At 40.0% G+C, this 69171-nt stretch overlaps 2 long non-coding RNA genes across 2 annotated transcripts in view; both read right to left on the bottom strand.

The window, feature by feature from the left end:
- Window positions 1–34004: 34004 nt before the first annotated feature.
- LOC110087886 (uncharacterized) lies at window positions 34005–39149 on the bottom strand. Its single transcript, XR_013543309.1, has 2 exons — window positions 38912–39149; window positions 34005–38289 (listed from the first exon to the last, which is right to left on the bottom strand). It is a non-coding gene; the product is annotated as an uncharacterized LOC110087886 (long non-coding RNA).
- A 29721-nt stretch (window positions 39150–68870) lies between these two features.
- Window positions 68871–69171, bottom strand: part of LOC144588011 (uncharacterized) — a 14737-nt gene continuing 14436 nt past the window's right edge. The window contains exon 2 of the long non-coding RNA XR_013543310.1: window positions 68871–69171. This exon is cut by the window's right edge and continues 2275 nt beyond it. This is a non-coding gene — a long non-coding RNA (uncharacterized LOC144588011).

The following is a 69171-nucleotide window of genomic DNA, read 5'->3' on the forward strand; positions in this document are numbered from 1 at the left end:
AATGAATTTGCATATATTATCAAACATTATGTGAGCTCTAACAGCCTTAACTTGGCTGGTGGGTGGTCCATCCTTGAATTTATACACTTCAGACCAACAGGTTGAAATAGAATAGGGTTTATGGGACTTGGGAGGTGGTAAACAACAACCAGGTCAGTATACAGTCTACCTTCTTTAGCCATTGTTCCCAACATTGGCCCAAGATCCTTTAGTATTGTTTCTTACCCCAGGTTCAGTCCACCAAGAGGAAGTCAGTCGATCCTGGAAATCTAATTCTCACCACTAGACTCTTGGGTAAGAAAGTCTAAAGAGTCCCAAGTCTAGGGCTTCCTTATCTTCTGCCAGTTCCCAACAGGGAGGTGTGATATTCCAGCAATGAGACCAACCTCCAGGGGTTTGTCCCCATGGGGAACCAGAGTGATCCTGGTTCCCAGCATTCTTTTCCCTGGCATTCTCCAGGTGCTGGTTCTTCTGATGTCTTTTCTTGTACCAGCATCAACTCTGCACGGGGTTAGGCTTTCCTAGCTTCCCATCTCTCGTACTCACTCCTATATGACAGCTGGTAGGGAATCTTGGGATCTTCATGCTTTTCCCTTTCTCCTTTAGGACTAGTACTCCTCTCCAGAGGTTTTTTTTTTTTAAATAAAGGTAATTCCATTCCTCCTGGGGGCTCTGGTTCTTCACTGATGGAATCTTCCCAAGCCACTTTACCTTTTCTCCCTCTGACCTGTTTCTGATTCCTCTCCTTTGGTGGCTCCTTTTTCTCCTCTGTTTTGCCAGCAAGTTGGCCCTTATATCCACCATGCACCTGGGGCAAAGTAACTCCTTACTGGGTAAACTCTAAATCCCATGGCCAACATGACCACATATGCCTCTGTTTGTGTCCTCCTTTCCCAGGAACTATATGTGATGTCTAGAAATGGGTATGAACCAAAAAATGAACCAGGAAGTTTGTGGAAAATCACTGGTTCATTGGTTCTGGTCTGTTTGGGGTCTTCCAAACTGAAGAACCCAAAATGACCCCAAACTATGAACTTTTTAAGCATTTTCCTGAACTTTCTAGTTTGTTCCCCCTTGCCCCCACAATCTGCCCCCTTCCCCCTTCTCACTGCCCACATTGCCTTCCTATCTTTTGCTGCAGCTGCTGCCACCGTCACCATCTTGGGAGGCAGCCCAACCGGCTCCTATAGACTGTGCTGCCTCTGCATATGTGCCCACCTCTCAGCTGAGAGGCAGGCTCATGCATAGAGGCAGCCCTGCCTGCAGGAGTAGGCCAGGCTGCTTCTCGAGATGGTGGCGGCAGTGGCAGCAAAAGGTAGAGAGGCAACAGGGGCAGTGGAAAAGGGGCGGGGGCAGTGGGAAGCAGGTGGGGGATTAGTTTTATTTTTGAAAGACATAAACCTTTAAAAAAAACAAATTAGTTTGTGGTTCTTTTTTATAATGGATGGTTTGTGGTTCATGGGTAGCCACCGACCACCATGAGCCACAATTTTTGTCGCTCGTGCCCATCTCAAGTGGTAGCATATTCTATTTCAGTGCCTTGTATAGGAGAGCCTGAGATCAGCTCACTTGGAAGCTGGGCGGGAACTTGACAGACTGCTGGCAGGGGCATTTGTGTCCCTGTTCTCTTCACACATTATTATTAAAATCCTTTCACTTTTATCACATCCTTTTGCCAGGAGGTTTGGGCAACATATTTATGTGTGAAAGAATGTGTCCGGCCCAGAGTCAACCTGGAAGGTTCTGCTTAATTCACAACCAATCAACTATGTCACCCTGTATCCTATAAATACGATCAATGACCCCCATGTTATCCGTCACAAGAATACTGTCTGTGTTGGGCAGAAGATACTAATGAGAGACTTATGACACTGTGGCATAGGCTTTAACTTATTCTCTCCACTGCTGAAGTGCAATCCTATCCATGAGAAACAGATGGAAGCGCAAAAGACAATATGTTTCTAAACGACTTCCTCCTTTTTGTCTTCCTTTTAATGTCCTCCCTCCCTCCGTCCCATTTCTTTCTCCCATTAAAGTTGACTGAACCAGGATCATTAATATTTATGGAAAAACAAACACCGGAGAGGAGTATGTGTGTGCAGTAAAAGTATGCAGATTTGAATTTTTGGGCTGCCTCTGGAATTCTGTGAGTTGGAGTCCAAAAACATAAATCTTTGCATCTCTAGTGTCCACGCACGAGCATATCATATACAGCCAGCAACATGAAAAAAGACATTTCTTCCTCCATAATTCGAACAGTTGTTTTGCATCAGCTGTTCCCCTTTTGACCTGGATGCTTTTCGTAATATAGCTCTGTCTTCAAGATGAGTCACAGATGGTAAAAGGATTGTGAACTGAAGAAGCTTCCAACATCACCTTTTCTTCTTTTTTTTAACGTATGAGCACTTAGTCAGAGAACAACCCAAGTGTATCTGGAACATATTTTGGTATTTCACACAATTCAGCATTTGTGTAAGATCTAGTATTCGGTCTTTGGGAGACAGGGCAAATTTCCTAATCATATATAACAAACATGCTTCAGATACAGTTATTAATATACATTATTATATTATGTATAATGGGGGGCATTTCTCTAACCATTTCTAACTGCCACTTTCTGCTTTACTAAAATAGTACCAATTGTAGAGTAATTCCAGCAGGACTCTAACTGGGTACAGTAACTGGAGCTGTCTCCCAGACCACCAATATTTAGAAGGGACTAAAATCTAGATGTGAACCTCTATTGTTTGGAATATTTGTAAAATAATTGGCAGCAACTCCTGGTGCTTTCCTTCCTTCCTTGTTTGACAGAGAGAGAGAGGGAGAGACAGAATAAACTTTCTTTTGGGGTAGTATCATTTGGAGAGGCAACTTTTGGGCGGTCCCTCCATGGAGGGATAATTCATGCCCATGCATCAGAGTGTTGTGAATGGAAAATAATACTGCTTGTTCTGCGTACCAAAATTGTTAGTTATGGCTCTGAATTCCAGTGGATGTAGAATAATGGACAGTTGTATCCTCCTTTTGCAATCCGTGTTCTTCCGGTGCTTTTCCAGTGTTCCACTGCTTTATCTGTTTTCGCACTGCTGCTATTCATGCCAAAAGAATTAGACACAAACAGAGTTAGACATGTACAAGCTTCATGCAGGCAATCAACTGGACACATATTAAGTCTGCACCTCTCACATAAAGTTGCAACTGTCTGTAGTGTTATCACTATTGCTACACCTGCTACATTTCTGGCAGGAGGACCTGCATGTTGTTTTAAGGCACTGTTTTGTATGTTGTCTATACTGGCCAGACTTCTGTTGGTGTGCAGCTTGCTACAGCTAGCTGATGAGGTAAATGTCACGGTCGTATGCCTGGTCACATGCCCAACTGAGTAACTGAAGTGTACCTCAGTCCTTCAGCAGTTAGTTACAACCAGCCATGACAAGGTACACAAGCTTTACGTGAAAACTAATATGTTTCCAGCCATTGTGTGTGTTGAATCTAGGAATGCTTGTGATAAAGAATGAACTGATGACCTGACGATGAGCCAAAGGAGGCACTGCAGAACAGATGTGTGGAAGCATCCTTTTCACAGAGTATGATAACACACAATTCCCTTAGTTTTAACATACACATGCACACACTTGCTCAATAAGCTTTCTCATCCCATTTGAGATCTCTTTTTGGCTTATCACCAGTGTTGCAGCCTCAGTGAGACATGACATCTGGTTCTGATCTAAGACGCCTACACAGTGAGAGGAGTTAAGAATGGAGTCATAGAATCTTCATCCTAAGAGATACATTCTGTATGGTGATGAGTCACACTTCATTGCCTATATTAATACGTTGTCTGTTTTGACAACCTTGTCCATCAAAAGCTGTTCCTGGAAACACAATTGTTGATTCATCATTTTAAAAGAGGTTTATTCAAACTACATTTTTAAAAAAATGATCAGAAGAAAAATGCTTTTTGTACAGGGGTGGGGGAGGAGGAATAACCACTGGGACATATTTTTTCTTCAGGATAATGCTTTTGTGGGCATTATGTGGTGAGGACCCATGTCACATCATGGCTCCCACCAGCTCACTATGTTCCTCAAAGCGCTTTTTATGGCCTTACCAGGAGCACAATGAGCTGTGTTTCATTTCTTCACATATCCAGGTTTCATACATCAACAATTCAAAATAAGATGAGAATGATCTTAATACCTCAATGACTTTCTCACACATTCAGGCTGTTGTAGAGACACCAAAGGTAGTAACAATACTGAGGTTAAGTTCATCCTCTCTCCTCAGAGTTACTAACTGCCCTTCACCAGTAAGCTATGACAAGATATTCACCCCATAAAGCCTAAGGATGGCCTTGCAGTCTCTCCCCTCCCCTGCTTCCATTTGGAGCCAGGAGGAAATAGCTAGCACAATTCAATTATTATGGTCAATGTTCTCATTTCCAAATTCTTACTGAATTTGTACTGTTCAGTTTGTACTCTGGTACCTTGATGATAGCATTTGACATTCTCATTAGGCCATTCTAAATGACTTTACAGGAGAAAAGTGACAAATCTTAGCGCTACATATTTTGATCTCCCTTGTTCCCAAAATTACCTCCACGCTATGTTTTTCCTAAAGAACCTTTTCCTGATCTTACATGACAGTACAAAATTATATTGGCATTTGTGGTACAATGCTCTGCAATTAAATCCCACTGAATTCAATGAGAATTAGTGAAAGGTAAATGCTTATAAAATTAATTATGGCCTTAAAGATTTATATCAGCAGAGCATGTATTATTTTTAAGAATTCAAACACTTCAGCATTCTATTCAGGCACAAGATGTGGAGAAAAGAATTTCTTCAAAAGAGTTTATTTTGGCTTGGTTATACTTTAAGAGCTTTAAATATACTGAAGTTAAATGTGATGAGAAATCTGTGGTTAGGTAAAGGTAAAAGTTCCCCTTGACATTTAGTTCAGTCATGTCCAACTCTAGGGCGTGGTGCTCATCCCCGTCTCCAAACTGTACAGACAGTGTTTGTCCATAGACATTTTCCGTGGTCACATGGCAAGCGCGACTAGACGCGGAACGCCATTACCTTCCCACCGAGGTAGTACCTATTTATCTACTCAAATTTACATGCTTTTGAACTGCTAGGTTGGCAGGAGCTACGACAAGCAATGGGAGCTCACTCCATCTCATGGATTTGATCTTACAACTACTGGTCTTCTGACCTTGCAGCACAGAGGCTTCTGTGGTTTAATCCACAGCACCACCACGTCCCTGTGATTAGAGCATTGAATTACAGTTTAAGAGCCTTGGGTTCATATCCCCACTTGACTTTGAAGTTAAGTGGATAACCATGTCACACCCTCTCAGTATACCACACAGTATTGTTGTGAGGAATAAAGTAGGTAGGAATGCCATGTATGGCACTTCAAGTTCATTGCAAGAAAGGTCGAAGATACATGTAACTGTTTAAAAAGTTTAAATAATAGATCTATGATTGTTTTTCTGACTTTTCAGCTTTTCTGAACACAAAACAACAGCAGTTGTGAATCACATAATTTGGATCTGAACAATACATTACAGTTGCTTGAAATTACAGATTTGTATATGCTGCTTTATTTCCTACACACATTCTTAGCAACCAACTGAAAAGATCAATGGCAAACAAACAACAGACTGCTTCCAAACAAGATAGTAGAGGGGAAAAAAGAACAATCAGCAGTGAAGCATGGTTCTCTTTGAATTCAAAGGCTATAAAGAACAATTAGTTTGTGCTGCATAGACTGACACTCACCCAAGTCCAGAAAAATCCCTCCCAGTCACACAAATGACAGACAGCATGTGAGGTTACCAAAAAAAATTCTAACAAGATCTGAGGCATCTTCCCACTCTTTTGGCCCATTCGCTACTATAGCAAACAAGATGGTTATCAGCCCAAAAAACCCACAACAACCGTTATCAGAACCCCTTTTTCCTCTTAATTTTCAAAGAAGTAGATGTGTTAATCTATCTGAGAATGTTGGCAAAATTAAACAGGAACGAAGGGAGAAAAAAGTGAAAAGGGCAAAATATTCTGACACTTTAAAGACTAACAGATGTATTTCAGTGTTGGCTTTCATGGATCAAAAGCTGCTTCTTCAGATTCTTTTTAAAGAAGAGAAGATTATATGAAACAATTTTTCGTTTTTCTGAACTTCTCCATCAGAGTCACCATCTCTGAAAGGATTCTTAGGTTAACCCCAAATCCAGCTATCTTTCACTTCCCATGGGACTCCAGATGTTAATCGCTCATCTCTTCAAAGTTCAGGCAATATACGTATGTTGACTGAAAGGGAGCAGAGGAAGTCTGGAATCTTTCAGGTGGTGTTGATCTCTAATTATCAAGTTATATTTATCACAATTTAGAAACTGAACTAGCTTTGCAAAAAAAAATTATAATGAATATAGCTAAGAAGGCATGTGATATATCAATAAACAGACATGTTTGACCCACAAACGGACACAGTCTGAATAAAGCAACAGTGGTTTCAGGAAACTACTAACTATTCCAAGATTGATTATATACTAGTAAAGTGGCCATTATTATGAAAAAACCAACCAACACAGACTTCTATGTTGCAAGAATAGCAGAAAAGGCAATTAGTCATGGTAGCTCTGTGAAGACCTATATTACAGCCTTCTGTGGTGTCCCTTTTAGTGCAGGCTGGGATCACTGAATGTAGCCATGACAACAGAAGGCCCAGCATCAGCACCTATAATCTCAGGGCAGTGGTCTAGGCCCCAGGGCTCCAACATGCCCCCAAAACACAGTGATTTCCTTCAGGCCCCCTACACTGAGCAACAAACTCTAGAAGCCTCTGTTTTAATTTCCCCAATACTTCACATTACGTTGTCACTGTGGGCAAAATAACAACTCCCAGACACCTTAGGAGCACCTCTGACACTGGCCAGTAAGCCTGAACCTGGCCATCACTGCAATAGACAACAGTACTTCCAGAGCAGAATAGCAACCAATTGCTCATTTACTAGATTTGTGCACTGATCAGAAGATGATTCAGAAAACGTATTCTGATTTTGCCTTTCAGAAAATGAAACAATTCAAGTCAAGCTGGCAGCTGCTGAACTTACATACAGATTTGTCCATTTTATTTTCACACAGTTTCTCATTTTGCTGATACTAGGTTCATTTTGAGCAGATAATATTTCCAGTTTCTACATTTGATTTGTTTTAAGCTTTGAGATTTTATTTTAAAGCTGTGGAAGGACATGTATTCATTTTTACACCTGCTTCTCCAAATGCATGCATTTTATGTTCAGTTTTGCCTAATAGAAACATTTTTGTAAGCAAGGTATTTTCTTAATATGACAATCTTTTATTTTATATGTTTATTTTTCTCCAGTAGACACATGTTTATAAACATTCTTCACAGAACCTTGTCACAAAATGAAAAGAAGGATATTTTGGAGGATAGCTGAGTTTCACTTGGCATACAGACTGAAAGATACAAAGAACAGGTTTCCCTCATATCTGTAGCCTGTTTTGTGGTGGGTATAAATCTGAATCTTGACATGGCAGTCAAGATATTTATTCCTCCCTTGGATAATCATTGGAAAATTACACTGCTCAGTTGGCATCAAAATGATAGAAAGTGCACTAGGACAGAGATGGATGATGACATAAGCAGTGGTTCCCAACCTTGGATCCCCAGATGTTCTTGGACTACAAGAAATCCTGACTGCACAGCTAATGATGAAGAGCTTCTGGGATCTTTAGCCCCAAAAAATCTGGGGACCCAAGGTTGGGAACCACTGACATAGAGCATACAGTGGGAGAGGCCTGAATGACTTCAGCATGTAGTATTCTCCAGGCTGGACTGGAGGAATCCCAAGCCGGAATTAAGATTGCTGGAAGAAATATCAACAACCTCAGATATGCAGATGATACCACTCTGATGGCAGAAAGTGAGGAGGAATTAAAGAACCTCTTAATGAGAGTGAAAGAGGAGAGTGCCAAAAAATGGTCTGAAGCTCAACATCAAAAAAAACTGGGATCATGGCCACTGGTCCCATCCTGGCAAAGAGAAGGGGAAGATAATGACAGATTTTGCATCCTGCAGATGGTGACAGCAGCCACAAAATTAAAAGTCACCTGCTTCTTGGGAAGAAAGCGATGACCAACCTAGACAGCATCTTTAAAAGCAGAGCCATCACCTTGTCAACAAAGGTCTGAATAGTCAAAGCCATGGTTTTTCCAGGAGCAATCTATGGGAAGTGAGAGCTAGACCATAAAGAAGGCTGACTGCCGAAAAATTGATGCTTTTGGCCATCTTTCCAAGGATCAAGAAGAGAAGACTCCCTGGAAAAAACCCTGATGTTGGAAAAGTGTGAAAGCAAGGGGACGACAGAGAACGAGATGGTTGGACAGTGTCATCAAAGCTACCAACATGAATTTGACCAAACTCTGGGAGGCAGTGGAAGACAGGAGGGCCTGGCATGCTCTGATCCATGGGGTCACAAAGAGTCGGACATGACTTAACAACTAAACAACAACAAATTCTCTATGCAAACACCCAGAGTTATATCCTCCAGATGCTCAAGGATTCTGCCAATACACTTCTAACATCCCTGCTCTTAAGAGAAAGCACATGGAAAAAACACTGAACGAGGGATCAGCATTTCACCATATTACTTCAGTATTATTTTCACCCAGAGTTAGGAGTCAAGGTAGCTGACAGTAAAAAGAAAAAAAATAGTAAAGAATTAAAATACAATAGAATTACAAAGGTTGGAATGGAATTAAATTCAACAATGAAAATTAAAAGACTTTCAAATATTTAATTAAAAATATTAAAACAACTTGACCTTCAAAAAGAGATTCAGCACTCTTCGTAAAAATCTTGTCTTTTTTATACATTTAATTTTCAAAGGCCTCACTAAATAAAAAGGTTTTTGCCAGCCACTGGAAAAGTAGAAGGGTGATGGCAAACCTAGCCTTTCTTGGCAAAAAGTTGCAAGAACTGGGAGTGGTTACAGAGAAGAACCACTCTCAAATCATCACCAAATGGATCTCTGAATGCAATCATGAGAGGAACTCTCCAGCAGAAATCTATAGCCTGGAAAAGTTGTATGGGAGAATATGGTCTTCACATAATCAGGACTCAACTCATGTACAACTTTATAGGGCATAACCAGTGCTTTGAACTGTGCTTAGAAACAGACTAGTGCTGGTGAAGCTGTTGTACGAAGAGAGTTATATGGTTCCCCATAACTAACCTGTCTGCACTCTTTTGGACCAGCTGAAGTTTCTGAACACTCTTCAAAGGTAGCCCTGTGTACAGTTCATTACAACAAACCAGCCAGGATGTAACTAAGGCATGTATCACTGTAGCCAAGTCAGGGTTCTTGAGGAATGGGTGCAGCTTGATTTAAATGTGCAAACACTCTCCTTCAGCATCCAAGCTTAAGAATAGATCCAGTACATCCAAGCTGCAAACCTGGATTTTCAGAGCGAGTTTAATGACATCCAGCAGAGATTGAATTCCTATTTCATGATCTGCCTTTCTATTGACCAAGGGGAATCTCTGTCTTGTCCAGACTGCACATCAACTTATTTACCTTTATTACTGAATTAGTAAACCAGATACTGGTTTAGAACTTAAACAGTTTCTTCAGAATTAAATGAAAAGTAGAGGTAGAGTTGGGCATCATCAGCATACTGCGGGCACCAAACTCCAAAATTCCAGACAACCTCTCTCTGTGATTTCATATGCATGCTATAGAAAACAGCCTTTAAAAATGCCACAGACTAATGGCTACCATGTTCAACATGAGTTTCCCAGCACCACCTTCTAAGATTAGCCCTCCAGGAAAGATTGGAGTCACTGTAAGACATTGCCCTTAGTCACATTTCAGAGAGGTGGCCCAGAAAGATGCCATGCTCAAGGGCACTGAAAACCACTGAAAGGTCCAACAGAACTAATAGCGTCTTGACTTACTTCAGTAAACGAAAGGCAAAGTTCGATAAGCCAGTCCAAGGTCAGAAGCCAGAGAATCAGTCAGAACCAGCAGTAATAATGCTAGAGTCGAGGAATCATGAAGAGAAGTCCAGATCCGATCCAAGGGTCAAGATAGCTCCAGGAAATACCAAAACAGGTTCCAGATAAAGACAACAGTTGTTTCCTGCACCAGTTCATCATGGGGGCCTGCCTTATATGGGGAGCCCGTGCCTTTATATTGCTCTCAGCTGGAGTCCTTAGCTAGGATCCCTCAGTAACTACACATTAGTCTCAGCTGAACCCTTAACTGAAACACTACAAATAGGGACACATTCACTCTTTCAAATTCCCTGTGTAGATAATTCACCAAGGAAGCTAAAGCTGTTTCTAGTACCCAGGCCTGACTCCGGATTGGAATGGATCTCGATAATCTATTTAATTCAGGAATTTCTGGAACTGGAAGACCATTACATGCTCAAGCGGCTTGTCCATAAACAGGAATATTGGTGAGTGCCTGGTAGTTATCAAGGGTGATGTGTTTCAGCAATGGTCTTAACGCTGTCTGTTATGCATACTGGGATCCTGCCTTCTCGAAGAGAGACATTCAGGACGCTTCTCCACATAGCCAGACATTCCCTGGCTGCTGCTAATCCAGGATAAGCAAGGATTCAGAATATATATGGTGGCTTTCAACTCTTGAAGAATCCTGTCCACTTCTTTAGGCTACACAAGTTGAAATGTAGCCATTATTACTAAACGAGAGAGAGCCAACCTTATATCCAGTGGGACTGCGTCAATTACAGTATGCAAACTGGAATGAATTCAAGCAATTTTATCTACGCAGTAACATGCAAATTGTTCACAAGAAGCATTTTTGAGCCACTTAGTCTCTATTCCTTTGAATCTTTTATTAATACATCTTCAAGAATGTTCTGATTCAGATTTAATCTGCTATGGAGTAGAACATAAAGTGTGCATGTGCATAATTTTTTTTTCAGGATGCCAGCCAATTTTCTATTTATAAAGGGAGATAACTTAGGAGTTGCTGAAAGAGTTCCTCCACTCATAGGATATTCTTCAACAGAAACAGCTGCCAATAATTCAAGATGAAATGAAGTATTACTGCAATTTCTACACATGAAGTCCCTTCATTTTGAAGACTTACTTTGGTTTCCAGATAAAATGAGCATCTGAACCAAAGCATCAGATGCATTTTGCTGACCACACTTCAAGATGAAGTGTGTCACAGCACCACATATTGCTGAATAAGCTTTAAACAACACAGCACACAAAGTTCTTTTTTGTTCCCTGTGGCCTTTTAGTTTTAAATATTATGAGATTCATGCATCAGACTCGAGCTGGCATTTGTATCTATGTCAGTTGGACTCAGCTGCTTCTTAGAAACATTTAGCAGACCATGCTTTCAAGGTAAGCACCACAGTGCACTGCACAACAAAGCTACGCTTTACTGAATCTTTACACACTTTATCTTTGCACACTGATTATCTCTCAGTATGACCAAAATAAAGACAAATGTCTAAAGAAGTAATGAATAAGACAATCTGACCTGACTTCCTTGGCTGTGCTCCAGATGGAATCCAAAACCTGTCCTCTGAAGCTTAACTGTACATCACTAATAATTCCACACACGCGCACCCCAAAATTATGTATATCTGCAATGGCTGGTTCAAAAAGATGAAGGAAATAGAAAAGCCATGTGAGAAGTATACAGTGACACTTTCAGTTGTTTATGTCTCATTATCGAGCCAAGGTTGAACCAGCAGTGTTAGGATCAGATGCCTCATGAGTTACTATGGATTTGTCATCCTTACACTTCACAGGAATAAATATATACAATATCAGCTCTCATATATGGCAAAGAGTATGAAATATAGCTATATGCAAATTGACATTTTGAATTTCTCTATCTTGTTTGTTGGCAGAAATTGTGGGGACAACGTCACCAAATTTCCCCAAGGAAAGAGAAGTTGTCGAGCAATTTTTCTTGGGTGGGGCTCACCATTAGCAGTGGTTGCTGGACAGCTTTGTTCTGTTTCTCTGTTCTGGTTTTTACACTGCCACCACAAGGACGACAAGAGCAAGTGTCTTTTCAACCTGGCTGTCTTTTCGTTTCTGACACAATGACCTCTGTGCAGAGTTATCTGGGATGTGGTAGTGACGATGACGGAGGCATGGAGACAGCCACTGAAACAGTTCACAGACATATTTAAGAAATAATTCAGCAAAGTGGCTTCTCCTTCTTTTAAGAAGAAAACTCGCAATGTGTCTCAGAAAAAAAATATTTTCTTGGTCATTTGGCTTAGCATTTATCATTCTTCTTGGTTTCACATTTTCCCCAGACCCTTCCAAATGTGACATTTTCACATGTAGATAGAGTTGGTGTCCATGGTGAATGCTTTTAATCCAGTTCCTTCCATGAAAGTCCTGTAGCAAGGATGACGGAGGGCAGTTTTGTGTCCAACTCCTGGGAAAAGGTGAAACTCGTTCTCTGCCATTAGCTGAGTTCTGAGTTTCCACACAGTTGAACGAGCCTTCTATATTCCTGCCTCCTTCCAAGGTCCTTTAGAATCTGTATTGTTAAGAGGTGATGAGTTTCTTATAATGTTGGACAGTGGCTATGGGTGCTGCTGCATCTGCTTTTTTCCTTCCAGCTAACCCTGTCTTCGCACTGCACAGCTATCCAGGCTTCCTGATCTGAAAAAGTTTTGTGGACAGAAGAGGTCACAATTCTTCAAAAATTACAGCCTCACCTAGTATTTGGTCCTTGCAGGGAACTTGCTGTATATCTACTATCAACCTTAGGGAGTTTTTCCCCCATGCCTCCTTCCTGCTTGAGACCTCCCTATCCTTCCTATTCCTTTCTTTGCTGGCCACTTTTCCTCCTTCCTCCTTTTTCTGCCCTCTGAAAAAGACAAGTGAAGATGGAGCACCACAAATGATATATAAAAGAAAAAAGGCATGTATATTTTTCCAGGCTGATCTTTTTTTTTCTTTTTCAGTGGAGGTGTGAACTTAGCTTTGCTCCCCATGCTTTTACTCTGCACTGAAACCAAGGAACAACCAAATTCATGAAACAATTATCGTGGGAGAAATTTTTGACACAATCTTTGGATTGGCAAGACTTTAAGGAAGCATCAGAAGGTGGCCTTCAGTTACAAAGCAGTATATTGCCCTGCTTAGTTCTCTGATGTCAAGGATGATGTATATACACCTACATGTATGTATTTATTTGATATAAGGTCTTTCCAACCAAAAGTACTCAAGAATGCATTTTAATTCAGGTTGGTTTTTTTTTTAAAGAACTGAAACAAAATATATGAACAAATATGTTTAACACAACAATAAAAGACGTGAACAGTAACCAATTGATTAGACTCCCTTCCCGTTCACAGGAAGCCAGGTAACATGCCAAACAGCCTATAAAAATGACCTTGCCATGCCATTGGAAGGCAAACAGAAAACCTAGCAACCCTTGGCAGAGAGTTCTCAACTCTGGGAAAACCCTCTGAGAAGGCTTCATCGCATATCCCACCAGGCATGCCTCTGAAAATAGGGCGTCTCCTCCAAAGGTCTTGAAATGCAGGCTCACATGGAATAGTGCAACCTTTCAGATCCCCTGGTCCCCAGTGATAAAAGTCTTTTTAAGGTCATAAGCAGTGCTATGAACTATGGCTGGAAAAATATCAGTACTTGAAGTAGCTGTCATAACATGGGGGCCATATGTTTCCTGTAACCTTAAGCTGGAATGTGTGCCATTTGGATCAGAGCTTGGGTGTGGCATCCCCCAGCACTGACACTAGTATAAAGTAGTTTCCCCCCCCCCCATGCTATATATACCACTTCAAATGTTTTAAATGAGCAGGAAGTACTTTTGGTCTCCTACATGGGAATCTAGTACAAACATGTTGCTTTCTGACATCATACAGACTGAGAAAAATTGAAGGCAGCAACTTGGCAAGAGTGGTTTTCCCTTAAAGTGGTGTAACTCTACACAATGAGAGCACATTCCTTGATTTTCTGCCATGAGTACTACTCATTCATGAGTCATAACCCTAATTGAAGCTCTTAGCATAAATGTTTGAGTTTCTGACTTGCCAAGAACAGTGGTTTGTAAATGTTCTCTGGAGAGCATTAGGCACAAAAGGTTGAGCAACCTCTGTGTAGTCATGCTTCTTATTAAATTCATTTCTTAAAAATGGGTCATATGAAAAATAAAAGCACGGTGTTGTTCAGAAAACCGCAGTCAAAGTAGATTATACATTTAGCATGTACCGAGAAACAGTGTTCTCTCAAGCTGGAAGAGATCTACTTTCCATAACACGTTATGTTCCTTGCCTGCATATATTGCATTTAGTACGCTATGCCTGTGATTGGTTCTTGGAAGTTAAGAATGGGCTTCATTTGAAAGTCTAATGGCTGAAGCCAACAGCTCTAAAGAAATTATGTTGCTGCAAAGAAAACAGAATAATCACAGGGAGCACAAACATATACTTTATAATGTCTAATTTGGCCTAAAATTCTGGAGAACTGCACATATTACAGGTATTAGATGCACATATACACTCATATACCCTTCCCCCATCAAATCAAGACAGGGACAGGATTTTACCAGTGAGGAACTGTTAGGAAGTTACAATATGGTTTATGGTAAGCAGCAGGATTTGGGCCAATGTGATCTTAGAGCATGGCCTTTCAAATACACTCTATATGTTTTGAACTACAACCCTCATTAACACTGACCACTGGCTAGGACTGATGGGAGTTGTACTCCAGAAGACATCATGTTTCTTTCCCCTTTTAAGATAAGGAATCAAATATTTTGCCTCTTGCTTCTGAAGGAATACTGTAAGGGAAAAAAACCCCACTAAATATTTAACAAGCCTAATTTAAATGGTCTATGAGGATTAGTTTAAAACCAAAGCTTGCAGTAATAAATAAATGCTCCAGTTCCCCAACCATTCTTTCACCGATATTGTAAAGGACAGCTCAGCTGAAAACAATGAAATCAATATTAATCACAGTCCATTGGAGAGCTACCCAAATAAGCAGATCAAATATTGAAGATGCAACATCTATGACAAACAACCTAATTATGTTTTATAATTAGATCAAAATTTCCAGACCATTTGTTAAGGATTTAAATTTTTGAAGTGAAACATTTTAATTGTCCGTACACAAAGAAGTGAGTCAGGGCTTTCAGAATAAATGTAGACTGAAGCTCCAGTAAAATCTATTCTCAAGTGGTACAAACTAGCACACAATGGGGAGCAACATATGCTCTATCTAGACGAGCCTTCATGAAGGTGTGTTTATAGTCTGGATACAGGCACCCTGCCTACTTTGTCCTTGTTCTGACTACTGACTGCTTCCTACTGGGTTTTTGTCCTCCATTAACTGCTAATATGATAAGGATCGCTCCCACTGAAAGCTCTGCTCCCTTTCTTCCCTGTTTTTATCTTTCATGCTAAATGGAGAGATTGTGAGAGAACACAAAGAAAATGAAAAGGGTAGGAATGTAACTAAATATAGCCAGATATCTATAGGCTTCATGTTTCAATAGAACAAGGACAGAGATACAAAGTTGAAGCCTTCATAAAAGAAGCAGACCAAAGGTGCTCACTTTTGTGGAAAAGTTTCTAGCTGCTTGCCAAGAAAGGCCAGTCTCAGCCCTCTTGCATGCCTGAAACCCAGCTGACTGTGTGACATTCAATTTTTATACCGGAATGCCTGCAGGAGAATCACATGAGATGTTTGGTATTTGACGGGTCACCCAGTGAACTCTACGTAAAGGACACAGAATTTAACCTGGAGGCCTTCGTTGCACCTCCTGTTGCATAAAGTGATCCTCATAATTGCCCTGAGCCCTGGAGAATAATAAGACTTGCTGAAGGTACCCACAGTTTGTGCAACAGATTTTTAAAACATGATCCCTCGCATTGAATGACCAGTTGTAATTTATTTCTGTTTTGTTTTTTAATTATAACTTGGGCACTTAGGCAAACATATTTGAAGGGTACTGTTCAGGTAGAAGCATTCTTTTCTTTTAAATCCCTGAGGTTATGCTGACAAGCCTAGTCTTTGAACTGGAGAGCTGGAAGAGACCCTATGGATCATGGATTTCAGCCCCCGTCCAAGAGTCACAGTGGGGAATTGAACTCCCAGTCTCTGGCTCCGGAGCCAGATGCTTGAACTACGGACCCTTCCATACCACACAAATGTAATATTCACAACAGTTGGTGATATGACACAGGATGGTTGGAATAAATGACCACCATCATACACCATAACATTTGGTATTTTGATATCTTCTTGAGTGCGGTGTGTCCTGCTTTACAGTCCCTCCCTCAACCCCTTTTAGATGGCTGCCAGATAACAGCCTTATGTTTGAAGGCTTCCTATATTTGTCCAGTCCATGTTCTGTTCCATGATCTCAGAAAGGATTGCTGGGGACTTTAATTTTGCCATGATTGCCTTATACCTGCACAACAGAAGAAGCACCCAGATCCAGTGGTCACAGTTCTCCATCCTGCGGGAGATGGATAACTGTGTTATAGTTCTATTCCAGTTATATTGATTTATCCTACATTTGCAAGGATACATACAAATCAGCACAAGACTCTTTAGTTCTCTTCTTCTCAAGCCCTGTTCAGGTATAAAGTCTGAATGCATGAAGTGCTACCATGTGTCATGGTTATGGGGTATTACAGATAAGTGCTGCCATCCCTCTCCATCCTAACCAGAAGTAAGGTATCCCTTTGCATGTACTCTGATGTTCTTCCTGATGGCCACCAGCTGGAATTAAAGAAACATAGGCTCAAAGCCTAGCTAAGCCATCAGTTTTTGGGAATGTCCTGCCCAACTCACCTTGTCCATAGCACTCACCTAAGTGATGTCTGCATTATTTCTTCTCTCTTCATTTTCTCACTCCTTAAAACTTGTATTTTCCTTTGTGTTTTTTCTAATGCAGCATTTATTAAGCTGCTATCAATGCTATGGAGATGATGAGAGTTCAGTATATCTTGTTTATGAAAGGCTACCAAAATATTCATCTTCTTCCTATTACGTAGAGTTCATTCTGTTCAGTCTTCCCTAATCTCTTTTTTAAGTTTAAGAAAGTTTATTTCTCCCTTAACACTCATATATAATGCCTTCTTTAAAATGTGATTTAGGATTACAGTACTGTATATCTACTCACTTGATTATGTACTGCTTAACATTTGATATATATTAGGCAAAAAACAAAAGAGAATGAAAATGAAAACAAGAAGCAAAAACATAGTTATCTTGCACACTATTAATTAACATTATTCACAGCCTGCTGGCATATTCCTTTACAGTGGTGCCTTGCTTAACAACGATAATCTGTTCCAGGAAAATCACCATTAAGTGAAAACATCGTAAAGCGAAATTAAAAACCCCATTGAAACGCATTGAAACCCGGTCAATGCGTTTCAATGGGGTAAAAATTCACCGTCCAGCAAAGATCCTCTATACAGCAGTCATTTTCGCTGCCTGTATAGCGAGGAATGCATTCTAAAACACTGCAGGGAGCCATTTTAATACCCGGTGGCCATTTTGAAAACCCAACAATCAGCTGTTTTTGATCGCCGTAAAGCGAAGCAGGGAACCGATCATGACTAAGCGAAATTCCCCCATTTAGACCATCATTTTGCAATCACAATCGCAAAAAGATCATCGTAAAGTGGATTCATTGTAATGCAGGGCAATCGTTAAGCGAGGCGCCACTGTACTAACAAACCATTGTTACCTTGTCCATTGCCTATATATTCACCTAGATATGGGGCCATGTATAAATACGACATGTAATCTCACTCTTATGTCTGAAGACATAAGATTCATGAACATTCACATTAAAATATTGCAGGTCGTCTTTAAAGTGCCGCAATATTTTTGTCTTTTTGTTTTGTTTTGCTTTTTCTTAGAGCTGGATGGGCATAAACTAGAAAGATGACAAATCAGGGTGCTGCGTGATTCATGCCTTCCCTATAATCACCGCCAAACTCCAGAAAAAACAAACAGGTTTGTGATTCATTTTGGGGATTTGTGCCTGGGGGAAAGGGAACCTAATGCCCCAACACTTGCCCATCACCTCCCTTCCTGCTCCTGTCGCTTCATCTTCTTCATCCTCTGCCACCGCTATCTTCAGTGACAGCAGCCCGGTGTCACTTCTGGGAGCCGAGTGTGCTGTATCTGTGTATACACTGGCCTATAAGGTAGCACATGCACAGAGATATAAGGCCTGGCTCCCTGAATGAGAAAGAGAGAACTTTTTAAAAGCAGTTGCAGTGAGACTATCTTACAGGTTACTGCAATATCCTCCAGACCTCTGAGATATCAATTTAAAGGCATAAAATAATCTGAGATACAGTACTATAGTCCACATTTCTTCACTCTACATTATCATTCAATAGTGGGCAAAAAATATATGCAAGCAATTTTTGTCTTATTTTACTATAGCGAGCCATATATCTGTTAATATCAGGGAAATAGAATGTCCCAAAACAAAACTGTGGCTTAAATGTAATTTTTAAAAAACTAGAGTAGGCCAATTGCAAAATAGTGAGTCAACACTCATGTAAATACCACTGATTCATTAGGTGTACTCTAGCTGGAACTGCCAGCTGGATTCAGGCCAACATGCATGGTGTCAGAAGAAGAACGTTTTGGTATGTTTGTCTAGATTTGTTTTTGTTCAGAAAACATCACAGGGTTTTGGGATTTTTTACTACCACACCCTACTTTGTAACCTGGCTGGGTAACAAAGAAAAAAAACAATCAACTAATGAACCATGATGGCAAAAGGCAAATACACATACTGTAGGTTTCCTGCAATATTTGTTGTTATAGGCCCTTTTTATTGTGTTCTTATGTTTTCAAGTCACAGCCAGCTTATGGTGACCTTAATAGAGTTTTCAAGGTATGTGATATATTTAAGGAATAGTTTTGACACTGTCTCCTCCAGTGAGGTTCTGTGGCCAAGCTGTGATTTGAACTCAGTTTTTCTGAATCCTAGCCTGTCATTCTATCCACTATAACTCTCTTTTTTTAAAGAGAGAGAGATAGAATTCTGTATGGGCACTTAAAACTGATTCCCTAGATTTTCCCTAGTTTTTGTCGGGAAATTTTCATTTATCCATATGGCTTTGTGCAGGTAATAAATGCCAAAGTTGCTGCTATTCTTCTTATGTGTAAAGTTCTCAATAAAGACTGTGATGGAGGTGAGCATCTGCCAGCACAAGAGTGGAGGAAGGTTTGACAAAGTTGTGAGATGATTTATGATTCTCCAATACATTTGTCACTACACTTTGCATGAAGTATAAGGGACCTGATTTTTGAAGGTTTCTGCTTCAGAGTAGGTGTTTTGATTACCCCTCCCCATTAGATTTAGCCTTATAAATGCTTTTGTGATGATATATCTTTAATTTTGGTTTATCATCTAATTATTAGCAAAAGTAAAAGAGAAAACAATTTATTACGAAAACTAAGCCCAATTAAAAGACAACCCTTTGCCTGAAGATCCTGATGGGGCCTTATCTCTACCTGGGATAGAGAGGTTGCTTGGACCATCAATATGATTGAATTCAGACATCCTTGACCTATGTTAACTCCCAGAGTTTGCATGAATTTTGTCTTCCCTAGCTTTCCAAGGAGCTGCAAGCCATGAAAGGAGATGACCAGTGCACAGCTGGTGGGAGACTCTATTGGCAGAATGTGGAAACGGCTGTCTTAAAATGTCCAGTTACACAAGCAGAGGGAAAAAAAAATCCAGACAGGTACCTACAGAGTAGATTATTATAATTACAAGTCTCCTTCAAATATGTTACCCCTCACTGTATGGTTATTATTATTATTTTAGATTTACCTCAACTGGCAACAGTATCAATAATTTCACTCAGAGACTGGTGTTGAGAAAAGATATAATGTATTTCCCGTTTACTCACAAATTTTCATATATGTCAGAATACAAACAAAACATACTCACTTGTTACATAATTTAAGATCTTAATTGGTTAATTCTAACAGAATTAAGTATGCTGATGAACATGTGATGACAAAACACAACTTTTTGTCACATTTCTAGGAAAGCTATAAACCTCCTCATCAGATACCTAGAGGCTATTTGGGAACTAAAGAGGGCAAATAAGGTAACATTTAATCTTGTCAGGATAGTGGTACTGCGGGTAGGAAAACTACCAGAGTTGGCTAAACATAATCAACTGGTTCTAGATAGACCAGTTTGAAAGGCTAGATTCAGAATCGCCCCTAGGTTTGGAACTATCTGTGCAAGTACAGATGGCTTTAGTAGTGAGAAATGGCTTACATTAGTTCACACTGGTGGGCCTACAGTGACCCTATCTGGTGTGGCAAATCTTGCCACAGTTATTCACAATATAATTATACGTAGGCTGGACTACTGCAATGAATTGCAAATGGGGCTGCTTTGAAGATTTCCAATTAGGGCATATAAAGTAGCCAAGACATTAATGGACGAATGACATTAAAAATAATAATAATAATGAATTGGGGTTTGGGTTTAAAGAGACTACAACCTTTTGCACTAGGATTTTACCTGCTGTTGTTTATGTGACTAGCTAGAAAGTCTATTTTACTGTTTTAAATATTATTGTTATTGTAATCGCTGCTTGTCAGAAGTATGGCCAGGTCAGAGAGGCCCACACTAACCATTCAGCCATCCTGCCCAAACTTTCCTGGTGTAGATAAGTTCCAGAAGGGCCAGATGTGCTAATGGCTGGGAAAAATGTTCCTGCCTGGCATCTCTCCCCACACCTTGAGTTACTTGTACTGCTTAGCGCTCCAGGGAGTTATCAAAAACCACAAGGTTAAGCACTTTTGACTCTTATGCCAACTCTGCAAGGAAAAAAAAACCAAAATAACCACAAAATACACAGGCAATCAGTAGGTGATTGAGGCAAGGCCCTTAATACCAACAACCCTCTTCTTCCCCAAAAAATAATCAAATCCTGGTAACACTTTATATTTTATTAAAAATGTTGCAAAAAAGACAAAAGAAGTAAAGTTTCCAAACAATTTCAAAAGACACAAAAAACCAATCAAAAAGCTGTGCAGCAAGTAAGCATTCAAAAAACTTTAACTGAGGCAAGAACCCTTCCAGAACAGTTCCCACACAAAAGAGTAAAGAAAGAAAGCTAGTTGATCTAAGCTAATAATTACATATTGGCAGAATATCAGCATACTTTCAGAGCATACACCAAGTACCAGTCAGGCAGAAAAGCAACAAATGAGTATCTCATAAGAGATACTAGACTAAGGTAAGCAAGTGCCTTTCTCACTTTTACACCCATTGTTCCTTTTCTAGACTCTTCAAGGCGATGCTCTAATCAAATGCAAATTGCCCTGAATCTTCTTGAAGAAGAGAGTAACTTCTCCAAAGTAACTTCTCTCTCCCTCTCGTCTTCTCACTGTTGAAACCATTCCCTGTTAATTAGCTCTGTACCAGGGCATTAGTGGAGTTTAGGTATCTGTCTGCAAGTCAGAGGTTGGGAGTTTGATTTCCCACTGGGTCTCCGTGACAGGCCTGGACTCAGTGGTCTACTCTGTAGGGTCTCTTCCAGCTCTGCAGTTCTGTGGTTAATTCTTCTCTCACACAGTGATAAGGCCAGATGACCTCCCAATAAATGAGCTTTTTCTCTCTGTCCTGGCCTACTCATCCCAAACACAAATGAACAAGCCTGTGTTTCAAAAGAACAATAACCATCATCCCCTATTTTCCCAGTTTCTTGACATTGCTCTTCAGCTTTGTGGTATTATTTTCACTTTTGTCTTATTTTGTACGCTGCTTTTGAAAAGTTTTTTAAAAGTGGTCTAGAAGTATCAGTAATAAATAAAATAAAATAGATTTAGACCCCAAATAAAAAGCACTGGTTTTCAAATCAATTGCATGGTTCAAAAGAAATCCCAGTGATTAAATCAGAAACTGCATCGACCTATCTATCAAGTTGTACCTCTTATAAATCAGCTGTCTTCAGGAAGCAGTTGCCGAACTAGAAAATCATTCTGGCTTTGAATAAATCAGCCAATGCTAGATACATAAATTGGAACAATCTACAAATCTCCTGCCTGCCGATCACAAGTTTAATACATCAAAAATGCAGAACATACACTTTTAAGAACTTTTAGTATAGGCAACATAGCAAGCTATCCACTGAACTGTTCCAACCTGGAGCACACATGGTATGTAAGATGCTGTCACTAAAAAGATTCAGAACAGTCACTGCAAAATGCAAAACTTTGTTGTAATAGCACAATGAGCAGTGTCACCTCTATAAACCTGTTCTGAGCTACGACTGCATTTTGCCACGAAAGATTATGGACTCCAGCGTTCAAATAACTTGTCAGGCTTGCCAACGTCAGGAAAATCTCTCCTCCTCCAGTCTCCACTCAAGGAACAGACCTTTTCCCTCTCCATCTAAAATTTACCTATTGTATGCATTTTCTATAGTAAGTTTTGCAATGTCCTCCACTGAATGTGCCTTACTAGTACAAAGAGCTGCTTATATCAGATAAAAACAGGGAAGTAATTGCCAGCAACGGTAATAAGTAATACAGTACTCTTGTACCATTCACCCCCTGATCAGAATAGACTTATTTCTCCTTTTTCATTTTTTGGCTAGGATCCATTATTAACTATTTGAGGCCTCACAACTCTTGGATGCAAAAATAGAATTCTGGAGAACAGGAGACTTGTCAGAATGTGACTTTGTTATCATTGGGCTGTAATATTTGTCATATTCACCAGAACCTTCACAATATCTTCTGTCAGCTTTAGCTTTGACGTTGTTGTTGCCCTGGACAACAACTTGATCCTTCTACATCACATGGGCACATTTAGAGGAAGTCACTACAAAATGCAAAACTTTGCTGCCCTAGTGCAATAGCAACTGTAGGGTAAAAAAAAAGAGCTATTCAGATATAGCAACAAGGAGACAGATGTTTGTGCTGAATTCATTAATGGCTGATAGTGGGATATCAGTGCAAAGGATGCAGAATGATGTTCAATAGTTAATCATCAACACAAATGAGAGAGCACTGACAAAACTGGAATTCTTTTCTCATCCACCTGCCATGCCTCCCTCAGCTTGCATACCTTCCATGTTCTAATGGTTCTGACCTCAACAGTATCTTGAAATATATTTAAGAAGGTTCTTGGGACCAGCTGATATACTCAAGTGCTTTTGAACTGTTGGAGGTAGCAAGCTCTTGAATTCTGGCAGTGAAAGGAATTCTGTCATATTCACTCAATATAAAAGCCTTTGCAGGTGTTAAGACAGAAAATATGTTGGTTGTAACTTTGGCAAGGGTACCACACAAATCTTATGTCCATGTTCAGTTTAATACCTTTGCACTGCTTTGAACAGAACATGCTAAGGTGTGCCTGACCTCTAGGTGGGGTGAGGATAAGATGGGGTGAGACTTACCCACAGCCCCAAATCTGTACCACTTACATGTTTTCAAGCTCAGTTCCTGAATAGGGCTATTCTCTAGGCAATCAAAAATATTATAGTCACATAAGGCTCTACAAACAACTCAGAATATCACTCCTGATCGTGATAGCCTGAAGTGTTTCAGCAGGAGAGCAAATCTTGCAACATACTACTTGGAAGAAAAAAATTACTATAGCAAGTGATGAGAAAATGATTGTCTCCTAGTACCTGCTGTCAATGTCTCTTGAACAAGCTCTAAAATGGATGTTAATAGTACAAAAGGTTACCAGTGTGAGACTTGCCAAGAGCTATCTGAAATAAAAACTGCCATTAGAAGAAAATGAGTAGAGTTCACCATGCATGTCTAAGTCAAAATACTAGATACAGAGATTGATAAATGTCTGAGAATCTGATGATTTCTTGGAACATGAGCAGTGAGATTCAACAAGCCCAGACAATTCTGGTGATAAAGTTTTAAAATCTGTGAACAGCATATGCTACAGTCATGATTCTGAATGGTTTCTTGAAGGTGAGTAGATGAGAACATATGATATTTAGAACATCTGGTCATTTCTAGTCATATTTTTTTATCAGTACATTAGTGCCAGCACTTATTCCAGCAGAGTTGAACCTACTATTAAGCTATCTTAAGCGGAAAACTTTGGTGTCATAACGGGGCAAAGCTATTATTACCAATTTAGGCGACAGGGACATGCACCAGTGTCTCCCACCCCCACTGCACCTCAGACACAGACATGAACTCCCACCTAGAAAAAGGAGGAGCATGTGGTGCCTCTCTCCCAAGAAAAAGGGAGATAACGTCTATAGAGGAGGAAGACAAAGACGAAGAAGAAGTGACAAGACCTGGGAGGTGTTGTTTCCCAATACTCACCAGTAGATTCCTCTCTGTACTTTGGCATTCTCAACAGGTTGCTGCTCTGGGGCAAAGATTTACTTGCCCTAACCAGTTACAGGCCTGTTACCCTGTATCATCATATTATAAGTAGTTCCCTCCAGTGCCCTATAAATTGAGGGATCACCACTTGTGTCGTGCATTGTTACACATGCCACTATCACCACACAACACCAGGATAATAAGGACCACATTTTCAGGAGCTTCAGTTGGGCAACTGATTCTTGGGGGGAAGTGCCTGTGGGATGGACTGCCTTATGTAAGAAAATCAGTTGGTTGGCATTGTATATTATGTGGGAGTGGGAGGCACCGGGTCCTGTTCTACCTCAAGCAGAGAAATATATGGGACTGGCCATGGGTTCCAGATTTCAGGAAGCTTTCTGGTAGGTCCTTCCTCTGCCAGCAAATGCACTTGTTTCCTTGAAGAGCTTACCTAGCCATGGGCAAAGCAGGACTCTGAACATAGCTGGAGGTTGCATCTAGCCAATATCTTTGTTTCCCATAATGCCTCCCTGCTTCCTTATACAATCTTTATTTTTGTTACTTTCTCTATTCATATCAGAGTGTTGCACAATTTAAAATTATGGGCATATATGAAATACAGCTAAAATTAAAACAAATTAAAAATGTTAAGATAATTAGACTACCTTTGGCCAGAAGCGGGCTAGTTCAATACTGTTATATCAGCCGTTTGCTAGCTCTTCTTTTGTACATATGGTGGGGCATAAACTGCATGCACATAAGTGCTTCATTAGTTGAATTTCTCCACACTCACAGAAAATTATGCTAATACCTGGAGAACATGGTCTGAAAACCAGACTCAGAGAGACATTGGATGAATGTCAGTGGCCTACACTGGATTGCCAGGCCTTTGGCAACTGCTGAAGGCTGATAAGAATGGACAGTAGACCTGAGTAGAATTTATTTAATAAGTCTGCTTTTTAGTATAAGGCCACATGATGATATCTAACAATTCACAATGGAGCCAGGGCTTATGGGGTCAAACTGGCAGGAGTTTTGATTAGCAAAGACAATTATGCCTCTCCAAGCCTTCCTGTACTGTTTGAATTTAGTTCCAGTCTTCAGGGTAGCTGAAGGGGGGGGGGAGTTGATGTTTTCAATATGGACTTTTAAAATTATTATTGGCTAGCCCTTTTTAAATCCAGAGTATTTTGGGGGAGGTTTGACAGGAATGAAAAATGTAGACGTTTAGCTTTACAACAGTTCTGCTCCTGGAACAAATGAGAAATGCTAAAAGTGTTTTGTTGATACAGATCAACACACCTACTTCCACATTTGAATGCTCCTCAGGGGAGAGGCTGGGAGGGCTTGTTATCATGAGGACCTGTATTTCAATATTTATCAGTATACTGACACTAAGAATAACACTGAAAAGTTTTGGCAGTCACTTTGCTCCTTTTATCCCCTTTGCAACAATCACACCAACAGTCCCAGAACGCTATAAATCAACATAAAAAATCCAAATACAAAACCTACTGTTTCCTTTCCTTTTAAGAAAGCAAGTCCTACAAGAGATCTATTAGATATCATGGGCTTTGTGTGTCCTGCTGGGCACATTTCAAAGCTAATTGCTCAAAGGTAAATCGTTACACTGCAAGTGCCTAGATTTTGCCAAATGCTCTGTGCGTATGTTCTCTAAGGCTCTCTTTCCTCTGCCCTTAGGTGTGTTGACATTCTGTTTTTTGGTTTCTTTCTCAAAGTCTGATCTGCCAAAGGCAGCCATCTCTTATGCACTGCCAAGAATCTCAAAAGTCACAAGGGTCTGTGATACAATTTTGAATAAGGACTTTAGAATTAAGAATTGTGCTCATTTTGATTTTTCATTGGGGGTGCAAAGGTCCAGTTTCAGATCTAGGCACCATGTGGACATTTTTAAAATGCTCCTTTGGTGGAGGTTAAGCGGGTTGTAGATTTGAAATGCTGACCCTGCATTGCTTTTATCCACAAAAATGAATGTCACCTTCTATGTGCAATAAACAAAACATCATGTCTTGAGAAGCATAAAACAGCTGAAAAGGTGAGCTATGATTAGAGGGGTAATTGCACCACTCTGCTTCAGGAAAGGACAAAAAGACATCCCAATGATGATTCCATCAGTCATAATGTCTCTTTAAAATGCTTTTCATTACCTCAGGAAATAAATGTTCTGCCAGAGGGGAAAATATAAGATAATTATTCTGACTTATTTGCAAATATCTGATTGCCTTGTTTGACTAGGGTTCTTTTAGGGCAAAGAGGACGAAGCCCTTCAGAGGTTCAGACGATCCAGTCCCGTGTGTTTGCACAGGAGCTCAGAGTCCCTGCCTCTTCTTTATCCCTTCCATCTAAGGAGAGGTCTTTCTGCACAGTCTGTGCCATGCCTAACATACCTCTGTGTAGAAAGCCATCGTGCAGCGCTAAATCCATGGAAAGTTTATAGGATTTTTTAAAACAAAAGACTGTGTGGCCAGTGTCATGAGAAAATGCTCTCTGTGACTACATTCTTCCAAGGCCTGTTACTCAAAGTTCATTCTGCAATCTTCCAAAGTAACCAGGGATACAAAAATTCCTTGGATGCTTGGTGATATACTTATCTTAGACTGGTTTTATAGTCTTGCACACAGAGTGTTTTCTAGGATGTATTTATTTACAATCTACCCTTCTTCTCAAACTAAAACATAATCCTGCTCACAACAAGATTAAAAACCAGTTACAAATGGCCAGGGTAATATTGGGTGTCAATGAAGTTTAAAGTCTAATGCGGGATCTTACACTTACACACTGGTGAACGTATGCAAGCAAAGATTCCCTGTTTGGAAAAGCCATATCTTGTGCTTACGTAAGGAAGTAGAATACAGCGGTGCCTCGCAAGACGAATTTAATTCATTCCGCTGTTAATGTTGTCTTGCGAAAAAATTGTCTTGCGAAACACGTTTTCCCATAGGAATGGCATTGAAATCTAATTAATGTGTTCCTATGGGCAAAAAAAGTCAGAACAAAGCCAAATTGGGTTTACAAAGGGTTTATTAAGTGCTCTTTAAAACCATACATATTGTGCAGATGATTTAAAAAATTTGTCAAAAAACTAACTTTTTAAACATCATAGAAAAACATTTAAAAATCAGCAAACATGAGGCAAGAACAAAAAAATGGAAAACATTCATCTTGCGAAGCAGGCCATAGGAACATTTGTCTTGCGAGTCAACAACCCCATTGCCAAAACCATTTGTCTTGTGAGTTTTTTGTCCTGTGAGGCATTTGTCTTGCGAGGCACCACTGTACTTCCTATCACAAACAATGGGGAAACGGGAACCATCCATGCTATGTCTGCTGTGCACGCAGTTTAATTCCAATCAGACCTTACCCAATAAGATAAAATATTAAACCATACTTAAACATATTGCAGTACTGAAACATACGTCAATTAAAAGCAATTTCAAAAGAATGTCAATAAAAAGTTTAGCATTCACCTCTGCTGTAAGTTGTCTCTTGAGTAGCCCATGTAAAGCTTGGCAGAATAAAGAAGTTTTTGCCTGTCATCAGGACAATGGGATGGGTCATGTCATGTGACTCTTGCTGGCTACCACAAGACCCATAAGCTCAGTGTTTTCCATAAGTTGCTCCACAGAACATTGTATCATTCAGACAGTCTTTCTTTATTAAGCTAACAGACAACATCTCAACAGAATTAACTTCTATAACCATAAGTATATAGAGCTAGATAGAGATACACAGAGATTCACACATGCAAAATGCAACATCTAGGCTCATGTCAGGACCATATCTCCCAGTTCTAGCATGTTTGTATTGGCTTCCTGATTGCTTCTGTTAACATTCAAAGTACTAATATTAACTTTTAAAGCCCTTAATGAATGGAATCTTACTACTTGTTGGAACAGCTTTCCCTAAAATAATCTATTCAGGTTACTTTCTCTTCCCAGACTTCATGATTACGAGTGGTCATCCCAAGAGAGGCCTGGAAATCTATCACCAGGAACCAGGCCTTTCCAGTGGTGGCTGTGATATAGTGGAATCTGTTGACTGTAGATATAAGTGAAGCTCCATTCCCACTTGACCTTCAAAAAATACATAAAATCCAAGAGTTTTAGGAGGCCTTCAGAAACATTATTCTGCTATGATTTTCTCACTGTCTCGGGTACTTGAATTTAGTCTGCCCTTGACTTTGGGGGTTTCTTTTTTTCTTATTGTTTTTTATGAATTGGGTGTTGTCACATATCCACTGGGGACTGCGTCCATGCCCCACAGTGGGTACAAAACTACAGATAATAATGAACACTATAAATAGCATGGTAAAAGGCGACAAAATTGGGAAAAAATATTTTCACATGCATTACCAGAAATGGCCATTAGAGGGTGTTAGAGTATTCATCGTGCAGTCTCTGGCTTCCTCTAGTGGCGGGATTTGGTAATATAAGTGAAAATAGTTTTCTCTGGAGAAAACTATTTTCAGACAGTTGATAAGTGAAACCATACTGATTAGATATATGGATGAATATGAAAATGAATCAGGATATTTGTTAAATATCCCTGATTTATCAGATATATTCATCAGATATCCAGAAACCCTAAGGAATATGAAGCAACGAATATAACACTTTTACATTCGTCCCTTCATTCCCTATCTGTTTATGCCCCCATGGATGAGCTGTTCCTCGGGGCTGCCTTTGAAGATGGTTCAGAAACGTCAGCTGGTGCAAAACTCTGCAGCCAGACTACTGACTGGGGCCAGCTACAGGGAGCATATAATGCACCTGTTATAAGAACTGCACTGGCTACCAGCCCGTTTCTGGGCCCAGTTCAAAGTCCTGGTCATTACCTATAAAGCCCAATATACAGCTTGTCCAGGCTACCTGGAGGACTGTATTTCATTATATGTGCCTTCTCAGGGATTAAGACCTTCCTCTTGGTCTCATTGCCCGCATAAGCACAGCTGATGGGGACATGAGAGAGGCCCTTCTCTGTGGCAGGTCCCAAGCTATGGAACACCCTCCCTCAGGAGATCAGGATGGCCCCTTTCCTGTTATCCTTTAAAAAGGCCACTGGCTGGGGTCATCAGGGGATGTGGGGCTTCGTGTAATCAATATGCTGATGACACCCAGCTCTACATCTTCTTTTCACCAACTGCAGGTGATGCTGTCCTGTCACTCCAACGCTGCCTGGGGGCCGTACTGCAATGGATGCAGGAGAACGGGCTGAGGCTGAACCCGGATAAGACGGAAGTACTGAGGGTGGGTACCCCCATGGTGGGCGTCTTAGGTGTCTCTCTCACATTTGGGGGGTCACCTTGGCCGCAAAGAGTGGAGTTCGCAGCCTGGGCATACATCTGGACCCGACGCTAACCATGGAGACCCAGGTGGCGTCGGTAGTCCGCACCGCCTTTTTGCATCTCTGGCGGATTGCCCGGCTGTGACCCTATCTCGACATGGGGGCGCTCACTACCTTGGTGCATGCGCTCATAATCTCAAGATTAGACCACTGTAATGCGCTTTACGTGGGGCTGCCTTTGAGGCTGATGCGGAGACTTCAGGTGGTGCAGAATGTGGCGGCCAGACTCCTTACCAGAGTGAGAAAATTCCAACACATCTCTCCAATGCTGGCTGCACTGCACTGGCTGCCCATCTGTTTCCGCGTCAACTTCAAAGTTTTAATGCTTACTGATAAGGCCCTAAACAGCTTCGGACCTCAATATTTGGCGGAACGCCTGCTTCCACCAAGGTCCACACGGATCACCCGCGCGAGCCAGGAGGTGAGGCTGAGGAGCCTGACGCTGAGAGAGGCCCGGAAGGAGAAGACACAAAACCGGGCCTTCTCGGTGGTGGCTCCTCGCCTCTGGAACAATATCCCTCCAGAGATTCGCGCGGCCCCTACACTGGGCATCTTTAAAACCCGATTAAAAACATGGTTGTTTATCCAGGCCTTCCCTCCAGCCAATCCTTGATTTTCCTTTACTTTTCTATTTTTATTTTATTTTGTATTATTATGTATTTGATATTGTTTTTACTTTCTGATTTTATATTGGAAGCCACCTAGAGTGGACTGTTGGTCCAGATAGGCGGGATAAAAATCAAATAAATAAATAACTAAATAACTAAATAACTAAATAACTAAATAACTAAATAACTAAATAACTAAATAACTAAATAAATAAAAAAAAAGCTAAAGACCCATCTCTTCAGGCAGGCTTTTAACAATTACAACTGAATCCTTGAACCCCAATTAAGCAGAAATTTTAATCTTTCAATGTTTTCATGTTTTAATCTTTTAATTGCATTTTAAATTCTATATTGTTTAATTTATCTTTAAAATTTAACTTATTGTGTTTGTAGATTGTGTAAATTTTAACGTTGTGAGCCACTTTGGGTCCCTTGTTGGGAGAAATGTGGCATATAAATAAAACTAATAAATAAATAAATAAATTTGATGGGGACATGGGAGAAGGCCTTCTCCATTGCTGCTCCCAGACTCTGCAGCTCTCCCACAGGAGGCTAAGCTGGGCTCATCTTTATTGTCCTACTGCAAGCAAGCAACGACCTTTCTCTTCAGACTGGCTTTCCCTGAGTGACTGGCTACTGAGTGAGGTTTTTATATGAACTGTTGTACCTTACTGCTTTGAATGTATTTTGTTGTTGCTTATGTTGTTTAATATTGTATTTGTTTGATCCTCTTTGTATTGTATACTCACTGTTGTTAATGTGAATACTATATTTTAACTGTTGTAAGCTGCTTTGAGTTCTTCTTAAGGAGAAAGGCAGGTTAATTAAATTAAATTAAATTAAATAGTATCTTGTGATGATATTCCAGCACATCCTTTGACATATGGAAGGTCTTTTAATTTTCTGAAAAGATTCTGTCCTATTTTTCCTAATTTTTCAGCAAATTATTATTCACTGACAATGGTTCTTTGTATCCCACAAAACACATCTTGTTTCCTCAATCTTCCTTTGGTGCTATTTATGAAATTAGTCCTATGTGGCCCTTTTATACTATTTGTGATGCGTGTGGGAGTCATGCTATGTAAATGATTTCAAGATCAGTTCTAAAAGAAGTAGCTGTGCCAACCAAAATTTCTATACCACTTGGTTTATTACAACACATTGCAATTCTGTCTTTATTTAGAATGACCTTGCTATCTTACAGTGTTTTTGCTCGCCTTGGATTTTTAACTCTCATCATGCTTTCCAAACCCTTTTTATAAAATAAACAGAAAATAACCTTTATGAACCACATTATATATATGCATTATGAGCACAATCTACTCAAGAATATTAAAAGTCACATATTTATCTACCATTTAGACATTTTTTAAAAAGTGAAAAGCTGCACAAAACTGTGTAATTGTCAGTGTTACAACCAATCCTAGTTTCAAATGCTGTGATCTTGGAAATCTCTGTATGTCCAAGAGTATACCAAAACAAGAGAGTAGTACTTTAGCACTATAATGGTTCATTCAAGACTATCTCAAAATGTACATCATTTGTTTGCTTTTAAGAAAAGGTCTTTCCCAAGGACAGAGTGGAAGTTGTAGCTAGCTACAATAATAAAGCACTTCAACTCTCATGTAAGGATTCCTAAGATGCATTCATCTGAATGTACAGCAATACCAATGTGGCAGTTTCAGAGCCACTTGAGTTATGACTCCAGGCCAGATAACCTAGAGTTGGGTGCATGATGTACATATTAATCTATAAAGAAGCGTAACATGTCCATAAGAATGGACTAGGCTGCTTTCAGACAGATGGCTTCAATGGTGTACTGGAGCTAGGGCTCACAGGGTTAAAGTCTGGGGGCTCTCTGAGTAGCAAGAAATACAACATTTTCCACCACCACCCTGGACTTGCCTGATTCCCTCTGAGCTTACATGCAGTCCTCATAAGATCTGGGAGAGAAGTGGATCTTCCTAGAATGTTGTTGCAATCTTTCCATACTGTAATGCAAGTATCTGAGGGTGGTTTTTCTCTTGAATGGGTAATAAAGAGCTATTAACTTTATAAAACACCTGTTCTTATTTTATTAATCTTTAATTAATCTTAAATTAAACTTTATAAAACACCTGTTCCTCTTTTATTAATTCAAATCAGCTGCTTGAATTTTTATGTCCTCCTCTTTGGGAGGATGTATAGGGAAACAATCACAATGATTGACTGCACTTCCAGATTTACCACATTACCAGGCAGCTCCAAGAACTACAAATCGAAGGTCTCACAAGTGATGTAAGCTAGCATATAGAAAGACATTAATTTGCCCATGTTTTCTGAGAAAAGATTGATATGTGGTCTGAATGTCTATACTTATATCTTCATGGTTATATCTTCAACCATAATGTTTTGATTTCAAAACTTGAAGTTCTCTTTGATCTCTTTGAGGAATAGACACGCACACACATGCACACACACTTTAAACTACTTTGAGATCCTTAATCATGGACCCTTTGTAACATCTCATGAAAGAGTACTACAACAGCCATGTCTGTAGGCACACCAAGAAGGATTTGAACACCTGACAGACAAGACAGAGGAAGCCATTAGAGATAACATATCCACTATAACAGGGATTCAGCCTGATTCTACCCAATGACTTATAACTTAGACATTTTGAATGTGATCCCTTCTGACATGGTTTGGCAAACCATGTCCATCACCATAGGGCCCTACATTGCACAAGCCATGGTGCAGAAAATAGTGAATTTACTGCAAGTACCCTTGGCCAGAGACAGAAGGATGGCTGGAGCAATAGGAAGCACATCCCCATTCATATCATGATGCTGTGGAGAATGAGCAAGAGATAAGAGGGTCCAGTTGGGCATTATATTCATTCATTCATTCATTCATTCATTCATTCATCCATCCATCCATCCATCCATCCATCCATCCATCCATCCATCCATCCATCCATCCATCCATCCATCCATCCATCCATTCATTCATTCATTCAACTTATAGGCTGCCCACTCTACCCAAAGGTCTCTGGGCAGCTTACAACAAACATAGAAGACATCTTGCCATATGTATAAAACATACATAGCCATAAACAGATGAGTATCCTCAAAAGGGAATGATGACAATATCATTGCTGTTTATGATCAAATAACTTGCTCTTAACTACTTCAATAGAAAGTTACCTTGTTGTGTTCCATGTTTCCTAGGGAAGTGAATTATTGGGAGGTGAAGAGACTGGCCCTAAAACTGTGCAGTTGTGGAAGGCAAGGCTAATTTGGTAGGCTATTTTATGGGTTGAATCTTAAGACATTTATCTAGAGGAAGGTCTAATGAAGCCAGAGTTGTGAAAGCAGTTGCTGTATCCTCGTTTCTTTATTGTACAAGAGTCCTCTTCACTAATAATACCAATCTACAGGCTGATATTTCTCTTTAAGGAATGTGTGGGCTGAGTGGTGAAAGTGGGCTGCAATTAGGCTACAATTAACTTTGGAGGAGTCCCTCATGTTAAACAACCGAGGCTAATTTTCACTACTCCCCAGCCATTAAACACCTTTTTATATTGCAAAAGATCTAGGAAAAACACTCTGATTGTCTCCTCCTCTTTTCTGCAGCTGAATAGATTTCTTGACTTAAGAACAGATGTTTTTCCTTTCATACTAAGCATGAGAAGTCCCACCTGTTCTGCCGTATTAAGCACTTTGAAAAAATATTCATTTAATATGCGAGTCCAATGGAGAATCTTGTGGCAGCTTGAAGACTATCAAGTATTGTTTGGTATTAGCATTTGTGGTATGAAGCCCATTTAACCAAAAGCTCATGGCAAATTTGTTAATCTCTAAGATGTGACAAGATTTTCTGTTGTATTTGTTGTAACAGATTCCTGTAGCTACCACTCGGAAATCAAAGCGATTCAATGAGAAAATAGATATTCTGCATATAAAACAGTATGTATGAAAGATAGGACAATATGTCTGACCCAGGCCTTGCACATGTTACCCTTTTGAACTGCAGCATAGAGATGGGGTGGTAATAATAATAATAATCATAATCAAAATCATAAATAATAATCATAATAATCATAATGGTGATGATGGTGACGATGACGATGACGAAGACGAAGACGAAGACGAAGACGAAGACGAAGACGAAGAAGAAGGGTTGTTCTGGGTTTTTCGTGCTCTTTGGCCGTGTTGTGAAGGTTGTTCTTCCTGACGTTTTGCCAGTCTCTGTGGCGGGCATCTTCAGAGGACAGCAAACTGTGCACAGGTTGCTGTCCTCTGAAGATGCCGGCCACAGAGACTGGCGAAACGTCAGGAAGAACAACCTTCAGAACACGGCCAAAGAGCCCGAAAAACCCAGAACAACCATTAGATCCAGGCCGTGAAAGCCTTCGCGAATATAAAGAAGAAGAACCTTTATTGGCATATAAAATAAACATAGTCATTGTTAGGTACAGGGCTTCACCTCCTAACAATTGATTCAAGGAAAACAGCTACTTGTTCCATAATGCCAACCATCTCCACTGATAACATAAAATGGACCTTGTTCAGATCGGATTTCCCCTCCAGCTTTAATAATATTGAGGTGACATACTTTTTGCGGCAGGCCTGATGAAGCGGACAGGGCAAGAGCATGTGAGTGAGGGTTTCCAAAGCACCCTACTCACATGAAATAAGGGGTTCCGTTATACTATACCTACCATACAGCACCAGGCATGACATTACATCTGGCCAGAGAAAATTTCATAGCCAGCATGGCTCCTGGCCATATGGCCAGAAGAATCTAAGGGCTATAGTCCAAAGAAAATGATATTTCTTAAGTCTCGTCTGACCTAAATCAAGCAGCAATCAATAATCTTACAACTGCAGAGCTACAAGGGACCCTATGGATCACAAAATCCAGTCCCACTTGTGGAGATGGTACTTAACACCGATAAAACTAAATAAAATAGATTCTGAATATGAGATTCGTACTCCAAGATGAGCTGGAGATGACTCAGGCAGACCTTCCTGTTTGAGAAATCACTCTTTAGAGGAATCCCCTGCCCGAGTCTTAAAGACCAATGACAAAACAAAACAATTTTCAGATTGTGTGGAAAGGAAAAAGCTTCTCTTATATACTCAGATACTTTCCACAGTTAAGGAACTCCATCTTCTGATGATGAATTAGCTGTATCATTTTCTGCCCTAAATGCCACATAAATTTCCTGGTACTTAGTTGGTTTATGCTTATAAGAAGAGAATGCTGAGCACTTGAGCTTTGTAGGAAAATATTTGGTGCTTTGTAGGAAAATATTTGGCCTTCCTTGTTTGGTGTTTCCCCCACCACCACCCTGAAGAAATTCCCATTTTCCAGCTTTTTCTGTGAACACTATTTATTTCATCAAAAGTTAATATAAAATATATGCATCTCTTTGGTTGGGTGTGGGGAGTTCTTTCACTGGTTGTGACCTGCCCTGTATAATGAGTTTCCAATAGATGGGCAGTATGCAGTGAAAGAAAGAAAGAAAGAAAGAAAGAAAGAAAGAAAGAAAGAAAGAAAGAAAGAAAGAAAGAAAGAAAGAAAGAAAGAAAGAAAGAAAGAATTGAATGGTCCACCTAAATGTTCAGCTTAGTGGCCACTGTGCAATGGTTCTTAACCTTTGTTACTCAGGTGTTTTTGAGCTGCAACTCCTAGAAACCCCAGCCAGCACAGCTGGTGGTGAAGGCTTTTGGGAGTTGCAGTCCAAGAACACCTGAGCAACCCAAGGTTAAGAACCAGTGAGCTACTGTATCACAACCTCAAGACATGTTTTGGCACCTTGAGACTCATATCCAAAATGAAGAGGTGTGCTAGCACCATTCTACACATTACCAAAGAATGATTTTTAAACCATGTATAAAATAACTCTGGCTCTTGATGCTAAATTGCTTGGAAAAGTTCATCCTGTTTCTCTGAGCCTCGGTAGAATAGTAGTGCTTAAAGCTGCTTTGAAAAGCTTGCCTGCCTAATTTCCAAGGCAATTAAGATCCTCAAATGACAAGACAAAGTCATTTTTATTTTTCTGCCTGCCTGACTTAATTGTCCTGAGACTGACATGAACAGAAAAGCAAAGTTCCTTTTGTTACATCATCACATACATCTTCCCATTTAATAGACTAAAACTGATGTAGTAATTGCTTGGTACATGATTGCTAAAGTGGGCAAGAAATTATATATATATTGACAATTCAGATGTTTTGAGGATGAGACTATCAATGGCTACTAGTCATGGCAGCTAAATGTTAGCAGCTTTATATTAGCAGTTGTAGCAAATATATGCTGCCTCTTGGATGAGGACCAAAATGCTAATTAAGAATTTCTTCAAATCATATCTGAATGCTTTTCTGAGGCAGTGGAAGATTGCACCTCAATACAGAGTGGCCACTTGCATGTTGACTTCCCCTAGAAAGGAAAAATCCATTATTTAAAAGTAGGATGAAAGTGGACGAAAACCTGCAAACAATTTGTACATGCTAAGTTCCATCTACACCTATACAGTATATGTTGAAAGAGTTTCTGCTATTTAAAGAGAAATACCAAGGCCAAAATCCTGTTGCTTAGTGTAGTAAATTGCACTAAGTAGGCCAATTAAATCAATGGGGATTTGATGAGTTAACTCCTCTGGCAGTTTCAGTTATTCAAATGGGCCTACTGGAGCTGTTTGTTTGTTTGTTTAAATTATTTTTTCCACACCTTTCTTAAAAGGATCCATGCTAAAAAAAATTTGCAGATAGAGTATGCCTGTTTGAATCAAGGGACCTTATGAAGGAACTGACTCACTAAATCCCAAATGATTAAAGCACGGAATGGTAATAAGTTTCTGATACTCTGTGCCACAGTAGCCCCTCAAACATTGGAGGCAGTGAAACACATGAAACAATTTTCATAATGGTGGTTGTTTTTGCTTTCCATGGATTTGCAAACATGATAAAGAAATTTGGAAAAAAAAGCATAGGAGCTCTGGCAGGGGATAACGAATGTGTTTCCTCTAGCCAGAGGTGTTTTTTGTTTTGTTTTGTTTTTTTAGTTTAGGCATAGAAAATTAAGGTTTCTTTTGGGAGAAAAGAAGAAACAGACAATGGTTCCACCCGCAGCTGTTATAGATTAAGCTTCCAAGAAAATTGAAAACATTAATGCAAACAATATGGTAAGGATTGTTTATCTTTTCCCTTACGTTCAATAACAATGTGCCTTTTCATCAGTAGTCACCAAATTTTCCCATTATATATATATTTAGAAACAATCAAAGTCTTTGTTCTGTGGTAATATAAATTGTAGGCTCCTGGGAAGCAGGAAACAAATAAGCCTGCAAACAATGATAAAAGAGGAAGCACTCCTGCAGCAGGAATATCCCAAGACATCCTTCAACATAGAACTGAAATTTAACATGCTATTCCATTAAGATAAATGAATGAAGGCTTTGTGAGGTGATTCTGGAACACTGGTTGTTGTCACTGTTCTGTCCTGTCAAGTTGGAACTGAACTATATCAACCCTAACAAGACTTTCAAGATATAGCAGATACTTCAGGAGTGGTTTTACCAGTTCCACTCCCCCAATGAGTTTCCATGACCAAGTGTGGACTTGAACACTGTTTTCCAGAGTCCTAGTCTGTCACTCTGTCCACTATACCACACTGGGATACTCTAGGAGCATTGTTTGGGGAGGGGGGTTGTCCAAATACAGAACATCACAATATTTCATCCAACATATATGCCTAGGTGTGACATTCTGCTTACCCTCAATGTTCACCTCATAGTAATGAGTTCACCTCATAGTCTGGGCCAAACCTTCTGGGACCTTGAAGCCTGAATGAAGGACATTGCTCCCCTGCACCATATGTGGGGATGCTGATGCAGAACTCTATGTTGAGGGAACATCTGTAGGCATCCTTCAGTCTCGAGAGACTATGACAATTGAGGGAAAGAAAGTATGTTAAATTAACAATGAAGTATTTTTATATTAAAACTCTGAAGTGTCCTGTCTTTCACTAATAGCAAATGAGGTAGTAAACCTGTTTTCCTCCTCTATGATAGAAATAATGAAATATAAATAACATAATTACAATATAACTATTTTGATAATAGTTGCAAACATGTTATATAAGGTCTACACCCTTCTTTGGTCAATCCTAAGGGGTTTTGTTTTCAAATGTAACCCAAAATAACATGTAATGAGCAATGAAAAGCATCAATTTAAAAAAAAACTGTATTAAACTCCAAGAATGAATTGCTTTTGAAATACCATACCCCAAATCTTATTAGTTACGTCTGCCAGCATTTACACAACTGAAGAAAATCTTAACTACAAATTGCTGCAAGAATGAGAAAACACAACTTGCTACAGCACATGCCTAGGCTGATTTCCTAACTTGCAGCAATTCATCACCAAGGTTTATACCAATTGCAAGATTTGCACCAGTATAATAGGATTACAGCATATAACTAGCATTAACAGAAACACACTGCATTTAAAAAGTAACTTGCCAAGCTCTCATCAGTTTGTTTGTCTGACTGTTCGTTTTCCCACCTCATTCCACTTTCCTCCTTTAGCTTCTCTCGTCTTGAAAACAGATGTTTTCTTCCAATAAATTTGGCATGGAAAGAAGCTAGGCTGTTTTAACTTCCTCAATTAAGGTATTTAAAGCTTTGAAAATGGTTGCACTTGGGACAGCATTAAGAAGAACAAAATGTGCTTCCCTCTGTCTTCACTCTCTTCTCTGAGGGGAAACAGCCAACCCATTTGTTCTATGTGGTGGTGAAAGACCATCTGTTGAATTAGATGTAAAAGGCAAGGCCTTGTTTTTGTTGTTTTGTTGTTGTTTTATAATACTACACAGCTTCTTGTTACAGTCACTGCAATGTCAATGAACTAAAGTGGACTGAAATGCGATATTTTCAGTCAGACATTTGAGAGACAGTGCTGAAGGAGAGTTTTGTGGATACCCTGGACTGCCAGAAAGACAAATAAGTGGACCCTAGAACAAATCAAGCCTGAGCTATCTCAGAAGCAAAAATGTTGAAACTGAGGCTGTCCTACTTCAGGCACTTCATAAGGCAAAATCCACTTTTGGACCTTGACAATCAAGACTGATTTTGGAAAAGGTTGAGGGCAGTAGGAAGAGTTTAGTCTTGAGAAAAGAAGTTCGAGGAATGATATGTTAGCACATTTCAAATACAGTAAGATGGGATCAGTATCTGTAGTGGTCACAAAATGAGAAGGCTCATAGTTTAGGTGATCACAAGTAATTAAGAAAGCAATTACAGTGGGGTCTTGACTTAAGAACGGCTCGAGTTAAGAACATTTTGACTTAAGAACCACTCTCATAGGAAAATATTGACTTGACTTACATACTTAGATTTGAGTTACAAACTGAAAAAAACCCACGTGGGAGGCAGGGAAAGTGCAAAATTTGAACTTTCAGTTAACTGTTGGCCAGTGAAAAGGGTGCCTGTCTGCTTCCTCACTCCTTCCAGCGTTTAGAGAGTGGATTGGGAGACAGTCTTCAGACTGCCTGGTACTGCCTGGACTGTATTTTCCCTGCCTTCCCTGAACCTTTCTTGACCTAAGAAAAAAAGAAACAAAATATCCCCCTCTAGTGGTCGAAGGCGGAATAGCAGCTTCCCATTAGTTTCTATGGACGGAAAAGAGCAGATACGGATCAAATGGTTTTCAATGCATTCCTATGGGAAATGCAGATTTGACCTGCAAACTTTTTGACTTGAGAACCGCCTTCCAATACGGATTAAGTTCTCAAGTCAAGACCCCACTGTAGTGTTAGAGAGAGAAGTTAAGAAGTCAGTCACATACAGAGATGTCTGCCAGCAGAGTCCTCCACACACACCACTCCATACACCACTCTAGACAACATGCTCAGGAAGACTCCCTTTTATTAACCTTACAGATTGTTGATAGTATACAGATAGTTGACAGAATTCAGATAGGATACTGGTTAAATAATGCCAGTTAGAATTGGCCCAAAAGAGCCTTTGAAGTTAGCTCTCTATCTCTATGAGAAAGAGGAAGAATGGCTAGCAGCTCCTCTCAGAAGCAGCTGCGTTATATCCAGGAGAGTGTGCGCTACACTGAAAAACAGACAACCTTGGGAAGGGCCCCCCACAAGTATCCACTGATTCATGTATCCACTGCCTGAAAATACTAAATAAAACCCTGAGAAATAAGTGTGGATATACAGTGGGGTCTTGACTTGAGAACTTAATTCGTGTTGGAAGGCGGTTCTCAAGTCAAAAAGTTCTCAGGTCAAATCTGCATTTCCCATAGGAATGCATTGAAAACCATTTGATCCGTATCTGCTCTTTTCCGTCCATAGAAACTAATGGGAAGCTGCTATTCCGCCTTCGACCACTAGAGGGGGATATTTTGTTTCTTTTTTTCTTAGGTCAAGAAAGGTTCAGGGAAGGCAGGGAAAATATAGTCCAGGCAGTACCAGGCAGTCTGAAGACTCCCAATCCACTCTCTAAATGCTGGGAGGAGTGAGGAAGCAGACAGGCACCCTTTTCACTGGCCAACAGTTAACTGAAAGTTCAAATTTTGCACTTTCCCTGCCTCCCACATGGTTTTTTTCAGTTCTTAACTCAAATCTAAGTATGTAAGTCAAGTCAATATTTTCCTAAGAGAATGGTTCTTAAGTCAAAATGTTCTTAACTCAGGCCGTTCTTAAGTCAAGACCCCACTGTATGTACTTCCACAGTGTATTTACCAGAAATGGCCACTAGAGGGAGGCCATGCAATTTCCAACACTTCCACATTTTCCAGTATCCACAGGAAGGATCTTGGAACCAATCCGCCACAAATACCATAGTCCTTCTTTACTTGAAAGGTAGTTATAAAAAGGAGGGAAAGTTCTCAATCATACCAGAGTGCAGGACATGTAATAATGGGCTCAAGTTACAGGAAGCCAGAATAACACTGAAAATCAGGAAAAACCTCTTAACTGTTAAAGCAGAATGATGATGGAATGAATTTCCTTGGAAGGTGGTGACCACGCCAACACTATAGTGGGAGGAAAAGAAATGGAGCTTCTTGTCTTTATTAACCTCTGTTCTTTTCTTCTTCTTTTAAATTTTTTAAAAACTTGCCAGAGATTTGAGTTTCTTAATCTCTGTAGCATTGCTTTCAGTAGGTCAGTGCTTTGCCTAATGAGCAAACTGTGAACTTCCGGGGTGCATTCGTTGTCGCTTTTACAGGTGTAAAGGCAGGTTGTTCCCTAAGCACCTTCTGAGTTTAGACTGCAGTAAGAACCTCCATGATTAATAACTAATGCCCACGCCATATATTACAGACAGTGAGTGATTAGAAGAGAAAGCTTTCAAAGTGCTGATAGCTTCTGATTAGCACAGTAGGAGATTTTCATGGACCCTGTAGTTTCCCAATTAGCTTGCTTTGTTTTATGATTGGTCTTTGGGATATAAACATAGGCTTTGTTTTCAAGTCTGTTTTTTTTGTTTCAGATCCAAGAGTCTGCTTCAGTTACAGCTCTGGAACACTGATCTTAGCTTCTAATAGCAGGCTATCAGTGGTGTTTAGTTTGGCCTACAGAATGAGCATCAGCTGTCTGTTAAGTCAGGACTTTCTAAACATGCAAACAGAGAAGAGAATAGCAATTACTGATGCTGTAATTAGGGCTGCAGGTCTCAGGCCACCAGGAGAAACTGTAGGGCTCTGGGTGAAATAAAAGATAATTGCTATGCTTTTCTGGATTTCCAGGAGCGGCAACAAGTTTCAAGCCAAGCAATGCTGAGGAAGGAGAAAGTCTGATTTCTGTACATGAGATGCCTTTAAGTCTTGGGCACTCCCCCCACACAACAGGCACCTCAGCACAGAGGTGTGTTGCACATAATAGTTGCATAGAAGACCAGGAAATCTACATTGCCTGTTTTACTCTTTCATACATGCATGCATAAACATTATTTTACAATTGCTGCACAACTCTACCCTCAACATCGCAAATTTAGATATATTTATTGGAGGGATCACCTCTTCCTCTATATATGTCTGCTTTGCCATTAAAATATACCTAACTAATTTCAAACCAAATATTGAAAAACTATTATGGGAACATCAGGTTCATCCCTCTCATTAATATCATTAGCTGTGTATTAATTTATAAAATTTACTAAGTTCTGGGAGGTTTTTTTGTTCCAAATACAAATATTTAGTTGCATTTTGTGTTTTTTTCAATAAAGGTATGAATAAAAATTGTACAGTGGTGCCTTGCTAGACGAACGTCTCGTGGCATGAAAAACCCGCTGGACAAACGGGTCTGGCTAGGGTTTTTGTGCCTCGCAAGACTATCGTTCCTATGGCTGTTTTCCACAAGACAAATGTTGTGGTTTTATTTTGTTTCTTTGTTTGTTTGTTTGTTTGTTGTCCAGCACCATTTTTTAAGATCACACCCTTTCCCCCTGCTTCGGTAAGGCTCCAAACGGAAAAGGGGGGGGGGAAGCCTTTTTACATTCAGAGCCTTACCGAACGCAAGGAGAAAGGGCCCGATCTTCAAAAATGGTGCTGGGCTAGCCTCTGCAAGCGCCGCTTGCAGGCTTTGCGGTTCCCCTGGGGCTTACCTTGCACCATTTCAGGACTCACGGGGGTCCCTCTGCATGGTGATGGGCATTTGCAGAGGTTTGCCCGGAACCATTTTTTAAGTTCCCGCCCTTTCCCCCTGCCTTCGGCAAGCCTCGGAAGGTAAAAAGAAAAAAAAGAAAGCCTTTTTACCTTACGAGGCTTGCCAAAGGCAGGGGGAAAGGGCGGGAACTTCAAAAATGATTCCAGGCAAATCTCTGCAAATGCCCATCATCATGCAGAGGGACCCCCGTGAGTCCTGGGATGGTGCAGGGTAAGCCCCAGGGGACCCCCAAAGCCAGCGAGCAGTGCTTGTAGAGACTAGCCCAGCACCCCCACAAGTCCTTGGATGGTGCAGGAAAAGCCTCTGAAGTGCTCTGAAGCAGGCGCACGTGGTTGCAGGGCACCCCCGCCAGTGTTCCGATGGCTTTCTCTGCACCATCTGAACACTGGTGGGGGTGCCCCGCAACCACAGGTGGCAGCTTCAGAGCACTTCGGAGGCTTTTCCTGCACCATCAGAGGACTGGCGGGGAACCTACAAAGCTGGCGATCGCGGTGAGGGGACCTCCCCCACCAGTCCTCCGATGGTGCTTCCCCAGCTCCCTACCAGCTAAGTGACTTTTAAAAAAAAAAATCCCATAGGAACGCATTAATTAGATTTCAAAGCATTCCTATGGGAAAACGCGCCTCGCAAGACAAATTTTTCGCAAGACAGCATTGACTGTGGAACCAATTAAATTTGTCTTGTGAGGCACCACTGTACTTTTTTTCCCCTACACTTTTGCACTCTTTCAAAAAAAGCCTTAAAACACGTTAATAGGTTAGGAAATAGTTAATAGGTTTAGGAAAATGCGATATTAGGTAGGCAGGGGGTGTATGGAAAACAAATAAGTCGGCACGTGGTCTATGGAGCAAAAAGGTTTGCGAACCTATGCTTTAGACTAAGGTGAGGCCCAAGCCAAACCGCCTTGCTGGCTCCACATCTCATAGGACCTGGTCTTGTGGTACAAGATGAGAAATAATTGTAATAAAGAAATAAATAATTAAGTGCCCATCTGCTGCGATATCACAGGAATCCACTGTGGTCTCAGATCTTAGCTCTGAAATCTCAGGCAAGGAGAAACCACTCACAACCTTACTTGCAATAGGATACTCCAGTTTCTTCCCCCGCCCCATACACATTGCAGGTCCCTCAAAGAGAGGGAATTCCAGAAGCCTTTTCTCCTGCTATTCTAACAGTGCCGCTTGCTTCCTCTTGGATACTGTTGAGACACCATGAGTTTGAACTCTCAGGTAGAATCAAAGGCAGCAGCTGCCGGTGGCAAGATACTAAAATCAAACTGTCAAGGAAGATCTGTCAAAATAATTTCTGAATGTTTTGGAAGAGCCACTATTTACCATCTTTATAGGCATATTGCCTAAGGCTGTTGGCTGGAGCCTCCAGTTGAAATCAAAAGTTCAACTGTACCACCACCACCATTCCAAAAGTAAACACACAGCCTTTGTCACAAAACTCCTCTCCATTGTAACATGTGTGGAGAAAAAGGATAAAACAAGCACACATTATAATTTTCGTTTCATACAGCCATGCTTAAGCCAAGAGGGATTTGCTAAAAACAGCTTAGTCTTAACTATCTATAATAAATTCCTTAAATCTTTTCTTAGAACATTAAAAGCCAGCTATCATTCAAATCAATAGTTCTGTCAAGGGAAATTGATGTAATGTGTTGCAGTTTTATTTGCAACCTTACATGCTGTCTGCAGAGTTTTGGTGTTTTGTTTGTTTGTTTGTTTGACTGGGAAGACTTGGGTGATTATTTATCCAGCATTAACCATTCTTTCCAGCCTTAGAAATTAAAAGTGAGCCCTGACTCTCTGCTAAGTGTTCTCTTTCCCTCTCCTTCCTGGGTTGGTGGCAATTTTTTGTTTGCTGTTGATCTGTTCAGTTGGTTGCCAGTATATGTGCAGTAAAGAAAGCAGTATATACAAGTACAGTATTTAACTTCAAGCAACTGTAAGTTAAAAAACATTTTTTCTCTTTCTATGACAGATGTCACATAATGGGTTTTTAAGATGTTAAGTGCCAGTTAATGGGGATAAAAGGTGGAATCTGGTCGACTTATAACTATTCTCCTCTGTAAGTCTCTGTACTTCTACTGTGCAGCAAAAAAACGAATTTCAACAGAAATTAAAACATAATGTAATGACAGAATACATATTTCATATTTTTCCCCAGATTTAATTTCTTGCATTTTTAGGAAAGGAATTTGGGAAATAGTCATATCTGAAAAGGGTGAAGCCTTAGAGAGCCTCTGGTAGTTTGTACAGACCAAGGGTAAACATAGTATATCCTTCCAGATATTGCTGGATGGCAGACTCTAGCAATCCTCCCCCATTGGCTGTGCTGGCAAGAGTGATGGGAGTTGCAGTCCATAACATTAGGATGGCTGCACTTTTTTATCCCAGTTTTAACATTAATGAGCTTTGTTGTTGTTCTTGTTTAGTCGTTTAGTCGTGTCTGACTCTTCGTGACCCCATAGACCAGCGCATGCCAAGCCCTCCTGTCTTCCACTGCCTCCTAGAGCTTGGTCAGATTCATGTTGGTAGCTTCAATAACTCTGTCCAACTATCTCATCCTCTGTCATCCCCTTCTCCTCTTGCCTTCACACTTTCCTAACATCAGGGGCTTTTCCAGGCAGTTTTCTCTTCTCATCAGATGGCCAAAGTACTGGAGCCTCAGCTTCAGGATCTGTCCTTCCAGTGAACACTCAGGGTTGATTTCCTTCAGAATGGATAGGTTTGTTCTCCTTGCAGTCCAGGGGATTCTCAAGAGCCAGCACCCCAATTCAAAAGCATCAATTCTTTGGCGGTCAGCTTTCTTTATGGTCCAGCTCTCACTTCTATATGAGCTAGATGGCACAAAATCTGCCTTCCTCTATTCTTGTGATAAGGCTGTAAAAGGGCTGGTCTTACGTTTAGCCAAACTGAGGCATATAATCGGTGGTGAAAGCACTGTTGCACAGCATCTGCTACTCCCCTGCATGCTCTTACAAGAAGTTCTGGCCTTACTCCACTACTCCACTCTGATACTCCATTTTGCTCCAGGAACACTAGATAGCTTCATCAGTAAGACCTGGCAGTGTGGGGTTCTACGGGCAATTTTATTGGCCACTTTTCCTCCTGGCTCTCACCTGCATTAACTAGCCGGACTGCATCCCTGGAGCCAAACACAGCAGCTTGGAATGGTAGAAGGCCAGGATTTCTTTTGGTGGCCTGCAATGGTCCCACTATTTCTGCACGCATTGGGGAGGCACAGTGAAGCAGAACTGACGACTCTGGCTCCTGTACAGTATGTGACTGTACACCTTCCATCAGGTGGCAAAGACATTGCACTGCCCTGGCTCTGGAGCAGGGAGACAGAATGTGTGGCCTTTAAGATATATAAATCCCTATCACTCATCATTCCATATCTCACTTACATTTCACTCTTGGAAACAGCTCAGAAGGATTTCTATCAGAGCTGCTGAAAATTTGATAAAATCTATGGCATTGAAGGACACCTTTAATGGAATTATAGTTGCATAAATGCCATATGTTCTGTTTCAGCCTATGGACAACTGTGGCTGTTAGATCGTCAGCTCTATTCACAAGCACCTATCCAGCTGTAAGGCAGTGTAGTAAAGATAGAAATAAAAACAGCACAGAGCACCATGCCGTACACCTCTGGTTTAAATAACTTATAAGTTATGAACAAGTTCCTTATCTAATCAAATATAGATATCCCATTGGTCCTCTTTAAGCCTAGAGTTTCCCTTCATGTTACCTTTCACAAAAAAAAAATATTTCAGAGCAAAACCATATGGACAGAAAATCACAGTTGGGTACGTTCCTGTCAGCCTGGAGATTAAGCATGCTAATCATTACAGCTGTCACAGCATATACGGTCTAATTTACATACTTGTAGAACATGCCATCCCAAAAGGCAAAGAATTTATTTATTTATTCTCTATCATACGATAACATTTTCTATACAAAGAGCTTATGCATGACACAGGGCCAATAAAGGCTAGATTTTTCTTCATTGTAACATGTGGCCCACTTGTGTTCTACATGAGACAATCCTGATATCATTGCTCTCACAGGATCCCAAATTTCATCAGTTTTGCAATGCTGGGGGAAAAAAAACGTGTTGCACATTGCATGTTGGACTGTATGAATTGAGCCCAGAGACAGAGTCTGAAAACTGAAGGAGAGAGTACCGGTATATAACATCTCCTCAGCAAACCCAGTTTTCTTCTTCTGAAAAGTCAGGGGTGGGGGAAATATAAATTAATAAAATAGTAAACTTAACTCCATAGCAGCAGCTGCATGGAACATTTAGTTACTCAAGCTTACCCCAAGATTTGGGTGTGTTGTGGTTTTTTTTAGAACTCCACACACATGTTCAGAAATATCCACCCACCCTGATTAAGAATACAAGAGAAATGTTTAAGAAACTGAATTAATTGTTAAAAGAGCCAGGGAAACGTAAAATTTACTCACTTTGTAACTTACTTCCTGATAATATATAAGTTGCAAACAATTAAATATTGCTTCAGATGCTTTCTAGAAAACTTCCAATTTCTCTTCTCTGCCTTTCTGAGTGGCTCATCCAGGTGTACTTGTTGCCAAAATTAACAAACCCAGTTAAAGAAGCTTGGCTCCTTGTGCTCTGTTCAAAGTTGCTCAGTGTTCGCGAAGGCTTTCACGGCCGGGATCTAATGGTTGTTGTGGGTTTTTCGGGCTTCTTGGCCGTGTTCTGAAGGTGGTTCTTCCTAATGTTTCGCCAGTCTCTGTGGCCGGCATCTTCAGAGGACAGCAAACTGTGCTCTGGGTAGGTTGTTGGGAATTTCATTTAGGATCGGATGGTGAGAGAAGAATTAAAGCTCTCTTGTAATGGTCACCCTGATCTAGATGAGACCCTTACACACCTACTTCTAAATTTAAAAAAAAGCAACACAGAAACTATTCCTCGCCTCTGGAATAACCTACCTCCTGATATTCATGGGGCTCCCTCACTGGGCACTTTTAAAAATCAACTAAAAACACTGATGTTTCGGCAGGCCTTCCCCTTAGTCAATTCCTGATCTCCCCTCTCTCTCCACTCCCTATTGTCTGTTCCATCTTGCTGCAAGTTTTCCCTTATGTAAAATTGCTTTTAATTGTTGATAGGGGACGTGGTGGTGCTGTGGGCTAAACCGCAGAAGCCTGTGCTGCAGGGTCAGAAGACCAAGCAGTCGTAAGATCGAATCCACGCAACGGAGTGAGCTACCATCGCTTGTCCCAGCTCCCGCCAACCTAGCAGTTCGAAAGCATGCAAATGCGAGTAGATTAATAGGGACCACCTCGGTGGGAAGGTAACAGCGTTCTGTGTCTAAGTCGCACTGGCCATGTGACCACGGAAGATTGTCTTTGGACAAAACGCTGGCTCTATGGCTTGGAAATGGGGATGAGCACCGCCCCCTAGAGTCGAACATGACTGGACAAAAAAAAATTGTCAAGGGGAACCTTTACCTTTACATTGTTGTTGTTTTTTGTTGTTGTAAGCCGCCTAGAGTGGTCTTAATTGATTAGATAGGCGAGATATAAATAAAATAAATAAATAAACTACAGCTATTAATCTACGATTATAAAGAGCAATCCTATACTGTACTATACAGACACTTTCCGGGGAGTAAATTCCATTGAATTCCATGTCACTTGTTTCTGGTCACATTGGGTTGTGCTGAGAGTTACTGAAAAGACTTTCTCTTACTTAATTATCATAAAATATGCTTTTCTGAAATATATGGCATATAATCAGTAACTAGAACAGCACTTTTAGTGTCATTTTTAGGGATGGGGCTCTCATAATTTTGGATTACAGCTCTTAGGGGTTTGCTAGAATTGCTTCAGCCAGGATTCTGGGAGCCTTAGCTCCTCCCCCGCCCAAAAAAAAGACACAGCATTGTAGTGCCTCTCAGGTAACTACAATATCCTAATGCTTTGCAGTGCCATAGAACTTAGCCCCACACAGCCAGTTCCTCCTTTGTCAGACAGCCTCAGAACTCAGAAATTGAGATATATTTTAATATAACTACATAGTATTATGGCTGCACAGTAGTGCTGTGATGTTATTGTGCTGGCAGAGCAAATCAACATTCTACAAGGCAATTCTAAAAATGAGGACAGTCCAAACAAATAATTATAAGTGGTCCTCACCGACCAGATAGGCGGGGTATAAATAAAATAAATAAATAAATAAATAAACTTTGAATGTATTCGCGAAGGCTTTCACGGCCAGGATCTAATGGTTGTTGTGGGTTTTTCGGGCTCTTTGGCCATGTTCTGAAGGTTGTTCTTCCTAACGTTTCATCAGTCTCTGTGGCCGGCATCTTCAGAGGACAGCACTCTGTGCTATAACTTTGAAACTAGACTTCAGATCAGCATCACATTTGGCACAGATGTAGTAAACAAACTTGCTTTGGGGATGTTTGGCGAAAGGGTTTTCAAGTTATGATTTTATTTTAAAAAATAAAACTGTTTCCCTCCTGCAGAAACAAGCAACCCTAAATGTGTGCAGATTTTAAATAGCCTATACAAATTGAATTTACCAATCTTGCTTATTTTGAAAATGAATGATTGACCCCATCCACTTTTTAATTTGGAAGGAATTCAACTTGAAGGGGCTGATGTTTTTGCCACTGGCACAAGGATACTTCCACTAACTCATTGCTGAAGCAAAAGGGAGAGTTTCTCATTGTGGGTTGTTGCATGCAGACACAAATCCAAATGAGAAACGAGTCTCAGGATGCATAAAAATGTAAATGATCTTTATTCTGATTTAAAAATACTCAATGTGTTTCAGCACTCAGCCTTCTTCAGGAGCTATATATTAAAATATATGTTGTTGGTTGTTGGTAGTGCAACAGCAGTGTTCTCATGAGCAGCAGATCCCATGTTACCCATGCCTGGATGATTTCCACTCTGTACATGCTCAGTAAATTCTGGCCAAGGTTTGTAAGTGAGCTCATGGCTGGTTTTGTATTTGAACCCAGGTTTTCAGTCTATTATTTACTATACTGAACAGGATTTCATATAAGAATGTATGAATATGACAGGCATGTGAAAGCTTAAAAGTGTCTAAGTTGAACATAAAATTGCTACATATAGGTTATTCCATCTTCTATGGAATCTGTCCTGTTTTTACAATCTATGAAATTCAGAAAAAGTATAAGAATAACCTTTAATATCAGTCCATGCTCCTAACCACCAGCTTCTCTAAGCTGTCAAGATAAAATAAAACAGGGGCAGAAAATTTATGTGCTGACCTTCTAAAACAATTCCTTCTCATATAGAAGTTAAAAGTCCCTCTTTTCACATTTGGTGGGTATTTAAGTTTGCCCTTGATTTTTACACAAAGCTCAACCATCTGTATGAATGTCTAGATACATTTTCCAGTTTTATAGTCCATCTGGGGGAATGGAAAGGAAGGAGAAATACCATATTAATGCTTTAAAAATCTCTTCTGAATAGCTGATAGCTTCTGGAAAGAGGTAATTTTTAAACTTTAAAGCTTTCCTGGGAATTGGGTAGGGAAAGAAAATCACCACATGAATATTTTTTGCAAATCCCATCTGATTATCTTCTAGCTCCTGGAGACAGTTAAATTAACCATCTCCTTTGCATCAGTAGTTACCAGCTGTCAGACAGATGTCAGACAAAGGATGGTCTATTTGTTACAAAAGTGGCAGGCTCTGCAAACCTATGTATGTTTACTTAGAACTTGTTTTCAGTAGGATATTTCCAGCTAAATGTGCATATGATTCCATCCTGAGATCCTCATAACAATGTGTTAAGTAATAACTAGTGATAACTGATGATAAAATTAACATTTGCATTAATTATGTAGTACGTATATCAAAATCAAAACAAACACTGAAGCACCTTGGAGACTAAGAAACAAAGATCCCATTTGACTTTGTTTTGTTTTACATGCTGAAACACACTAAGGGTGGGACTACATTGATTTAAAAAATGTGGGAAATGCTCTAGGATTGGGATGGGCTGATTTGCTTTTTTTCCTGTTGACCACATGACACAAAAGAAAATGTGAATCAGCCCAGAATTTCCCCCCACAATATGTAGCTTTTGCCTTCACCACTGGCACTTCTACTTTTGAAAACAATGAATCAACTTGCATTGATTAGAAGGTGTGAACACTTGATCCAATGCAGAAAAGCTGCCACACCAGCACACACTCATAAGAATGAAGAGCAAAACCTCTCTCTGTCAGCAAGACTTTTCAATTTCTTTTTAGGCATCTTAGGAATGGTGAGCAAAGCTTCTCTCCATCAGCAAGACTTTTCTTTTTTGAAAAGAAAAAGACAACAAAGACAAGGAAATGAGAGAAGGAAACCCTTATTTACAACTCATTAGTTCCTCACAAATACACCTCCTGAAGGGCTACAAGAGGGATGCAAAGAAGCTGCAAACAAGGTTTTTCTCCTCTTTCCATCTTTGCCTTGCTGTGTAGTTGCAACCAAATAAAATTATCTGCTTAAAGATAAAAATCTATAGTATGATGCTCCCTGTGTTGTTTTCTTTACTTGAAATTTGTGGGAGCCTGAGCTGGAAGGATCAGAACTACCATTATGAAACAGATTTAATCCTTCTTTCATCAGCCAGTTCCTTCATGAAAATCTTACAAAATTCCTAAACTCCTGGACCAAACTAGCACTTTCTTACTTCAATGGTTAAAATTCAGAACCAAAATGCTCTCTTAGTATATTGAGGGAGATAACAGATATGTGGTTGAGCTTTTTTTTAAAGTGAGCTCATTTTTCTTTTTTAAAATCAAAATTAAATGTTAAACTGTTTTGAGGGAAAGAGAAAGACAGGCAAAATGTAAGAAGATAGTAGCAAATGGCTATGCCACTCAATAGCAACCAAGACACAAGAGGTCCTACATATTTGTCAGCAAGTAACTGGCTTTAGAGGCAAGAGATGGGGCGATCGATTCCATACAGTCACAATATCAACACCTTTGAAGCACTGCTGATGTAACCTAACCATGATTGTGTGGTCTGCTAACCAGCTGTATACTTCCACTACAGTGAGTTCGCTGGCCTCAAGCCTTAATGCGACTTTTTGGAGTTTTCCATTTAAGGAACATTCTCCTCCTTATTTGGACTATATCGGAGTTTGTTGTTGTTGTTACATGCTGTCAAGTTAGAACCAACTTCTAGCAACACCAATAGGGTTTTCAAGATAAGTGAGATATTTAAAGAGTGGTTTTACCAGTTACACTCTCCCGGTCAGTTTCCACGGCTGAGTGGAGGATTCAAACCATGTTCTCCAGAGTCCTAGTTCATCACTCTATCCACTACTACTGCCTACAATCTCTAAATTCTCACAGTTTCAAGGCTAGATAGAACTGGGAGAACAGAGAGAAAGAAACTAATTTTTAACAGTGTGAATCATTTATCACAAACCCATCTTATCATGTGCACCACAGTACAGGTCAATAAAAAGTTGGTTTATCAGTGACTAAATTTAACCATTGGGTTACTATATTTGATTATGTTACTTGGCCCATGGTGGATAATATTCCTGCAAATTCAGAAAAGATCATGAGCTTGGTTGTGGGAGACAGAATGTGTCCCTCAAATGTGCATGCTTTTAAATGGCTCTCTGAGCAACTAACTGTTCATTCATACTGAAGGTAACAAAAAGCCCTGTAAGCATCTCTAAATCGGTCTGTATGTTTTTGTATCCCAGTTTATTTCTTATGCCTTGGCTTCCTGTTGCTTTGTTCTGAAAGCGTTTTGCTTCTGCAGTTGCTTACTGCTCTTTTAATGAAGGCAAATGAATAAACAAATGACATCTTAGCCGCCATTCCAGGCCTCCCACTGACAATCCCACTTTGTTCTGATGTGGGATATACAGCATTTAGCAAAGCTAGCCATCTGGGACGTGGCAGGATATGTGGTGAATGCTCCAGGGTATCTCAAATGCTGTCTCGTTAGATTATGTTTAAGAAAGCAACAGACATGCCACCCCACCCCACTTCCATTTTACCATTCAAAGAGTTTGGGATATGAAATCTCTAAATCCGTTTTCTTAAAAAATATATATATATGTATTTTTTTTACTATGAGCTCTTATGGGGTTAAAATGGACTGACTAAAAGAACAAAGACTTTGGGGTTGTGTTAGGTAGCTCAAAGAGAGTGTTTACCTAATACCTAGCCTTTTCTGGGATGGGATTGAGAGTAACTGTGTTAGAGGACAAATACATTGGCCATTTGCTCCACGTTGTACATTCATCTGGGCACAGATGAATTTGAATTAAAACCCACTGACTACATAATGTAAGGCTCAACGTGGGGAAGCTGAGGCGGTTTGATTTCAATGTGATTGCATGATCTGATGGAAAGGTCCACTCACTGGGGTGTCAGTTCTTCTCAGCTGAGTGGCTCTTGTCTCCAAACAGTTTATTTTTTAAAAAATAAACTCAATGCTGGAACACACTATCACTAGGGCACTTAGGAGAACAACAGAAAAGAGAGAATTGCCAATTAGCACTTGTTACCAACTTCTGCTGGTGGTGTTTGCTGCCCCTGCTGACTCCTGCTAAGTGTCACCTGGATGGCTACAGTAATTTCACCTGGGGAAAGCCAGTTTCCATGGCTGTGAATTACAATGGATCAGGTGCTGTGTAGTTGCATCCTTAGTCTACTGCTGTAAAAACAACTAAGGCCAGCATGTTGATGGCAGCACAACACACACCTCGCCAAACAGCATATCTGCTTATGGACTGTTAGTTGTAACTCCCTAAATATGAATAAACTTCAGCTGGCATGGTTGTTCTGGGTTTTTCGGGCTCTTTGGCTGTGTTCTGAACGTTGTTCTTCCTGATGTTTCGCCAGTCTCTGTGGCTGGCATCTTCAGAGGACAGTAACCTGTCCTTCTGAAGATGCCGGTTGCTGTCCTCTGAAGATGCCGGCCACAGAGACTGGTGGAACGTCAGGAAGAACAACCTTCAGAACATGGCTAAAGAGCCCGAAAAACCCAGAACAACCATTAGATCCTGGCTGTGAAAGCCTTCGCGAATATATTTGGCTGGCATAATCTTTTGGGGACTGCAACCCACTGCATCTGATAAAGCAGACTTCAATTCACAGGCTTCAGGTTTCTAGATGCCAGGAAACTCTTTGCTGTTTTTACCCACTAAGCAGCAGCAATGATGGCAACATAAATAAGGCAACTTCCATGTTACGCAAAAATAGGGAAAAGGCTTAAAAATGGATCTGTGAGTATTGTAAATCAATGTTTTAATGCACATTTATGGTACACCCAGACTTCAGAAAGATATTGTAGGACTGGTAACAATGCAGAAAAAGGCACCAAAAGAACCAGGGTGCTGAAGCAGTTCTTCTGTCAGGAAAGGTTGTCACATTTGATATGTCTTTGTTTTTTTGAAAAGCAAATGATAGGATAATATAATAGAAGTGCAGCAAAGACTGAAGAATAGAGACTGTACAACAGAGATATGATTTCTTGACTATTGAATTATACCTGACAGACAAGACAGACACCTGAATGTGGATCACCTGAGGGAACACCTTGGGCAAAACTACTACAACTAGTTTTGCCCAAGCTTCCTCCTGCTGCCTCTCTGCTTGCTGGGAGTTTTGGTTCTAAACAGGTAAACCGTTGAGGGGAGTGGCATATATAGTCATACAAAAGGTAAAATGTCTAAAAACAGCTAAGAATGTCTAAAGCAGCAAATATAGCGATGTATGGCCAAGGTCTAAGGGTTGAGCTATCTAGTCTGTCTGCTGTAGCATGCCGCCCAAAATTTCACGACCAGTTCTGTGATAGTCCGATCTTGGTCGGTTAGCAATTGATTACAGTGATCTGAATCCAATTGGCTTGGCATATCTTTTAAAAGTGGTGTAATATATTTTTCTCGGATCTTATTATGTCTGTCACACACTCATAAAATGAGCCATTTTATTGTATATTTTATATTGTGAACCACTCAGAGGGGTGAGTGGTATAGATGTGGAAATAAATAAATAAATAAATAAATAAATAAATAAATAAATAAATAAATAAATAAATAAATAAATAAATAAATAAATAAATAAATAAATAAATAAATAAATAAATAAATAAATAAATAAATAAATGATTTTTATGATAGAGGGATGGATGGATTTTAAATTTGTAAGGTGTCTGTCTGTCAGATAGAATTCCCAGATAGGATAATTATGGGATTTGTAGTTTAAAACAAACAGCCCATCACTACTGTAGAATTAAGCCTTCCTAAGTCTTTAGCTGCCACTGAGGCTTCTTGAAAAATCCTTCACTTTCCCACAAAAGGGAAGAGATACTGACTAGAGAATCAGTGCTTCTCCTAGAACTGCCTTCTGGTTGAGAACTACCACAGCAGTTGTTGGTTATGCAGGGAGTTACACCAGCAGGCATCAGCAAAGGATGATGCCAACTGGAAGTTACCCTTCAATGACTCTGAGGCTAGACAAAGACAAGCTATTTATACAGAGTTGGGGAGTACAGTAATAGATATGGCAATTTGTCATTTTATCATTTCTTCCTGTTTTGCTACATTAACAAAAGAAAATGGTATTTCTCTTCTCAAACCACAGAAATTATTCTTGAATGCACTGAAACCTCCAAAATATCTGCACTGAACAAATTAGAAAGCATTTATACCATTGCTTGAACACGAAGCAAGATGGAATCAGAAAGTTAGTCTGTTAGTGCAGAGGAAAAGAGTAACAAAAGTACTCTTTTTTCAACGTTTTTAAAAATATTGGAATTAAACTGAATAAATTGTTGAGAATTATGTTAGAGAAGTGTTTCCCAAGGGGCTCAACAGGTCATCTTATATGTGTGGTAGCTGTTCTTAAATAATTTCTTCCTTAACCTTTTGGAACAGGATATTAAAGTTAACTCATATATGTATGTGTGAGAGACAGGGCCTTTGGGGGAGAAAGAAGCATCTACTTTACTTGATTAAAAATCCCCCCCTTTTTTTTGGCAAATGTGGCATGGGGTTTTCATGTTCGTTTGTTTGATTGTTTATTTGTTTATTTATTTGAAATATTTTTACTCCACCTTTCTCCTTAAACAGACCCAAGATTGCTCGACTATTATAAAAGACAGTCACAACTCAAGAAAGGTTGGGAATCACTGTTCAGAGGATACATGCCATACAGTTAAAGTTTTAATTAGCAACCAAATGCCATTGTTTTTAGTCTAAAACTAAAATACTTAATCCAGCATCAAAGCCAGTCTCAAAAGGTCTGTCCTCACCAAGGTACAATGAGAACACACAGATAGATCACAGATAAAAGAAGACTGTAGCTATAGACAAAGTCAAACTGGTATTCCTGAGAATTTCCCAAAAAATCAGGCTTAATTTTGTTGAGAACATACATACATACATACATACATACATACATACATACATACATACATACATACATACATACATACATACATACATACATACGTACGTACATGTGTGTGTGTGTTCATAAAGGGTTCATAAAGCTCTCCAAAAGCACACTTCAAATGAATTGATTTTTTTTCAATTATTTCAGATTGTGAAAATGGTAACTTTCATATTAAGCAGAAGCACAAGGAAACAGATGCTTCTGAATCTAAAAAACAATGTTTTGAAAGTACAATTACTGTCATTATTTTTTAATGTTACTTTTACACAACGGGATTTCTTATCCTCTTGTCCAATGGAAATATAATTATTTCAGTGTTAACATATTAAATGCAATGCATTATTTCCTAGCCCAATTTTTTACTATTACAGATTTCAAGGACTGGAAAAGAACATTTCAAAAATCACAAGAGTTGCTGAAACATGCTACAAGTACGGCCTATAATTCAGCAATATCTACATGATGCAGAAAATAAAGATGATTGTCAGCAACTTGGCATATGATTTATTGAATAGTAGAGTCCTTGAAGGTAATGAATATTGGCTAAAATCCTGTTATGCAGCAATGGCGTATCACCAATAATTAAAGGCTTCCTTTGGAGATTTCAAGAAGCATACATCCTGGTGACTTTGTGTACATGTCACATGCAATGCAAAATTCCCTGCCTTGAGGATTCTGGACAACGCCTGTGAGTGAAAATCCTAGAATTATGAAAATCCCATCCTTCGTAAGCAATGGAACAATGCAGGCACAGAAAGTCTGCACTGTATAAAATGCTTTTAAATGAACACTAGCCGCACAGAAAATTGGAGACCCTCTTTGTGATACTACAAGAGCAGAAAACACTGCCACTCACCTAATCGAAAACTACTCCTCTCTCTCTCTCCACCTCCTCTCCCTGGGATTCAAATGACCTCTACATTACCTCCACAGCATGTACTCTAAAATGAAATGTGTAGTTGCAGTGTCTTGGTGGGGAGTAGTTATGTGTGAAAAGGTTATCTCAGTAGATGTAGGTGGCAATTGCTGAAACTTCTACTTCCTTGCAACTATTAAAGATACAAGAACTCTTTATTTTTCTATGTGGCTATCCTGGGCATCATCTATAATAACTTGCACCACTGAAGGTAAACGATCCCATCTCAGAAAACCCCAGAATCTTAGTGCCTAGCAATCCTTAGTTAGACAAAGGTTCAGCGAGCCTTTCCCATGCTAAGGAAAAATAGATGTGCAGCAAAATTCTGCACTATATCTTCCCTCCTAAGAGAGGTTCCTTTAATTCAGCATCGCTGATAGCTATGCCTTCCAAGCAGTGAATATATTGCCCCCTCCTATTGGTGGAGTAATGAAATTACCATTCAAAAATAATAATGTGCCATCAAATTAATTCTGACTTATAGCAACCCTTTCCAGCATTTTCTAGGTAGAGAATGCTCATGAGAGATTTATTATTCTCTTTTGGGAGGGGCACCCTGGGACTGTGCAGCTTGCCCATGGCTATCGAGGCTGGTTCTTCTGGATGCACAGTGGGGAAATCAAACTTCCAACCTTTGACTCCACAGCCAGATACTTAAACCACTGAGCTATCCAGCCAGCTTAACTGATTGAAGCAGGGTAAAAATTACTATTTGGATTACTGTTACAAGTAATTGTAACAGGTTACTTTTCAAACACTTTGATAGCTAACATGAATGAGTTACTTTCAAAAGTAACTTCCAATCTCTGACTTCCAAACAACTATCAAATGGTACTTCCATGTTCTTGAGTGTAGAAACTGCATATCCTCCAGCTGAAATCCAAGTTGGTCAGACAGAGGACAGTTCCTTTCAAGCAATACTTCAACAGCAACTGCTATTCCTCCACCTCATTATTTACTGATGAGAAAGTGTGATAGTTTACTGCCCCAACACACAGCATTATATGGTAAGGCTGTTAGTCACACACTTCAACCAAGTTCAGTGAACCAGTTACTGTAGAGTCACTGACGTTTTACTGTATGATTAATTGAAATAGCCGGCTTTGAACTTACTGCACACAAGTAATTATAGAGGCAAGGGAACGGAAGTGAGAAAATGAGAACCACCCTAAAGCTGCTGCTCTGATGTTGCTGATTCAGAATGTCTGTTTTAGCAGAAGAAAGGCAGCGTCTAAATTATCCCCATCCTCATTTTCCTACTGTGACATTTTTGGAGCATTCACTATCCAAGAAATAAGCCGGAGATTTTTTGCCGTGTAAACATGGCCAGACAACAGCAGTAAACAGATAGTAAACAAAACAAGAAAGGATGTTTTGGTCTTTATCTCTGAAATTCTTAGTCTGAACTACTTGCATAGAAAGTGATTTAGTTTTATACACCTCAGGTATCTGAACTACCCAGTTTGTTCCATGACCCAATTTAATAAAACTATTTAGAGCTATACATTGAAATCCAAAGGCAATTAAACCCTATTGAAACCAATGAGATTTAACCCACGTTTGAATATTGGAAAATCAACAGATTTTTAAATTTTACTTTTCTGAACTTGAAACTTCAATAAAACTGAACTCATTTTTGATTTTAAATGTTTGTTCCTTGTTAGTGATTATTTCGGTTCTAGTGAACTGTAGATATGAAAAACCTGATCATTATCACACATGCCCAAAGCTGTTAATGCGGTGTTATAAAAATTAACCGGTTACATTACTTGTTAGGGGAACATTACTGCAACTCTGTAGCAGTTTTTGCTGCGTTTGAGATCAAAGGAATATGGTAATTGTTTTGTTGGTCACCAATCACATTACTGTTAGCATTTATCTTGCACCACCTTATGCAGGACATGTTGTTGATTGAGACTTCATATGTTGATCTATATGTTGACCAACAACTATATGTTGATCTGAGACCTTAACAATGGAAAGCTTTTATTAGGCTTACTATAAATCTATTCTGACTTGATGGCACAGAAGATACAAAGTACGTCTCTGCTTTCCAAAGCTAGACATCCCAAGGGGGGCATGAGGAGGTGGAAGAAAAAGCATAGAATTGGAGTCAGAAAATATTCCAAGAGGAGAATTAGAAGATGAAAGTAAATACATGGAGGAGGGAACTGAAGACAAGTGGCAGCAGCAGCCCTATTGACATACACATGCAAGAAGTGCCACCATGGCCACCCCACCAGAAGTGAAAGTTGGCCCTGGCATAAAAAGGAAGGAGGCATGTGACCTTCTCTGGTGGTGGAGGTGGGCAGGGCCTGTGAGTGTGACTGAGAGCAGCATGTGACCAGGGCTGCTACTGCTGGTCTGCTGGATATATTGTAACTTGCATATGGTGCATTTTAAGAGTTCTTTTTAGTTGGGAGAGACTTTTCGGGACTGGGGTTCCTGTCAGTCAACTCAGTAGCAGCCAATTGTTCCCTGTCTACCTAAAATTCTTTCCCCTGCCTTTTTCTGTCAGTGTTAGCAATGACATTTGTCAGAAGTGGGCAATTAGAGTGATATGTTCTGTCAGCCATGTAACCAATAATGAATCTAGTTAACCAGTTAAGCTCAGCGATGTAACAAGTTAACATTTTAATACAATATGATTTTTTTTTTTAAATTTATGAAATAGCTGTGCAAATGTGTTCCTGGCCACCACTGAAACCTGGGCATCCAGACTCAAGGATGAATCTAGGAATACATCCAGATTGTGAATCTGAGTATAACTCCATCCAGCAAGGTTGTATCATTACCTCATCTGCCTTCCGAGTGACCAGGAGTACCTCTGTCTTGTCTGGATTAAGTTTCAAATTGTTTGCCAATTACATGAGGCACTGGTTTAGAACCAAGATACCTTCCTTGCTAATTTATTTCAGCACTGATTTTGAAAGACATTTCCCTCACCACAACTGTTTGAAGACAACAGACACTTACCCTGCGTATGCCTCTTAGTTTAATTTCATCCGTATCAGATCCAATGCAAACTGTGGAGTAGACACCCCTTGAGATTATCAGAGGTAGTGAGGCAAATAGATAGAAAATTTGGGGGGGGGGGGAGGGTAGATGTTGGCATGGAAAGTGTACTTGGGAAGTTCCACTCTACTGAAGGCCAATTGATTCAAGGCCCAAATAGCACTGATTTCCTTCCCTCTAGGCCACAACATTTTTCTCCAGTTTTGCTATTCTTGATGGCAAAACATCAAGTGCAATTAAAATTAGTAACATTACAACTTCAGTTAAGTTGTTTGACAACAACACCACCACTAACCTCTGTTTGAAAAAAAAAAATACCAGGATTTAAATGCATAGCATTGGACTTCTGACTTCCTGTCCTCAAATAACCATGTTTGACATAGATTACTTCTTGAGCTCAGAGGTTTACCAGGTCCCTGTTTTATCTGATGCCTGTTTTCAGAACAGAGGGAGTGTCTGTGCAATTTAAGCCTCCGAAATGTTGTTAAATGTTTCTAGTTGTTTGGCTAGTTAAATGTGTCAGTATTTTTACATCAGGCAGAAATAACATTCCACACAAGAACGAGTTGCTCAACAGAAAGAACTCGAGGCCTTATAAGGCTACTGGAAGTGGTGAGAGAAGTTAAAACTTTTTCTGGAGTTTCTTATTCCCAACTAGTGGAAAGATGATCATGTTTCTGTGTGACGTAGTTACATTCGTGGTTGGGAATCCTGTCTCAGAGTTGGGGGGGAGGGGGTTGGAATCAAGGCCAAGATTAGTAACATCAGCAGTGTTTCCTTTTCCTGTAAATGTTCAGAAAGGAAAATGTATGCTTATTCACAAAAAAAGTGATAGAAATATGTACCACATGGGAATGAAACATTAATGGAGCATTCTAAGATACTTGGAAAGTTCTGCTGTTATGTAATTCCATACGTCACTGAAGCTTTTATTCATTCAAGCTTTTTTCCTTTCAAAAATCCTCTGAATCATTAAAGAGTAGAAAAAAAGAGAATACTCTTTTTAAATTGGATAGTAATTGGAATAATGGCTGCTCACCACTGCCAGATCCATCATAAACCAAGGATTTACTTTCTGTGAGGAAAAGCAAGTGTTGGCTCATAATGAGGTAATTTTCCTATATGAAACATTGCTAACTATTAAGAGACCTCTACCTAGTGTTCTAAAATCATGATTTTAGAGTGATTTTAACTACATAACTGGGGTACAGTATGCTGAAACAAATGAATGTTCAAGCAAAATCCAAGTGTTAGTTGAAGCAAGAGTAGACCTATTAACTCTCTGTGACTTTGGTAAGTCTCAGCCATGTTCTTTATAACATATGGGGTAATACTATTATTAAGGGTTGATTGCAAAGTATATAAGAGTCTGAAAACATTGTACAGAGATGATCTTAAAAATCTGAACAAGTTTTAGTATTGACACATTTTTCAGACTGAAAGTTTGATACATAGATCGGGTTCTTAGCATGAATTGCAGTGGTTTCAGATTGAAAGCTTGTCACATGTCTAAGTATACTATCAGGTGCCACAATTATTTTAATATAGAGGAAATATATTTGCAGACCTTCCACTCATGATAAGCTTCCAATGAGGCCTGCAGTGTAGAAGAATATCCCCCTCATCTTATTGCTCCAGAGAAGCATATGCTATAATTCCATGTCTGCAACCTGCCATTTGGAAGGGGACTGCCATATTTTCCTGGTGTGGTGCTGAAATAATGATGGGCAATGAAAGTTGTTATTAATATTTTGGAACACTGCCTTTTGCCTCCCACAATGTGTACTTTGAAAGTGAATGTTTGTCACAGCAGCATTCATGTATGTACATTGAATGTTTTAGTACCAAGGCTATGGTTAGGGTGGAATATTTAACAAAGATTTATGTGTCTAGGTCAAACACACAGCATGGATTTTCCAAAATTCAGTCCTTGGTTTCATCGCTTAGTCATTTCAGGTAGTGGTATTAGCAAAACCCTTTACAAAAGGCCTTGAGAAAATGGCTGCCAAGCCAGTATAGCTACATCAAACTTTTCTTCTATAGGACTTAGGGCAGTTATATATGGAACACCCAACTGCACTGTGTATAATTAAATTGTTCTCTAAGACTCCAAATGTTTATGTAGCTAAATGGAGCCATTGTACCCTGCAAGATTTTAAATGCAGGAATGCTATCCTCAGAAGGACAACTTTTATTTATTTATTTATTTATTTATTTATTTATTTATTTATTTATTTATTTACTTACTTACTTACTTACTTACTTATTTACTTATTTACTTATTTACTTATTTACTTATTTATTTAATTTAATTTAATTTAATTTAATTTAATTTAATTTAATTTAATTTATATCCCGCCCATCTGGTATATTTATACCATTCTGAGCGGCTAACATCAGCATATATACAATTAAAATAATAGAAAGCCAAAACATCAATTATTAACAAACCATACCGAAAATAATAAATGATAGATAGATAAAAGAGAGAGAATAAATTAGATTAAATGCTGGCAGGAGAATGAATGAACGAACAAATGAACGAAGGAACGAACGAATGAGTGCAATTCTAATAGACTATGATGGCCAAGGGCTAGCTCAACTGAGGCAGGGCTGGATGAAGCTGTGCTGAATTCATATCTAACATTTCCCATGTTGAGAGTAGTTAGGCCCATATTTACCTTGGCCTAACTTTATTTTAAAATCTTAAAAGATGCTGCTGTTAAGGTGCTACATTCAATATGCCAGCAAGTTTGGAAAACTCAGCAGTGGCTAGAGCAGTGGTTCTTAACGTGGGCGATAATGCCCCCCAGGGGGCGATTTCATATTTCAGGGGGGCAGTAGAACAAAAAGGGGCGGCGTGGGGGCGCTGGAGCAGAAGGGGGCGGTAGGGGGGCGCTGGAGCAAGCCAAACCTGTGAAGATGGCTGCAGCCTTTTTACAATGTGCGTGAATATATATTTTCCTCCAATCTTAATTTAGTTTCTGAGTTTTTGTCTTGAAATTTTTAGTTCCTGCATTGCGCTTTGTTTTTATGCCCTTTTTATATTTCTTTTTGAGTCTTAAAATTCGCTTGTAACTAAATCATTAAATGTTACTTTTTGGGGGCATTTCATTTTCTTGGAATTGAATTTTTTTTCCAGGGGTCATTGGATTTAAGTGTCAGAAATAATAAATAAATAAATAAATAAATAAATAAATAAATAAATAAATATATAAATAAATATCATCACCATGGCGAGGGGGGGGCGATGATAACTTCCTCAATGGCTCAAGGGGGCGTTTCTTTCAAAAAGGTTAAGAACCACTGGACTAGAGGAATGGAAAAGATCAGTCTGCATCCCAATCCCAAAGAAGAGCAGTGCCAAAGAATGCTCCAACTACCGTTCTTTCACATGCTAGCAAGGTTATGCTCAAAATCCTCCAAGATAGGCTTCAGCAGTATGTGGACCGAGAACTCCTAGACATACAAGCTGAATTTCAAAGGGGCAGAGGAACAAGAGACCAAACTGCTAACATACGCTGGATTATGGAGAAACCCAGAGAGTTCCAGAAAAACGTCTACTTCTGGTTCATTGACTACGCAAAAGCCGTTGATTGTGTGGACCACAGCAAACTCTGGCAAGTCCTTAAAGAAATGGGAGTGCCTGACCACCTTATCTATCTCCTGAGAAACCTATACGTGGGACAAGAAGCAACATTTAGAACTGGATATGGAACAACGGATTGGTTCAAAATTGAGAAAGGAGTACAACAAGGCCCTGCTTATTTAACTTCTATGCAAAATACATCATGCGAAAGGCAGGACTGGATGAATCCCAAACTGGAATTAAGATTGCCAGAAGAAATATTAACAATGTCCGATATGCAGACGATACCACTCTGATGGCAGAAAGTGAGGAGGAAATTAAGAATCTCTTAATGAGGGTGAAAGAGGAGAGCACAAAAAGTGGTCTGATGCTCAACATCAAAAAAATGAAGATCATAGCCACTGGTCCCATCACCTCCTGGCAAATAGAAGGGGAAGATATGGAGGCAGTGCCAGATTTTACTTTCTTGGGCTCTGTGATTACTGCAGATGGTGACAGCAGTCACAAAATTAAAAGACGCCTGCTTCTTGTGCAGAAAGTCATGACAAATCTAGACAGCATCTTAAAAAGCAGAGACATCACCTTGCCGACAAAGGTCCGATTAGTTAAAGCTATGGTTTTTCCAGTAATGTATGGAAGTGAGAGCTGGACCATAAAGAAGGCTGACTGCCGAAGAATTGATGCTTTTAAATTGTGGTGCTAGAGGAAAATCTTGAGAATCTCCTGGACTGCAACGAGAACAAACCTATCCATTTTGAAGGAAATCAACCCTGAGTGCTCACTGGATGTGCAGATTCTGAAGCAGAGGCTCCAATACTTTGGCCATCTCATGAGAAGAGAAGACTCCCTGGAAAAGACGCTGATGTTAGGAAAGTGTGAAGGCAGGAGGAGAAGGGGATGACAGAGGACGAGATGGTTGGACAATGTCATTGAAGCTACCAACATGAATTTGACCCAACTCCGGGAGGCAGTGGAAGACAGGAGGGCCTGGCATGCTCTGGTCCATGGGGTCACGAAGAGTCGGACACGACTTAACAACTAAACAACAACAACAACTTTATGCCAGAGTTATGGTTGAGTCTGGAGAATAGGTGTGAATTTCATATGGTCTCTCTGTTGCCTCACAACTTTCTTTATCTTTTCTTCATTTTTGTGCTGATAGATTTTAGCCAAAAATCAGTTCTGGTAGTACATTTCTTTCTTTCTTTCTTTCTTTCTTTCTTTCTTTCTTTCTTTCTTTCTTTCTTTCTTTCTTTCTTTCTTTCTTTCTTTCTTTCTTTCTTTCTTTGTATGTTTGTTTGCATGTTTGTTTGTATGTTTGTTTGTTCATCTGTCTGTCTGTCTTATTTTCAGGTGTCCGTTCTCCTGACAAGGGGACCCAAAGGAGCTCACAGTACTAAAAAGAATAGAATTAAAAACATAAAAAGTTATACATAATAAAAACCAATTAAACTGTAAAGCTGATTAAATTTTTAAAAGATAAAATGTTAAAAGCTATCTTAACTTAAAAATGGCATTCAGGAACTCCGTTATGGTTGTCAAGAGCCTGCCTGGAAGGGTTTCAGCTGTCAGTGGAAGGATAAAAGGAAGGGGCCAACCTGACCTCCTGAGGGAGAGCATTCCATAATTTGGGAGCAGCCACAGAGAAGGCCCTGTTTCATGTTCCTATCAATCATGTCTACCCTTGCAATGAGAACAAGAGGACAGCCTCCTCTGTTGATGTTAAGCAGTGAGAAGGCTCATATTGGGAGATACGGCCCTTCAGGTAGCCTGGTATCTTTGTCAGCAGATCTCTGAGATGAGCCAGCAGAAAAGAGTTCAACCAGTAAAAGAGGCTTTTGCCTAAACCTAACCACGGAGGATTGTCTGTGGAAAAAACACTAGCTCTATGCGTTGGAAATGGAGATGAGCACTACTGCCTAGAGTCGGACACGACTGGACAAATATTCAAGAGGAACCTTTACCATTACCTAACTCCTACAAACTAGCACATCTTTGAATTAAGGTTAATCCGTATCTTGCCCATACACTGTGGGTTTTTTTTTTTTTGTCTAAATGAATAGTCATTGTGCAAGTTTATATCCCAAATCGTTTGCTTAACTGAGATAACTTTCTGATAGACCTGGATCCCTGCTCTGTTCTCCTAGAATTCATTATATCTCATAGACACTCTATATAGTCATGTTGTACAAGGTGCCTGTGTATCTTTCTTTAAACCCTTTCTTCAACTTCATAAATCAATGTGTACTTTAGGTATCCATTTCTGTGACTATCATGTGATGGGCTTTGAGACAGTCCAATGATCTGCAGGAATTTTGTGAAGGCTCATTTTTGTTTGAAACAGACACTGTGGGCATCATTATTCAAGTGATGGGAGCAAGGCTTGTTGAATAATAGGGGCATGGATTGTTTCAGTTCAGTTTATTTGCATCAACCATAATTCATCTCAAAGGGATTGATTGTATTTTTAGCTGCTTGAATAGTTCTGTTTATTATGTTCTCAATTTTATGAGGATTATGTGTATTTCTTTATTGTTTTTAATACTGTGTTGACATTTGAATTTTACTGCAGCCTCGTAGCCAATTTGGATGCAACTATGGGTTAGAAAAACCTAAAATAGCTATCTATAACAATAAATATAACACTTTACATTTAAGAGCACATAGAACAATTTCTCATTTGCTTTCTCCAGCACAGAAAACAGTACTCAATCAGCAGCTTATATTTGAGATATCAGTAAGATCAATAACTAGTTTCCGAAGAAGATTCAATTAAAGTTCGGTGTACTACCAGAAGTTCTACATATATTATAGTTTAAGAAGTATTTGTATGTTATTTATTTATTTATTTATTTTATTTATATCCCGCCTATCTAGTCGCGAAGACTACTCTAGGCGGCTTACAGCAAAGTTAAAATACAATAAGAATAAAACAACAAATTACAAAAACAGGTAAAAGAAAAAAGACAATAAAGAAATAAGAAAATCAAAAATAGTCTTATGAGAAGGCCTGCCGAAACATCCAGGTCTTTAATAGATTCTTAAAAGTGCCCAGCGAGGGAGCTCCGCGAATGTCAGGAGGTAAGTTATTCCACAGGCGAGGAGCCACCGCCGAGAAGGCCCTATTTCTTGTTTTCTCTTTCCGGGCCTCCCTCGGCGTTAGGCTCCTCAGCCTCACCTCCTGGCTCGCCCGTGTGACCCGGGTAGAACTTGGTGGGAGAAGGCGCTCCGCCAGGTATCGAGGCCCTAAACCGTTTAGGGCTTTATACGTAAGCATTAGCACTTTGAAGTCGATGCGGAACCTGATGGGCAGCCAATGCAATGCGGCCAGAGTGGGCGAAATATGTTGGAATTTTTTCACTCCACTAAGTAGTCTGGCCGCCGCATTCTGCACCACCTGTAATTTCCGCAGCAGCCTCAAAGGAAGCCCCACGTAGAGCGCATTACAGTGGTCTAATCTTGAGATTACGAGCGCATGTACTAAGGTGGTGAGCGCCCCCACTTCCAGGTAGGGCCGCAGCTGGGCTATCCGCCTAAGGTGAAAAAAGGCGGTGCGGACCACCGATGCCACCTGTGACTCCATGGAGAGCACCGGGTCCAGATGGATCCCCAAGCTGCGTACCCCATCCCTAGCAGGGAGAGTCACCCCCCCAAAAGAGAGGGAGTTACCCAAATCCCCGACTGTGGGGGGGCCCACCCTCAGCACTTCCGTCTTGTCCGGGTTCAGCCTGAGCCCGTTCTCCTGCATCCATTCCAGTATAGTCCCCAGGCAGCGCTGGAGGCACAGGACGGCTTCTCCTGCGGTTGGCAAAAAGGAGATGTAGAGCTGCGTGTCGTCCGCATACTGGTGACACGAAGCACCACACCCCCTGATGACCCCACCCAGCGGCCTCATATAGATGTTGAATAGCATTGGGGAGATAATCGACCCCTGTGGAACCCCACAATTGAGGCTCCACGGGGCCGAGACCCTCTCCCCAAGCTGGACTCTCTGGGGACGGTCCTCCAAGAAGGAACGGAGCCAGGACAATGCCAGGCCACCTATTCCCAACTCGGAGAGCCTCCCCAGGAGGATACCGTGGTCAATGGTATCAAAGGCCGCTGAGATGTCGAGGAGGACCAACAGGGACACTTTACCCCTGTCGGCCTCCCTCAGTATGTTCCTATAGGATTTTACAATCTGATTTCCAAAATGGCCAGAATCCCATCCATCTATCTATCTCAGCTGTGAATGACTTTCAAAGTGACTGAGCTGCATTTTTCAAGTACTGTACACTATAGCAAGTATAAAAATGGAGACCACAACCAAGAAATCAGAAGCAGACTAAGACTCGGAAGGGCACCAATGAAGGAACCAGAAAAGCTGAGAGGAAAAAATGTATTTTTTGCAAATGTGGTGCTGGAGGAGAATGTTGTGGATGCCCTAGACTGACTGCCAGAAAGACAAAGTAGGTCCTAGTTCAAATCAAGCCAGAACTATCTCTAGAGGCAAACATGTAGAAACTGAGATTGTCCTGCTTTGAGCACATCATGAGAAGGCAAGATCCACTGGGAAGACAGGATTCTCTAGAAAAGACAATAATGTTGGGAAAGGTGGAAGGTAGCAGGAAAAAATGAAGTCCAAATAAAAGATGGATTGACTCCCTAACAGGTAGCCACAGGCTTGATTTTGCAGAAGCTGAGCTGAGCTGTTGAGGACAGGGAATTTTGGAGATTTCTCATCAATAACTTGAACATGTAAAATGTTATAGCTACTTCCAAAAGCTATATTTGAGGACATTTTAATGTGTTTTAGAGGCATTTAGATTGACAAGAATTTTTTAAGTTTTATGGCAATCTGTCTTTCAGTTCTAAATGGTGGGGAAGTATTGAGTCATCTTGCTTTTTATTTTTGTATTTTTAAGTGTAACATCAGAATTGGACACTAGAGGGAATCAGAGAGTATTCCTCTACATTTTTCTGGCAAGCTGACAATAAGACAATAGCATGCAATGGCAATAATCTTAATGGTGATCTGACACATCAAGCGCTTATTTTAAAAATAAAATTCCAAACTCCATTAAAATCAACACCTGGAGTAGAATCTGAAAAACAACAGGAAACCAGTGCAGGTCTTTCAAGGGGAGCTCTCTGCCCTGATTCATGCCCAAATAATAGATGTACCGACTGGGGTCAGGATGCTC

Source organism: Pogona vitticeps, chromosome 3, assembly GCF_051106095.1.
Source record: "Pogona vitticeps strain Pit_001003342236 chromosome 3, PviZW2.1, whole genome shotgun sequence".
In the NCBI taxonomy this organism is placed as follows: Eukaryota; Metazoa; Chordata; class Lepidosauria; order Squamata; family Agamidae; genus Pogona; species Pogona vitticeps.